At 47.6% G+C, this 71314-nt stretch overlaps 1 protein-coding gene across 1 annotated transcript; it reads left to right on the forward strand.

The window, feature by feature from the left end:
- The first annotated feature begins 886 nt into the window (after positions 1-886).
- Positions 887-29017, forward strand: VANGL2 (VANGL planar cell polarity protein 2). Its single transcript, XM_055403383.2, has 8 exons — positions 887-1165; positions 16055-16315; positions 16443-16563; positions 18602-19209; positions 19919-20055; positions 20547-20682; positions 24509-24740; positions 25518-29017. Exons 2-8 carry the CDS (start codon positions 16245-16247, stop codon positions 25776-25778), a joined length of 1566 nt encoding a protein of 521 aa, XP_055259358.1. The 5' UTR covers positions 887-1165; positions 16055-16244; the 3' UTR covers positions 25779-29017.
- The last annotated feature ends 42297 nt before the right edge of the window (positions 29018-71314 follow it).

Genomic DNA, 71314 nt, shown 5'->3' on the forward strand with positions numbered 1-71314 from the left:
TCCTTGTGTAGTGCTATGAACTCCAGGATATGTGAACCCCCTGGGGACGAGAGCTTGCCTGCTTGGGGTTAGGGGCCCGACAGGCCAACGCATTTTTACACTTGGAGGTTTCCTGGGAGAAGGCCTCTCTCCCCCGCCAAGCAAACTCCCCGGCGCCCTCGTCGTCCCCTCCTCCCCCAGGGCAGGGTTCCCTTTGTAATTAATCCCAACGCTCAAACCAGAGGGGAGGAAAAAGTGTTAATGAGAGAGCATCCCAGACTGACTGGGCGGTCGCCGCTCGCAGCTAGAACACCAAGTAATTAAATTATTTTTGGAAGCGGGGGGATATGGTGGTGACAGTGTCAGAAAAACTCCCGTATGAATGGCAAGAAGGGAGCGTTTCTTGCCAGTAATTAAAATCAAGGATGACTTTCTCTTCCCGCAGCCCTCGGGGGGGTAAAACTCAATCTTTCCACGTCCCAGATTCCATTGGATTTCGTGTAGCCGGGTCTGTGGCCCTAAGAATTGAACATCGCCATCCCCGAGGGTCTGGGGGCTCGGTCTTCCGCTGGCGGGTAGAGGGAAACAGCCCCAGGAGGGGCTGCGGGCTGGGCCCAGGCCAGGCATCGAGGCATCTCCCAGACCACCGTCCAGGGCCGGGGTCACAGCCCCGCTGCCGATTCCCAGGATCCTGGGGGGCCGCCGGGCATCTGGAGGCGAAGGGCTGGGGGGGAGGCGGCGACTCGGGGAAGAGCGGGGCCGCAGACAATGGACGCGGCGGCGGGAGGGCCGGCGGCCGCGGGAACAGCCGGGAGGCGGCACCCGGGAGCGCGCTCCCCGCCCCCTGCACCCCCGCGGCTCCCGGCCCCTCCCCCGCCCCTCCCCCTCCTCCGCGGGCTCCCGATCCGGTTCCCGATCCCCGGATCCGTGATCCTTGGTCCCGCCATGGGAGCCTGAGCGCCCCCCACTCCCCTCTGGCCCCCTGCCCCCGGGGCCCTGAGGGGGACGAGATAGCGGTCTGGGACGGAAAGGGGGCGACCGGACTCGGGAGCCCCCCCTGCAGCCCCCAGCGTCCGCGCTGCCCGTCCACGAGCGCGGAGTTCGGAGCGACCCGAGCGCTGCGGATACAAAGGCGCCGGGCCGAGCCGGGCGCCGGCCCAGCCCACCCCGCAGTTCGCAGCGGCGGGTGAGTGCCGGGCCGCGGGGGCGCGAGCAAAGTTTGAAAAAAAAAGAGACAGAAAGAGGGACAGTCGTGCGAGGGGCCAGGGGGTGCCCAGCCCCGGAGCGAGCGGGGTGGCTTATGGGGGAAAGGGGGCGTGGGCAGCCCCCTTCCGGTGCATCCCACCACTGCACGGCGGAGTGCCCCCCAACTTTGGGGAGAGGAAGGGGCGCTTGGGGAGGCGGCGGAGCCCGGGCCTGGAGAGCCGGGGACTTTCCTGGGCCCGGGGCCGGGGCAGGGGCCTCAGTGTTCCCAGGGGAGCCGGTTGCAGCTGGAGACTTGGGAGTGTGTGTGTTGGAGGTGGAGGGAGAGGCAGTGAAAGGATCGCAGTCTGGAGGTACTGGAAGGCGAGGATGTTTGGGGGTGCATACACACCTCAGGAGTGTGGGAAGGACCCCGGGCAAGTATGCGTTCAGGGTGTGAGGTGGAGTCCGGGGAGCCGCCCGAGGAGAGTAGAGGGGGCGTGTGTGCGGCTGGAGGCTGGAGACCCCGGCACTGTATCCCGGGGCCCAGAGGACAGGCGCCGGCATCCTTCTCTCCACTTGCCCTTGCCCATCTGAGGGCTGTGGGCTCTGCACTGTGAGTTTTAGAGGCTTGGTGAAGCATCCGTGTGCGTGATTCTTTTGTTTTTGTGTGTGTGTGCGCCCTGACATGCTGCGTGTCCCTGCAGGTGGGCCCCTGGATTCGGAGATGAAGGTGTTTTTCTGTGCCTGAGTGTGTGTGCATGCAAGGAGCAGCTGATCATGCATGTGTGGTGTGTTTGGATATGTATTTATGGGCATACTCTGGGGAAGGGGTGTGTGCCTCTGTGTGTGAACTGGGGAGGGGTTTATGGGAAAAAGGTTCTGAGGAAGGTGGGTGGGTAAGAGCAGAATAGGGTGTACCTGGATAGGTGTGTGTACACCTGTGTACTAGAAAGAGATGTGAGTGCATCTGTGTTCTCTTGTGTACGACCTGTTTTGATAAGTCCCACCGTGTGCCTGCCTTAGGTGGTGTGTGTATTTCTGAGTGTCTGTTGGGGGTACTGCCACTTGCCTCTGCACGCGGATTTTCTTGGCAGGAAGCCCAAAGGGAGGGCTGTCTGGAGGGTTCTGAGGCTTTTTGGATGCCCTGCCCTGGTTTTTAGGGTAGTGCCTTAAGTATCTGAGACCCCTGAGGTACCTGTTTTGGGAAACAGGCTTTTCTAGATAAAGGTTGTGTGTGTTGTGGGGAATACGAATAGGGATTTGGGTTGTAGTCCAAGGGGAGTCTGGGGGATTGGAGAAGTCAGGGAAAAGAATGAGAGGGATATCCTCTTATTCCACCTTATAGGTTGGGTTCTTGTACTTGGAGAGTCTACATTCTTGGCTTCCCAGCCCCTGTTCAGCCCCCTCAGGTCCCCCTTGTCTTGGAAAGCCACCTTGGAGTTTGCTGCTTCAGAGACCACTCACTCTGCCCTACCGCTGGGATCCTACAGCTCCTGAGGAGTCTGGGGATTCTGGTGTGGGATGGAGGCGGGGGAAGGAGCACGCCTGGAAGGATGAGACCTGGTCTGGACATCTTCGGTTCTCTGTTGCACGGGGTTCAGAAGGGGGCATGGGAGCTCTGAGGAGGGCAGAGGGGGGTGTTTTTTCAGGAGTTTGTACAGATTTATCTCACAGTTTCCCCCTTTCTCCTGGTGAGAAGCATGATTGGGATGGAGATGCGATCTGGGGCCAGGTCTGAGGGTGATGGAGAGGGAGCTGAGCTTGCCGGGAGGGCGGTTGTCCCTACGTCGGGGAAGGGGCAGGCACCCATTGAGGGCTCTTTTCTCTCGCTGTTATTATTTCTCTTTTGGGGTGAAGGGACAGGGCAGGCATGCACGCCTTGTTGCACATCTCACTCTCGGGCATTTTCCTCTTGCTGCCAGAGGAACTGGTTGAGGCACCCAGTTTTAGAAGCCGAGACTGTGAATGCACAGGCCCGCAGGGTCTCTGGCTAATTCCCTAATGGGAGTCCTTAAGGGGCATGTGCAATTGGAATGTTTGCATTATAGCCCCCAGGGCTCCCCACCTTTCTTAAGACCCCGTGATAAGAGCAGTAAGAGCTAGAAAACGTTGGGACTAGAGGTAGGGCAGAGAAGGAAAAGACTGGATTAAAGAAATGCATGATTGCCCCAAACCTGACACCTATCTGTTGGGTAAGGTTCCCAGGGGCGAGAGAGGCACTTGAATCTAGGATGGTGTGCTCTGGGGTACCTTGTTTGCTTCTGTCCTCTGATTGCATGATATGTTATACTGGTGTGTTTGGGGATGGGCAGGGCTCTTCCAAGGAGGAGGACTTGTGGTCAGACCTTAGGAAAGGCCGCCCTTGAAAGTACTTCTGACTGGAACAAGTGCTCGAGTTCGTCCCTCCTCCCCCATTGTCTTGCTCCTTCCCTCTCTCCCCCTAATTCTTCTGGGGGCTGACTTCTCTGGTATGCCCCCTTGGCTCCTTCTGCTTCTTCAAGATCTGAGGAAGGGTACCCTCCCCTAGCTGTAGAGCAGGACAGACTTTTATTTGCTCATTTGGTTTCCAAGAGCTCCTTCCAGTCGGGGGGCATGAACTTGACCTTTAGAAGCTTCCAGCAGAACAAGGAAGACATCTGGGACCCCCACCCCCATCCCCTGAGTTTGAGGATCTCCAGTCTTCTTTGCTGTTTTTCCCTGAGCATCTCACACTGTGAGGCCAAAGTGAAAAGTCCAGCAGAGTTGTCTGGAGTTAGAACTTAGAAGTGTTAGGACATTGGGCAAGTTCTTAAAACCCATCCCTTAGCCTCTTAGATGTCTTAAGACACCATCTTCCCACCCCAGATTGGGCCTCCTTCCCTGAGTGTCAGCTTGCTGTTAAATTCTGGTTTTGCCACTTCCTAGATCTGAGACCTTGGATAGAGTAGATAACTTTTGAAGCCTCACCTGTAAAATGGAGTTAATAATAGGCCCTACCTCTTAGGTTTATGAGGATTGTGCGTGTGTGCTAAGTCACTTCAGTCATGTCCGACTCTTTGTGACCCCATGGACTGTAGCCCACCAGGCTCCTCTGTCCATGGGGATTCTCTAGGCAAGAGTACTAGAGTGGGTTGCCATGCCCTCCTCCAGGGGATCTTCCCCACCCAGGGAATGAACCCGTGGCTCCTGCAACTACTGCACCGCCGGCGGATTCTTTACCACTGAGCCACCAGGGAAGCCCATTTATGACGATTAAATGAAGTAACAGAGCACTTCGCACAGTGCCTGACACTTGGGACGCCCTCACCAAGTGATAACTGGAGCGGTTCAGGTTCTGATGGATGATTAGTAAGAGAGCGGGTTCTGCGTTGGCGGGGAGACCTGCACTTTGGTTCCGTACTTCTGGCAGACCATATTGGGCACTGCCTACTCTCTGCCAGGCGCTGGTGCAGTACAGGTGTGGAAGGGTGAATAAGATGGGCTTTCACGGGGGAGACATGCATAAACATGCCGATTCACTGTAGCCCCGTGAGGAGTGCACGGAGGTGTGTTGAGGCTACCAGAGCATGCAGCAAAAGTGCTCGGTCCAGGTGTGGGTGCGGGGAGACTTCCCGAGGAGATGTGCCCTTCACTGGAAGTTGTTCAGCCGCCCAGTCGTGTCTGACTCTCTGTGACCCCACGGGCTGCGGCACGCCAGGCTTCTCTGTCCCTCACCATCTCCTGGAGTTTGCCCAAGTTCATCTTCTTTGCATCAGTGATGCCGTCCAGCTATATCATCCTCTGATGCCCTCTTCTTCTGCCTTCAACGTTTCCCAGTGTCAGGGACTTTTTCAATGAGTTGTCTGTTCATATCAGATGACCAAAATACTGGAGCTTCAGCTTCAGCATCAGTCCTTCCAGTGAATATTCGGGGTTGATCTCCCTTAAGATTGTCTGGTTTGAGCTCCTTGCTGTCCAAGGGACTTTCAGGAGTCTTCTCTAGCACCACAGTTTGAAGGCACCAATTCTTTGGCATTCTGCTGTCTTTATGGTCCAGCTCTTACAACTGTACATAACTGTACGTGACCACTGGAAATTTTTTAACTGAGGTGAAATTCACAAAACATGAAATCAGCCAGTTTATTTATTTTGGCTGCACCATGCAACCTGTGGGATCTTAGTCCCCCCATCAGGAATTGAACCTGCACCCTCAGCAGTGAAAGCATGGAGTCCTAACCGCTGGACCACCAGGGCATTCCCTAAAATTAGCTGTTTTAAAGTGAACAGTGGCACTTCGTACACCTATAGTGTTGTGGAATCACTGCTTCTATCTGAGAACGCTTTCATTATCCCCAAAGGAAACCTGTACGCATTAGGTTGCTCCCCGTTCCCTTTCTCCCAGCCCTTGGCAAATACCAGTCTGCATTCTATCTCTATGGATTTACCTATTCAAGATATTTCATGTAAATAGAATGGTGCAATGTGTGACCCTCTGTGTCTGACTTCCTTCACTTAACATAATTTTTTCATGTTTCACCCACATTATAGCATCATAACTCCACTCCTTTTAGTGGTTGAATCATATTCCACTGTGTGTATTAAACTTTGTTATTCAGTGGTTAAGTCATGTCTGACTCTTTGCAACTCTGTGGAATGCAGCACGCCAGACTTCTCTGTCCTTCACTATCTCCCAAAGTTTGCTCAAACTCATGTCCATTGAGTCGTTGATGTCATCCAACCATCTCATCCTCTATTGCCTTCTTCTCTTCCTGCCCTCAATCTTTCCCAGAATCAGGGTCGTTTCCACTGAGCTGGCTCTTTAAGTCAGGTGGCCAAAGTACTGGGGCTTCATCTTCAGCATCAGTCCTCCCAGTGACAATTCATGTTTAGCCTTGAGGATCAACCTTAGCTGGATTTAAAGGATGAGTGAGGCAAGCAGGGAGGGACTTGGGAGGGCGCTGCAGGTAGAGGCTGAGCACGAGCAAGAAGGAGCAGGGGTGCCACGGAGCCACATGCAGCTGGTGTTACTGGATCTTGAAGTATTAACGGGGGATTTGGCCTCAGTTTTCCTGCCTGTGAAACGAAGTCTTGTGTGGTGGGTGGGGTTGGAGGTATTAGGGAGAGGAGAGGCTGGGATGTTATTGCGTGTTCTCAGAGTCTGGGTCGCAGACTTTTTAAAACTTGCTTTCTTTCCTCCTTCCTGGGCAGCTCCCTCCTGTATGCATCTGCCATCATCCTGTGGGTACCCATCTTCTTGCTTTGCTGGGCATTGACTTCCCCTCTCTCTGAATTGACCTGAAATTTCTCTCACGCTCTCCAGGTGGGTAACCCTGTTCATGGGGAGATTTTGATAGCAGAGATGAAGGAAAAGGCCTGGCAGTAAATCCTACTCACACCCATTCCCCAGAAGCCTTCCTTTTTTAAAATCCTGTCTTTTGCTGATCTGACTTGGGCAGCCTTCTCTCCCCTTTTCTCCTGTGTTCTGGAGGGAAATGAGGTGGGTCAGGAAGAGAATCTCTCCATCCTTCTCTCCACCCTGCTTGGTACCAAGCAGAGGCCTCGTGTGGCCTCTACTTAATTTCCAAGAGCACTTTGGAAATTAGGTGTTGCTGTGCCTGTCTGATGCCCCTGGCAAGGCTGGTAATTACAGACATGACAGCTGGGAAAGGGTTTGGGAGAAGCAGCTTAGAATCAGCAGAGCTGAGGATATCCTGGTAATCAGGGTGGGGCAGTGAGAGGGGAGAGTGGGAAGAAGCTGGGGGCTTGAGTGGGGCGGGAGGCTTGGGGGCCCTTCCTTCTACCACTCCGCACACTGCTGAGCTTAGCACCTGCAGGAGAGAAGGAGGTGATTAGGGCCCAGGCCCTGCCTCACTCCAAATGTGGAAGGGGGAGGGGAAGAGAGAGGCTGGGGAACCCAGGAGCCTCCAAAGAAAGAGGCTGAGGGTGGGATGAAGGGTTTCGGCTGCTCTCAGACCTGGGTGTGGTCCAGGTTAGACAGCGGCCGTCATATAGGGGCTGAGTCCAGCATGGTAGCCAGAGTGTTGGTTCTGTCTTATTCTGGGTGGGGTCTTACTTCTCACAGTGAGGTTTTGGGAACAGGGAGTGAGTGAAAGGAATTGGCTGCTCACCCTCTATTGGAGAAAGAGGTGGGAAACTAACGTTTTATTGAGCATCTATTGTGTGCTTGACTCTGCGATATTCTGCATACATTATTTCATTGAATCCTCAACCTTCTGAAGTTGTCACCGTTATCCCCATTTTGCAGATGACAAAACTGAGGTTTATTTTGCAGATGAGAAAACTGAGGTTTAGAGAGGGCCAGGGACTCATCTAAGAATACATAGCTCCTCAGAGGCTGTGCCAGGTCTGTCTGATGTCATTGCTCTCCCATTTCCCAAAGCGCTCTTTCCACCTTTCCATCCTCTCATTTCATTTGTTCAGGTTTGCTCATTATTGCCTTTATTCTTGAACTTGAATGGTTTCCCTGTCTCCTGAAAAGCAGACATGAGTCCAGATGTCAGCCGGGGATGTAAAAGAAGTCTGTCCTTAGAGAGGGTGTCAGTCTGCTGGAAGAATGGGGGCTCCTGGGTGGAGCACCTTGTTGGCACAGCCTGGGGCAGGCCTGCCGCCTGGACAGAACGTCCTTGGGGGCTGGCCTCTTCCTCTCTGCTGGGTCACTTCGCACGTGGAGGCTCCAGCACCGTGACCCATGGAGTCTTGTTTTGTTTGGAAGGGCCTGGCTCTCCCTGGAGAGTTTTCTAGCAATACCCTAACAGTATCCCTCAGACCCTAGAGAGTTTCACCAGAGTTCCTGGCTCCCCAACTCTGGCTAGCAGAGAGGGTATGTCTGTGTAGGGAGTCTGGGGAGGGGCTCTGGCCTTTTAAGGTGAGTGGGTGCGCAGAAGCAGGTGCTGAGCCCGAGGAGGTGTGACTGCAGTAACTTAAAAAGCAACTGAGTATGAACAGAAACACTTATTTTGTCACCTGCTTTACTCCAGGATTGGGGTGGCAGATACAAGGGTTGGGGCATGTTGAGGCTCCTCTGAAAGAGTGAAAACCTCAGGTTGTGGGTTTGTCAAGATGGAGGAGGTTGGTTGGTGCTTGGGCCTTTCAGCTGGCTCGGTTTTCCTAGATAAGAACCGGCTGATTTACCAGGTCAGAGGCCCTGGAATGAAGCAGAAGGAAAAGGTTTTCAGAATGGGGAGACCCAGGTCTGCCACCCCTGCCCCTAGTCACCCTGCGTCTCGCACGCTACTGCTTTTGCCACACAAACTGGTCTTTGTTGCCCGTGTCCCCACATCACAGCTCTTCCCATCCACATGTAGACCTAAGGGTGGCTGACTTCTCATCCTGAGAAACTGCTTTCTATTCCCCCTGACCCCACCCTGAGGCGGTGGCTGGGTGAACAGGCTTTGTAGGTCTCAGGGTCAGGGATGGTCGGGGCCCACCTCGGAGAGTAGGCTGAGAAGAGGGCGTTTTTGTTTTCCCGTGAGGGTGGGAGCATGGGGTGTCCAGGAAGGTGGCCTCTGGGTCAACCCAGCTTGTCTGCCCGCCATGGTCCACCTTCTCCTGTCCCTGAGGACAACTCATGGTGTCCGTTTTCCTGCCTGACTCTTCCGCAGCTTACCTGGTGGGCACGCAGGGGTTGGGCCTTCGCTCCAGCTGAGGGAGGAAGAAGCTCAGAGCCTGGTGGGTGGGAATTAGGGGGCTGCTCATAGGTGAGAATTAAACAGAGGACCCAGCCATCTAGAAGCCCTGGTTCCCTTCTCACCAGCTTGGCATCCGACTCCCTCCTGGCCTGCCCCTGGGAGAGATGCCAAAGTGATTACTCACCCGTTCTGCCCCATGCTCCATCCTCCCACCCAGTGTTCCCTTCCACAAGGGCTGGGAATGGGTCTGGGGGAGTCAGGGGATGGACTGTGGTGGTGTGTGTGCAACATGTGTGTACTTGTGTGCGGTGCGTTGGGAGCAGGGACTTTGAGCGCGGGGTGGGGGTGGGGGTGCTGGCGAGAGAGCGGAGCAGGTCTCTACAGAACCTGCCTGGCCAGGGCGGGTGGAGCTGGGTGGGGCAGTCAGGAGCCATTCCAGGTTTCCGAGGGGGAATACGAGTGGGGGGTGCACGTGCGTGTATCTGTGTTTGTTGATTTGGAGGGCACTCAGCCTCCCCTTTGCTTTAGATAGAGGGAAGTGGGGGAAATCGATGGAGAAAGGCCTGCCTCAGGCTCCTCCAGCTCCTTTTCAGCTAGAACGCCAGCTCGGGTATCCTGGCCAGGAGCCCAGTCTGAGGCTCCCCCGCCCCGCTCCCCGACAGGCTCCTTGCACCAGGGTCTGGTGGTGAACAGCCGCTCGGGCTGTCTGGGTGACCCAGGCAGGGGCCTTCCCCTGCTACTCAGCCCAGGGAGGAGAGGGAGCCTGCCCCCTGCCCCAGGGCTCTCAGGATGGTGAGCTCACGTCGGGCTGTCCTGGGAGAGTGCCGGGTTTACGGGGCGGGGGCGGGGCTTGGTGCCAGCTTTTGGGCTCCTGGGTCCGGCTCTTTCTCACCCCTCGGCCCACTGAGAGCCAGCTGTTCTCTCTGGCCTCCTGGACGGTATTGTCACTGAAGGACATTGGTGTTCTTTTTCAGGGCACAGGAGTGAGGGTGGGGGGCGAAACCCCCTTTTTGGTCTAGGGCTTGGGGCTGGTCCTGGCCCACTCTGTGCCTTAGCTGCTTTTGTGGTAGAGAGAACCCAGCATGGGCCTGCTGGGATGGAGGGCTTGTCCCCGGTGCACGGCTAGATGGGAATGATGAGGAAAGGAGGAGATCCTCAGTCAGGAGTGGTTGGCGGGTGGGCAAGGGAACGGCCTCTTTAGGGCAGGGGCTCCTCAGTCTCAACTGTCTGCACAAGCTGAGGCCCGTCCACTCTCTGTCCCTGTGTTGCTGGGGAGAAGAAGGGACGGGGCGGGAGCCAGTGAATTCTCTCCTGTCCTGGCCATCTCCTAGTCTCTGCTGTTTTAAGAACCAGAGTCTGGAAGGAGTGCCAGGGATGGGCCTGGTCTCACTCCTAGAGGAGCATGCCCGAGTCACAGTGTCAGTGAGGTCTTTCTAACAAAGAGGCCAGAAAGGGCTGCCTCAGATGTGGTCCCAGGAGCGAGCGCCCTTTTTTCTCTGGGCCCTACCTTTTTATCTGTAAAACTTGGGGTCACGCCTTGGAAGGCCTCCTGCGTGTTAGTGCTGGAGCCTACCAAGAGCTGTGTGGGTCAGCCCCCTGTGTCCTCCTGTGGTTGGTGGGGGCGAGCATGGGGAATGATGTGGGCATGGTCAGAGGCCCTGGCACATCCCTCTCCTCGTGGGAGTGTTAGGGGCTGCCTCCCTCCCTCCCAACACCAGACACCTCGTGACCCCACCAGTGTCTGACGGGGTGGCCTGGATTGAGCATGCCCGTGAGACTCAGAGCGACGTGGCCAGGGGAGGACGAAGCTGGACAGTCAGCTGGGACTTGGAATCTGCCCTGCCTCACACTAGCTGATGTCTTGGCAAGGACCTCGGTCTCTCTGGACAGACGTCTAACTCCTTGGATACCGGGCTGGGAGGCGGGCCTTCTTGAGGGTGCGCATCCAGCATTTTGGGTGGAACTCACATTGATATCCTTGGACACTGAGGCTGTGGTGGGTGACGCTTAGGGAGCCATGAGGCTGGGGGCCCACGTGGCCACACCTCCCATGGGTTTTAGTGGGGAAGGGGGTGCACGGTCCACGCAGTCAGACCTAGGTTCTCGTGTAGGAATCAGACAGTTTTTAAAAACATTGAAGTATGTTGATCTACATTGTTGTGTTAATGTCAGATGTACGGCACAGTGATTCAGTCTTTTTGAAGGCTGTAGAAACCACAGACCTTTCGTGGGCAAGGGTCCACAGACTCCTCTGCAGGAGGGGTCTGAAGGGGTGATCACGTCCATTTCCTTGCATCCAGGCAGGACCACCCTTCCCCTGTCCTTGGCTGAGGAGAGGAAGGCCATTTGTTTAAACGATGGTCCGATCAGAGTGCTGCCCGTCAGAGGAGAACTTTTGGCCTCCTGTCCTCTTTCTCTTCCTCTTGCCCGCTCCAGCTGGAAGTTCATTCTGAAATCCTCTGCAAGTGCCTTCCGTTGCAGCACTGGTCGGGAGCTCCCAGCCCTGTCTTCTGAGTGCGTGTCTGTGCTCTGTCCGCTGCCCAGCGTCTTCTCTGCCTGGTTGCCCTGCCCCCACAGTGCTTTCCCCCAGCCCCATCTGGGTCCTCCTCGCTGCCTCCTTTCCCCACTGCTGAAAGGAGCTGGGACTGGGTGGATGGTGGCCGAGAGTAGTGGGAAGAGGCGGTGACCATAGCCGCCTGCCTTCTGGTCCTCAGCCCGCGCCTGGCCAGAGACGCCCGAGTCTGTGCCCGAGGCCTCATCCACCTAGGCTGCTCCTCCGAGTGGGGCAGTGGGGAGGGAATAGTCCTAGTCTGCCTTTTGGCCAACACCAAGCCCTCCCATGCCTCCCAGTCTACCCAGGGCCTTACTCCCTCTGCCTGTTGCCAGGTTCTGAGTGTATTTTTTCCAAAGGCCTCTGATTGTTTCCTGAAGAAACCTGATCCCAGAGCTTATACAAAAGCTGGGGCCGCCAGAGGAGAAACCCCATTCTCTCCCGCTCTGTCCCTACACCCCCACCTCCATAACCTCTCCCGCTTTGGATGCTGGGTATGGGTTCCAGGACCTGGCTGCCATCACCTAGGCAACAGGGGGCTTTGGTTGCCATGGTGATCAATGTGGGAGAAGCTGGGCAGCAGGGACAAAAGCCCCCACGTTTCTACCCCCCCCGGCCCTTGCCCCAATCCTCATGGGATGATACTGAGACACATTCCATTAATTTTATTTCTGAAAGGCCTTTGGAGGGGAGAAGGGTCTCCTTTTTGTGACAGACTTTCTCTTCCTTCCCTCACTCCTCTCTGGCCTGTTTTTAACCCCAGATAATCCGTGGTTGGCTTGAGCAGGGGACCAAGTCACCGTGTTTATGTGTCTGAGGTGGGGCTGGGGGCAGTGGAACACACTCCCTTTTACAGCCTCCAACCCTTTAAACCAGGGCCCTCCCTGCCTTGGACGAAGTCCGGACTTCCCTCATGCCCCCATATTTCCATGTGTTGATCCCATCCAGTGGTCCCCTCCCCCACCCTCTTCCCTGGGAATGCTGCCCACCCGGAGACCCTCCAAACCCCTGATTCCTGGGTCCAATTAAACAAGGGGAACTTCGGCCCTTCTCGTTTCTCACCTAACGTCCCTCCCCATAGCCTCTCCAGTGCTTGGGTTAGATTCCTGGGGTGCTCCAGGAGACAGCAGGCAAAGGTCTCAGAAACTGGGTTCATTTTTGGCCACTCTGGCAGGGGAGGGAACAGCATGTTTGGGTGCTTTCTGAGTACCTTGAGTTGGGTTGGTAGGGGTGGGAGAAGCAGGACAGGGGAGCCAGGTTTATGTTGGGTCTTTAATCAGCAGCTGGGAGGAAGGTAGGGAGCTCTAGGCTGGAACAGTTTAGAACAAAGGGTTGGGAGGGAACTGGCACCCTGTCTGGTTTGAAATTTATCTGTAGGGGAAGCACAATGGCATCAGCTTCCCTCCTGGGTGTGTTTGAAGTGGTGGTTCTGATCTGCTGTGTGTGTGTGTGTGTGAGTGTTTGTGTGTGTGACTTTAGTTGTACACGCAGCAAGATTTATTTATACCACCTTTTCCCCAGGTCTCAGAGGAAGTGTCTGGGGATTGGAGCAGGAGTGACCCTGAGTCAGAGTGTATTAATTGCTTAACCTGTTACTTGCTGAGCAGTTTGTTAAAGTACGTCTTTTATCCCCAGTATACTTAACAACAACCCCATGAGGTGTTGATGTAAAACATCACTTCCCCTGTTTTACCAACGAGCCTACCAGGCTGCCACGCACAGTGAAGTTAAGCAACTTGCGCATGATCACACAGCTCCTCAGTGGGAGAGTTAGGTTTTAAACTCAGATACTCAGGTGCAAATCCCAGGCTCTTTTTGCTGTTGACTCCTCTGGCAGCCGTGAGAATTCAGGCTCGGGAGATGGAGAGTCTGGGTGATTGTGTCTCGTCTAGACTCGAGTCCATGGCAGTCCTTTTCCTCTGTATTTCTCCACCTCCCTCACCGTGTCCCCCACGTTTCTCTTTGAACCTCCTGGTGAAATTGAGTTTGTAGGAGGAGGACTAGAAAGAATGGTCTGAACCGCAACGGGAGAGATACAGGCGATGTGTCTGAACTATATCAGGGACGAGGCCAGTAGAATGGGTTCTTGGGAGATGGGGTAGCGGAGTCCAGCATAATTTGCAGATAAGAAGGTGAACAGGGCCTTGTTTGTGGCAAAGGTTTCTAGAAGGGTTTAGGGTGGGTGGGCTAAGATGTTGTTGTCTCCGTTGCCTGATCGTGTCTTTGTTACATGTCTTGATATGGGGCTGTGGACAGACATCACCAGGCCATGGAGTGTCTCCACATACCTCTGTGAGGAAGATAAACGAATGGAGGTATCATTTATTTCATCTCCCTGCAGTGTTTGTGGTTTCCGCGAGAGGCAGGCGGTATCAGTTACTAGCCGTGTGCCAATGGAAAGGTGGTGGATACAAGTCCGTACCAATCATAGAGCTTATTCTCAAGTTACTGATGGTTCAGTTCGGTTGGAGAAAAGTTAACAACTACATAAAGCAAATTCATTTCAGTTCTTAGCATAACTGACCTCGTGGCAGCACTTGACCTGGCTGATTGTATTCCTGCCTTGAAGCAGTAATTCTTGGCTGCATGAGAGCCCACTCTTCTGGTCTCCTTGCTCCTCTGGCCTCATGGCCTCAGCCCCTTTGCCTGTTCTGTGTCTTCGGACATGTTTACATGTTGGGGTTCTAAGGGAGCCCCTATTTAACCCTCTCACTGGATGATCCCATCCGTTCCCTTGACCTTGCACACCATCCGTACCTCCAGCTCAGACTCTTTTCTGAGTCTCGCTCCTCTGACACTCAGCTGCCTGTTTAACTGCCTGTCTCACAGCCGTGAACTCAGCATGCTGGAAACCCAACTCACAAATTCCTCCCCAGTCTTCCCACCTGATAATGGCACTACCACCTCCTTTCCTGCTCAGGCCAGAGATCTTGATGCTCCCCTCCTCCTCAGCCAATCTAGTTAAGTCCTGCTGGTCCTACCCAACATACGTCACGAATGTGACCATTTCACACCTCCTCTGCTGCTCTGCCCCATCACTGCAGTCACCTCCTTCCTCGTCTCCCTGCTTCTGCCTTCCCTTCTTTCTAGTCTCTATGTGGAGAGCTAAAACCCTTCCCAGGCTTCCCACTGAATTAACCCAGCTCTTCCCCAACCCGGGGCTTCCCCGGTGGCTCAGCAGTAAAGAATCCACCTGCAGTGCAGGAGTCACAGGAGACACGAGTTTGATCCCTGGATCGGGAAGATGCCCGGGAGGAGGGCATGACAACCCACTCCAGTATCCTTGCCTGGAGACTTGCCATGGATAGAAGAGTCTGGTGGACTATAGTCCATGGGGTTGAAAAGAGTCTGACATGACTGAGCAACTTAGCATGCACGCCCACTTTCCCTAACCCCTGGGGTCTGCAATACCCCGGCCCCTGGCCACCCCTTCAGCCTCACCTTCCACTGCCTCTCCCTTCCTCACACCTGGCTCCGCTGGGCCTCCCAGCTCTGCTGCCTTTGGCCTTTCTGGGGGTGGCCATCTGCTCTGCAGGTTCTCCCTGCTTAGCCCCTGTGCTCCTTCAGCTTGGTGGCTGTTCCCTCAGGTTTCCCAGAACCACTCAGGTTAAAGGAGCCCTGCTCCCCAGACTCGTCCGCCATGCTGTCTGCGTCCTTCTTTCGTCACTGATGTAGTTAGTTGTTTATACGCACCTGTTAACATGCACCACCCCTGCTGGGCTGTGCACCCGGGGCTTCCTCTCCACTGTGCTCAGGGCTTGGCAGGGGATATGGTTTCTAGATGGGGCCTCAGCAAGAGGTGATGACTCAGTGAGTGACGGTGGGAAATAACTGCTCAGTGCCCAGGGATGTACCACTGGGTGCTGGGGGTGAAGGGGTTGGGGCTGGGTTGTGAGGTGGTAAGCAGGCTTGGGTGAGAGTTAGGAAGGACGGGAGGAGAGGCCCTCTCCTCTGCTGAACCGGAAGGTGAAAGTGTAGAAGAAAGACGCTGCCCCTCAGTCCACAGCGGTCAGACAAGCTCCCGACATTGCCTGGTTCGGGATGTCAGGTTTTTAGAGAATGGTTTCTGCTTACCTTCCTTTCCTGCCCTTCACCACGTGGTTTGTAGTTTACATTCTTCACCCTGGCCATGTGAGCACATTTGTGCATGCACACAAGTCAGGCCACTCACAGACACACACACACACAGCCGTAAGGGGAGCAGCCAGCTTCACCTCACAGTAACTTTGGGTATGTTTGACATCTGGGGAGACAACACCAGGAGAAGCTGCCGTAGGCAGCCCCCTGTGGGCACTCAGACATTGAGAATGGGAGGAGATGAGCGGCCTGGGGTAGCCTCTGGACTGAAGCTGGCCGCCTCCTGCTTCGGTCTGCACTGGGCCAGCCAGTTGGCCTGGCCAGAACCCACGTTCTCTAGTGTTCCTTACTGAGACTAGGAAAGTGCTGCCCAGCTCTCCCCTGCAGGGGGTCCAGAGTTGGGTCATTCTGGGAGGCGTTTGCTGTCATCTTCCCCCATCCCGGGGCACAGTCTGGGGCTGCTCTTTCTAGGAGGCAGGGCGGGAGGAACTGGGCCCACTGGACAGAGCAGGAGCCTGGGGCGGGGGGACATTCTCAGGTGGGAGCGAGGCTCCCCTGAGCTTCCTGTGGCTGCTTCCTGGGCATGGCCTCCCTTTCTGCTCTGGCCCCACAGAGAGCTCCAGCCCCACCCCGACCAGCTGCTTCCTTTTCTCAGGAGCGCCGCTTGATTTTCTCTGAGACAAGCCCACCTGTCCAGCAAAATAGAGTCCCTCAGGGTGACGGTTGATTTCCTGAAGGTGCCCCTTGGCCTGAAGAAGCCGGTGCTGAAGGAGGTGGCAGGGGGCCCCCCCAGAAGGCCCCAGCCTGTGGCCCTGGAGCGCTACAAGGCGCGGCGTTCGGACGCCATGGACACCGAGTCCCAGTACTCGGGCTATTCCTACAAGTCTGGCCACTCCCGCAGCTCCCGCAAGCACAGGTGGGTGTGCCTGGGGGCTGACACAGGTGGGGAGTGGGGTGGGAGCACCACAGGGGTGGCGGGCCGCTGAGAAGCACGGGGCCTCCCCTTGACCTTCCGTGCCCGTTCCCCTGGCCTTCTGCTGCAGGGACCGCCGGGACCGACACCGCTCTAAGAGCCGAGACGGGAGCCGGGGGGACAAGTCGGTGACGATCCAGGCTCCAGGGGAGCCCCTGCTGGACAATGAGTCCACGAGAGGGGATGAGCGGGTGAGCGTCAGGGGCTGAGGTCTGGACCAGGTGTTTCCACTCGGATCCCTGGAGAAGCTGGAGGTCCATCCGAAAGGGGAAGGGACTGGAAACCTGGCCTCTTTCGACAGAGAGAGGAGGGCATTTTGGGTCATACTTCTGCTAAGGGTCCCAAGGTAGGACCTCGTCCCAGTGGAATTCTATAGAATCTTGGTAGAATTCAGAGATCCCTTTGGAAGCAGCAGCCTCTTTCATCTTTTATGATTCATGTGACCTGGGCTGTGTAATGGGAATTGCCTCTCCTCTGGGCTTATGCCAGCCAGTTAGGGGAATGGGAATCTGGAGTGGGAGGACGGTGGTGGGTGGGGGCTAGAGGTGTGGCAGCCCAAAGTTTCCCTTGGGCACTCTGGTGCCCTCTGGTGTCGGACTGTAGAATAGCACCCGCTGGTCAGAGGGAGGAGTTGATGGAGAAAGGGGAGGAAGTGAGCTTGGGGAGATGGGAGGGGGTTTTCGCCGGGTTGCTCCTGCTCCAGCCTCTCTGGCCCACTCTGTGCCCCTGGCAGGGAGGGCAGGAGGCAGTGCCCAGTGCTAGAAGAGGGAAGAGGCAGAATTTGGGGTGACTGAGGTGGTCCATGTATAATTCCTCCTTTCTTCTTGGGAGCATCTTAGGGAGCTGGAGACCGCACGAGACATCTCAAGACCGACCCTGGGGATTCCTGGGGCTTGGAAGCAGATCAGTACCTGAGGGAAATGATCTTTCTCCCTCTTTCCCAATCCCGTCTTCTCCCAGAGACCTGGCCTAACCCTAACCCTGATCAGCTCTTCTGTTGTTGGGGGGTGTGCCCAGGCTCTTGAACTCGGAGCACAGGTGTGGGTATGGTGGTTCCCTGAGCTGAGACAGGCAGTGCTTCCACTTTCCGCCTTCTGTTCAGACTCCCCTTTCCTTGGGGAAATGCCCATGTGGTGGGCATTCAGATGGGCCAGAAGAGCCAGGCAGGCAGACCGGAGACCCAGAGTGGCCCCGAGTCTGCGCTGTGTCTTGCGTGCCCTGCACTCGCCTCTCACCTTCCCCTTCCCTTCCTCTCGGTGTCCGCTTCTCGCCCCCATGCTTCCTCAGCCAGGTCACTCCCTTAACTAGATGCCGTAGGATAGGTGCCTATTACCTACCCTGGCCTTGGGCTTCCCAGGTAGTGCCAGCGGTAAAGAACCCACCCGCCAATGCAGGAGATGTAAGATACTCAGGTTTGATCTCTGGGTTGGGAAGATTCCCTGGAGGAGGGCGTGGCAACCCATTCCAGTATTCTTGCCTGGACAGAGGAGCCTGATGGGCTACAGTCCATAGGGTGGCAAAGAGTTGGACATGGCTGAAGCGACTTAGCACAGCACAGCACAGCATGGTACATCCTGGACTTGCAAGTGGGTTGCTCGAGCCTGCCTGCTTTGCCTGGAGGGTCTGACCTCAGATCCCATTCTCGGACTGAGCAGCTCCCTGGCATCTCTCTTGGACCCTCTGTTCTGAGGGTGCATGTGCAGGTTTCTCCTGGTTGGCTCGATGGCATGAAGCTCCCCAAGGGCCCAGGTTTCAGATGTGCCAACCCTGAGGCCAGACTTGGGCATGCAGGGAAGTGTTAAGTCTCTCAGTTGTGTCTGACTCTTTGTGACTCCTCGGACTGTAGCCCGCCAGGCTCCTCTGACAGTGAAAGTGAAGTGGAAGTCGCTCAGTCGCGTCCGACTCTTTGCGACCCCGTGGACTATACAGTCCATGGAATTCTCCAGGCCAGAATACTGGAGTGGGTAGCCTTTCCCTTCTCCAGGGGATCTTCCCCACCCAGGGATCGAACCCAGGTCTCCCGCATTGTGGGCAGATTCTTTACCAGCTGAGCCACAAGGGAAGCCATCTGACAGTTGAGCTCAGTAAATACTCGGATGGCTGCGTGTGTGTTGTTTACCCTCTTTTCTCCTCTCCCTGCTTTGCTCTCTGTCTTCTTCCCACTCCCTTCTTCTCCCGTGTCCCTGCCTCCTCCTCCGCCTCCTCCTCCTCCTCCCCGTCACCCTGTAGGACGACAACTGGGGGGAGACGACCACAGTGGTAACGGGCACCTCGGAGCACAGCGTCTCCCACGATGACCTCACGCGCATCGCCAAGGACATGGAAGACGGCGTCCCGCTGGGCTGCGCCCGGCACCTGGGTGTGGCGGCGGGCGCCGCGCTGGCCCTGCTGTCTTTCCTCACGCCTCTGGCTTTCCTGCTGCTGCCCCCACTGCTGTGGCGGGAGGAGCTGGAGCCGTGCGGGACGGCCTGCGAAGGCCTCTTCATCTCCGTGGCCTTCAAGCTGCTCATCCTGCTGCTGGGCAGCTGGGCCCTGTTCTTCCGCCGGCCCAAGGCCTCCCTGCCGCGCGTCTTCGCGCTGCGCGCGCTGCTGATGGTGCTCGTCTTCCTGCTTGTCGTGTCCTACTGGCTCTTCTACGGGGTCCGCATTCTGGACGCCCGCGAGCGCAGCTACCAGGGCGTGGTGCAGTTTGCCGTGTCCCTGGTGGACGCCCTGCTCTTTGTGCACTACCTGGCCGTGGTCCTGCTGGAGCTGCGCCAGCTCCAGCCGCAGTTCACGCTCAAGGTCGTGCGCTCCACCGACGGGGCCAGCCGCTTCTACAACGTGGGCCACCTCAGGTACAGGCGCCCGGGGACGGACAGCCCGGCCTGCGGCGGGGGCGGCGGGGCGTGATGGCGGGCGGAGGTGAGGCGCTCGGAGGGCTGGGTGTGAAGTTGTGTGTCTGTACATCGGAGGTTGTCAGCAGTGTTTGCTGCGTGATGGTGGGATCACGCTGAGGGTCCTGGAGCAGATAGGGTGGGAGTTAGGAGCTGGGAGTGAATAGATGAACAGAGAGCGGGGGTCTTATAGAGGCAGGACCAAAGAGGAGACAGGTGTGATTCTTTGGCATCACCACGTTTCTCGCTCTTGAGGGCACTCAGGGAGCAGTCACTGAGATGAGCTGGCCAGAGGAAGGGCCCCCAGGGAAAAGAGAACGAGGGAGGTTCTTCAGCCCCCTAAACTTGGCAGGATGGCCCCCCTGGCCACCCAGATTATCATTAGTCCTGCAGGGAATCTTGAAGGGAATGCTGGAGGGGAGGAGGTGACCCCTGGCTGGGGATCCTGGCCCACTGCCCTTTCTCCGCTGGGTTTCAGCGCGGCAGGGAAGGAGTAGCAGGCCCAGCCCTGGGGAAGGCTTAGGAGCCTGGTGAGTAGACCGCAGGCCCCGAGCCAGGCTTCTGGGAAGCAGCTTGTCCCTGCCCTCTGTGCTCTCCTGCCCTGATGTGTCCCTCCCCTGCGCCCCTTGTCTGTCTTCTCCGCCTCCCCCTCCTGCCGTCTCCCCCACAGCATCCAGCGTGTGGCAGTGTGGATCCTGGAGAAGTATTACCATGACTTCCCTGTCTACAACCCTGCCCTCCTCAACCTGCCCAAGTCCGTCCTGGCCAAGAAAGTGTCTGGCTTCAAGGTGTATTCCCTCGGAGAGGGTGAGCGGCCCTGCTCCTTGGCCTCGTGGTCTCCTCCCAAGTTCCTGCCTCCCGTTTCTCTTTCACCCTCTTGCCGTGCTTTCTCCTTCCTCAGACTGTGTCCCAGCCCTCCTGTCCTCTCCCTGCACACCAGGTGGCTGTTTCGGCTGCTGATTCTACTCTTTCCCTTTATGCCACGGTGTGTCCCCTTCCTCTGGCTCCGCCGTGTCTGCTCCTCAGCCCTGGTCCTCGGCCCTCGCTCTCGGAGTCCCGACCCTCCCGCACTGGGAAGGAACCCGTGCGGGACTCCTGCTCTCTGGTGCCCTCCTTGCTGCCTTCCTGTGGGCCTCTCCCAGAGGTCGTGGCCGGGAGGAATGGGAAAGGGAGGTGTTCCTGGGGGGTGGACACGGCTTCCTCTGGACATGTCGGGGGGCTGGCCCCAGACTTCCTGGAGTGGGAATCAAGGCGGCGCTCAGAAGGGCCCAACCTCTCTCTCTCCTGCTTCCGCACAGAAAACAGTACCAACAACTCCACGGGTCAGTCCCGCGCTGTGATCGCAGCGGCGGCCCGCAGGCGGGACAACAGCCACAACGAGTATTACTACGAGGAGGCCGAGCACGAGCGGAGGGTGCGCAAGCGGAGGGCCAGGTGGGTCTCGGGGCGGGCTGCCCGGGGCTGCCGGGGGCGGGCAGAGGGAGACCCCCTAGCTCCCGCACCTGGTGATGGTGTGGGTGGGGTGTGTGTGTTCCTTTTCTGTTGCTGCCTTAGTAAGCCACCATGAGCTGGGTGCTGTGAAACAGCTCACGTTTATTGTCTTGCGGCCCTGAGAGTCAGGCACAGGTGAGCTGAACCCTCCGCGCAGGGTTCACGGGCCAAACTCTAGTTTTAGCCCGAGTCCCCTTCCAAGCTCACTGGTTGCTGGCAGAATCAGTTCCTGGTCACCTGGACCCATAGGCAGTTTTCCTTGAGGCCAGCAAGACCAGGTCTCTGACTTCTGACACCAGCCAGAGAGGACTCCACTTCAAAGGGCTCGTGATGAAATTAGGCCTGCAGCGTAATCTCCTTATTTTAAAGTCAGCCAACTTGGCATTTTCATTACCTCTGCAAAATATACCAAGATTATTGGATAACCAGGGGACGGGGATCTGGTGGAGTTGGATGGGGCATTTGGGTTCTGCCTGCACAGTGGGGCAGGGACCGTTACAGCCCGTGAGCCTCCCTGGCAATGCCAGGGACCGAGGCTAAACCAGCCCTCCTTCCAGTTGATCTTGGAGGCTTGCTCAGCAGATGGTACATCTTTACCTGCCAAAAATGAGGTTCTAGTGCCCTATCTTGGTAAATTCTTAAACGCTGTCCCCATGCTTGCTTTTTTCCTATTCACATTATCATGTGAATGCTGTTCATGCCTGAAGAGTCTCTCTTGGTGTCGACTGCTTGCCAGGGCCGTATTTCTACAGGGGAGGAACAGAGGGTCTTGGGACTCTGCCCTTCCTCACACATGATCTCCAGGTTTCGAAGGAGGAAGGTAGCCCTGACCCTGTTCCTTTTTTTTTGGTTTTTTAAAAAGTTTTCTTTTAATTGGAGGAAAATTGCTTTATAAGTTGTGTTGGTGTCTGCAGTGCAAATCACCCATCAGTTCAGTCCAGTTGCTCAGTCGTGTCCGACTCTTTGTGACCCCATGTACTGCAGCACGCCAGGCCTCCCTGTCTATCAACTCCCGGAGTTCACTCAAACTCATGTCCATCGAGTCGGTGATGCCATCCAGCCATCTCATTCTCTGTCATCCCCTTCTCCTCCTGCCTTCAATCTTTCCCAGCATCAGGGTCTTTTACAGTGAGTCAGGTGGCCAAAGTATTGGAGTTTCAGGTGTACCGGAGTTTCAGCTTCAGGATCAGTCCTTCCAGTGAATATTTAGGACTGATTTCCTTTACGATTGACTGGTGTGATCTCCTTGAGGGACTTTCAAGAGTCTTTTCTAATACTACAGTTCAGAAACATCAGTTCTTCAGTGCTCAGCTTTATAGTTCAATTCTCACATCCATACGTGACTACTGGAAAAACCAAAGCTTTGACTTATACGGACCTTAGTTGGCAAAGGTAATGTCTCTGCTTTTTAATATGCTGTCTAAGTTGGTCATATGGACATGGGTTTGGGTGGACTTTGGGAGTTGGTGATGGACAGGGAGGCCTGGTGTGCTGCGGTTCATGGGGTCGCAAAGAGTCGGACACGACTGAGCGACTGAACTGAACTGAACTGAGGTTGGTCATAGCTTTTCTTCCAAGGAGCAAGTGTCCTTTAATTTTATGGTTGCAGTTACCACCTGCAATGATTTTGGAGCCCAGGAAAATAAAATCTGTCACTGTTTTCATTGTTTCCCCATCTATTTGCCATGAAGTGATGGGACCGGATGCCATGACCTTAGTTTTTTGAATGTTGAGTTTTAAGCCAGCTCTTTCACTCTCCTCTTTCTCTTTCATCGAGGCTCTTTAGTTCCTCTTCACTGTCTGCCATAAAGTGATTTCTGATTTCTGCCAGAAAGTGCAGAAAGTGGCAGAGATCAGCCATAATTATGCATATATCTCCTCCTTCCTCTCCCCCAGCCCCTCTCAGTCATCACGGAGCACCAGGCTGGATTTCCTGTGTTACACAGCAGCTTCTCACCAGCTATCTGTTTTACTCATGGTGGTATGCATACAGTCAGTGTATGCATACAGTCAGTAGCATAAAGTCAGTGCTACTTTTGCTGTTCATCCCACTCCTTCCTTTCTCCAGGGTGTCCATAAGCTTATTCTCTACATCTGCATTCCTTCCCTGCACATAGATTCAATACCATTTTCTAGATTCCATATATATACATTAATATACTTTGTCTTTCTCTTTCTAACTTACTTCACTCTGTATAACAGGCTCTAGGTTCATCTACCTCTCTAGAACTGACTCAAATTCATTCTTTTTTATGGCTGAGTGATATTCCATTGTGTGTCTCTCTCTATAGACACCCATACATACCACGTCTTCTTTATCCATTCATCTGTCAATGGACAAATAGGTGGCTTCCATGCCCTAGTTATTGTATGTACTAGTATGTACTATGAACATTGGGATGCATGTATCTTTTTGAATTATGGTTTTCTCAGGGTATTCACCCAGTAGTGGGATTGCTGGATCATATGGTAGTTTATTCCTAATATTTTAAGGAATCTCCATACAGTTCTCCATAGTGGCTGTATCACTTTACATTCCCACCAATATTTTCTCCAGCATCTGATCCTGTTTTTACACGAGGCTGCAGTAGATGGACAATCAGCAGTCCCATTTCTGTGACATTGCAGCAAGTCTCCAGTTGCCGTGGGAAGGAAGCCAGAAAAGTTCCCTGCCTCCTCTGCCTTCTGCCTTGATCATGATCTCTGGATCTCCTGGGCTGGTGCTACCATAGGGGACCCTGTCCTTCCCCATTACCTTGGTTGTAACCAAGAGAAAACTTTTCCCCTTGGTTCACCTAAGACAAAGCGATCTTTTCTAAAGGAACGTTACTGAGACCCTCAGGGAGGGAAAGGAATAAACAGAGATACAGCAGAATTACACAGATCCACATGTGTACTTGGTCCAGAATCCTATCCTAAGCTACTTGAAGTACCCAGGTTCCTGGGTTTCCCCGATACTGGTGTTCGTTTGCACGTCTCTGTACTTTTAATGTAAATGGGCTTCTTTTTCCTTCTTCCCTCTTACTAACATATTTTTGAGATTCACCCTGTCTGTATATCTGGTTTGTTGCATCTTACTGCTGCCTAGTACTCAGAGAATACTTTAGACATCCTGACCTGTATTTGGATGATAGTCATTTGCCTACTTTTTTTCCATTCTGATGAATAAGTAGTATCCTATTAACTTTTCTTAGTACTGTCTAGTAACAGCATCATCTTTTTTCAGCCTTTCAGTTCTCTTATGAATTGTCTGTTCACTTCTTTGCCCATTTTCTATTCTGTTCTTACGTTTTCCTTCTTGATTTGTGGCACCTTTTTTTGCCTTACCTTTGCCCACCCCAGGTGTTCGTTAATGTTACGCATGCTATCACGGTTGAATAGACATGTGTGATTTTGATGTAGTTATATCTAATAATGTTTCACCCACTGAAATGCAGTTCAGGGGGCTCTTAATTAAGAAGGCTTTTTCTGGGGTTCGATCCATAGTTGTCTCTCCCTCTGACACTGGATTGTCCTCCCCGGGCCCCGGGCTGGGCTCACGGAGCTCTGCAGCTCCTACTTCTAGAGGTGAAGACCCTCTGCCTCCCACGCGTGCACATGCATTGTCATGTGCACACACACAGCCTCCAAAGCCTGGTTCTTGAGTCCAGATGAGAGCCTGTAGCTTCAGGCAGAGCACAAATGCCTGACCTCTCTCAGGCTGCTGGAGGGCTGAAGCTGGGGGAAGATGAGAGGTGGGAGTCTGGTCCACACCGCTTGTCTCCCCCAGGCTTGTGGTGGCAGTGGAGGAGGCCTTCACTCACATTAAGCGGCTGCAGGAGGAGGAGCAGAAGAACCCCAGGGAGGTGATGGACCCCCGGGAGGCAGCCCAGGCCATCTTCGCATCCATGGCCCGTGCCATGCAGAAGTACCTTCGCACCACCAAGCAGCAGCCGTACCACACCATGGAGAGCATCCTGCAGCACCTTGAGTTCTGCATCACGCACGACATGACGCCCAAGGTCTGCCCACCTGCCCCAGCATCCTTTCTCTCTCCCTGACTCTGGCCCCTTCCCTTCTGCCTCCTCTCCCTTGTTCTTTCACTTCCTTCCCTATCCTCCATCCCTCTCCTGTCCTTACTTCCTTACAGTCTCCCATCCCTACTCCATCTGCTCCATCTCTGAATGGGGTAGCATTCTTAGGTGCTGAGAAGAGGGAGTTTGGGGACCATCTGGGGAATAACTGAGACCCATTTTTCATCCCTATCGAGGTTCCAGAGTTTTCAGATCCAAACTCCCACCGGAGATTGCTCTATGATCTTTTTGAGCCAGTTCCACCCTCCAGTTCTATGGCCAGCTTCCTAGAATTGCTTCCCCTGAGCCATCTTTGGGGAACAGGTTGCTACAGATGTTGCACTTCAACTGTGATGCCTCTAGCTTTCTGCTGGTGCAGCTCTGCTGAGTGCTACCCACTCGAGCAGAAGGGAGAGGAAAGAGCGCTTTCCTAGGTCATAGCAAGTACCTGGGAAATGCAGGGGATGTGGGGGTCAGGAGAGCCACTCCCAGACCTGACCCTACTGAGCCACACCACCTCTGTGGGCTCTCGCTCCTGCATTGATAAACCAGGGTCCCAGGCAGATGAGCTCAGGCCCTTTTCTGCTCTAACACTCTGAGATCATTTGCATAGAGTGAACCTGGGATATCTTGGTGGTCTTTAGAAGCTTTACCCCCAGAGGGGTAAAGGGGAGGTGGGTAGGTGGGAGGGAAAACTTCCTGAGAAGTCCCCTCTCTCTTCCTCAGGCCTTCCTGGAGCGGTACCTGGCGGCTGGACCCACCATCCAGTATCACAAGGAACGCTGGCTGGCCAAACAGTGGACACTTGTGAGCGAGGAGCCGGTAACCAATGGGCTCAAAGATGGTATTGTTTTCCTCTTGAAACGCCAGGACTTCAGCCTGGTGGTCAGCACCAAGAAGGTCCCATTCTTCAAGCTCTCCGAGGAATTTGTGGACCCCAAGTCGCACAAGTTTGTCATGAGGCTGCAGTCTGAGACCTCAGTGTGACTGTGCAACCGCAGGGGGACTGGGAGATGCGGGGGGCTCCTGAGGGTGGCAGTGGGGGCGTGGTTCTCAGGCCCTGCTGCAGTCCTGCCGCCCTTCTTCCTCTTGCTCTAGTTTTTGTTTTTACTTGAATTACCCCCCTCCCCCTCCTGTCTCCTCCCCCTTCCTTATTTACCCCATGTGACCCTGGAGAGACCATCCTGCTGTCAACAGTACCTGGGAAGCTCCCCTCCCTTCTCCCACCCCCTCACTTTTGTATCACTCCGGGCCCTGCAGGAATCAGTGCCTCTCTCCCTCTCCTTTCCCCGCCAAGTCTCTTCTGGAAGGGCCCGGCAGAGCCCCACTCGAACCCAGGTTCTTACAGCAGTTCTCTCCAGTGGTTCCCCAAAGGATTTCTTTGCGGGGCGGGGGGCGCAGATCAGACTCCAGAGAGCCACAGTGCCAAACCCCCCCCGGGCAGCACTGCCCGCAGCCTCCTGGTGGCAGATGGACCTGCTCCCCCATTCGCGCACCCCACCTGAGCAAACCTGGAATTCTTAAGCAGGGATCCTCCTCTGTCCTCCCACACAACCCGAGTTGGAGCCTCCCCACCAGGGTTGTTTGCTTCCAGCTCTTCGAACCTCTTCCCCATCCACATATTCAGAGCAGGGGAAGTTCCTGGACCCTGGGGGGCAGTACCTTTCTTCCACAGGGTCTTTCCTAGGCAGCCCCTTGGGGAAGGTCGGGAGAGAGCCCCTTGAACATCGCTGACCACTACCCTCTGAACTGCCCACACCTTTGCTCCCACCATGCTGGGGTGGGTCTCCCCCTTCCTGGTGAAGGACACCACGTAGACTTCTGTACAGATTTAGTGGCTTGGCTGGACCCTGACCCACCCCAGTGGTCTCAGCCAAACGTTTTTCTTTTCTTCACCAGCCACCCCCCATGTTGCTGTCTCTTCTCTCAGCTCCAGAGACCTGTTGCCTCATCTCTTTTCGGGGGGGTAGCCAGCGGCTCCTCCTCATCCCCTGCCTTAAGTCCACTTCTTTGCCTCAGGGGTCTCTTCTCCTTGGCTGGCCAGGGTGCCCCCCCGTTCCCTCTCGGCCTGGTTTTCTGGGCTCCGGTCTCCCTCTGTAATGGGATGAGGGACCAAGATTGCTGCCTTTGTTGGGCACTTAGCCCCTCACCCCATTTAGTGTCCATAGTCTTTGCACCCAATCTGAATTCTTGAGAGCTTCACTCTCACTTTGAGCAAAAGTTGCTGGCCTTCTAATACTTAATTTCACTGTAAATCTGAGCCTTGAAATCAGACATTCCTAAACTATGTAGTTTTAGCCAAGGGGAACAGAACTAAGGAGTACTCACACACCTCCAGCCAGCACCCAGGTTGGGGAGTGTCCTCGTGGCCCGGCTGGAGCAGGCCCCTGGGCCTGTCCTCAGAGTAACTCACAATGCCCCTTTGTAGGCCCATCTCTCCCCTGGAAAACTCATTGGTTCTTGCCTTGCAGAAGGCACCCTGGGATAAGACCCCCATTGCTCTCTTACCAGGGAGGCTTCCTCTCTGTATTGGCAACCCTGGGCCTGATGGAGCCTGGGGATTGTTTGTCCTGCCGTCCTTTCTGAAAAAGCACATCTGTCCACACACCACTTCCTCGAGAAGGGCTCTTCAGCCAGTGCTTACCTTGTCTGCACATGGGTGGGTTACACGGCTGACTTAGGCAGGGCCTGGAGGGCAGCCTTGGGCTGTGGCTGTGGCTTTGAGGATAAGCCTGAGTGATACACGTCCTGTCCTGGGGGTCCTGGGAAGGTATTTTTTTTTTTCTTCTCTTCAAAGACCTGGTTTCAGAGGAATCCCTTCTGGGTCACATTTCTAAATACCTCACTATCCTGGAGAACGGGGCCTGGATGGTGACTGGGGTCACTGCCGTTGTGGGCAGGAGTGGGATGTGGTGTGGTTTGGGGAAGAGTTGGGTGGGGAGAGGGAAAGTATTTGTGATCATAGTTGCTGCCCTAGATGAGGGGTGGGGAGTGTTTATTTTAGGAACCTGCCATGTTTTTTAATCACTGTGATTTTTTCATTCCTTTTAACTAAAACAAAAAGACATTCCCCCCCCCCCACCCCCGCCCCCAACTCTCTCTCTAAGCACTAAGGGCTGTGACTGACACTGGCAGTGTTTTGGTCCTTTGCGTCAGAACTGTGGTATCTTTGTCTTCTTTGATTACTGTTATCGTTATTTTTTAAAATGTCAGGATGAACTGTCACGTGTATGGCTGTGTTTGTCTTTTGCTTCTCCTGTATGGGAAGTTGTCTCCATACTGTGAACTGAGGTAGGGTTTGTAGCTGCCTCGGTCCCTCTGACCAGTGTCCCCCACTCTGTCCCATCACAGGCTGGATTTTCTCATCCTTCCCTCGTGGGGGTGTGCCCACCCATTACCACCCCCGCCCCGCACACCGTCATCAAGGATGCTGTGGCTGCGTCTCTCCAGTGCTCTTTTCTGTGACCCCACGGCATCCTGGCTCATCCCCGCCACACCTCCCAGGCCTTCCTTTTTACCACCTGGGAAGGCCGGTCCTCCCTCCCTCCGCACCAGGATGCTGTGCCTCAATCCTTCGCCTACCTCGCCACCCTGCCGCTGTCCCCACTGGGTCCTGTCTCTTACACTCCTCTTCGTGCTCTCTATTTCTCTTCTGGTTTATTTCCCTTTTGCCTCTCCTTCCCCCCTCCCCATTTCAGCCCTTTCCTTTTCACTTCCCCCTCCCCACTTCAGTCCTGTTCCCAACCCTGTTGCACTACCTGTGATGAGACATTGGGATCCCTTCTCATCTGAAACAGCTGTTTCCCAGAGTTGAAGCTTCTCTCCTTCTCTTCTGGGCCTGGATGAGCTCCCTTTGCCCCTCTGTGGTGTCTGTCAGTCTGTCTTCTCTTTCCTCTGCCGTCCCCACGGGGCAGCATCTGCTGATGGAGTTGGTCCTGGTGTGTGATTGTTGTGATTTGTTCTTTTGTGTGTGCAAGGAAGGGGGCTTTCTGAGTTCCTTCCAAGTGAGATTGTAAATGTAGAATTTTCCACTGTTGGATCTAGATTTTTTTTTCCCCCTTTTTTTGGGTTACAGAGCTGAGACCTTGTGCATGCATGTAGAAAGTTGTAAAATGTAAATTCTTTTTTTTTTTTTAATATATAAAAAGCTTGTTTTTACAGTTTGCAGTGGATCTAAACATTATGGCAATTTTAGGGATTTTTTTTTCTTAAACATAGGAATTAAAACTGTACAAATTTTTTTTTTTATATATAAAATAAAGACATTTGACTTTTGTGGGGGCATTCTGTTTTTTTTTTTTTTCCTCTTCTCTTTTTTTTCAACAGGAGTGAAAAGAGCCTGAGACGGTCAGGGAGTGAATGCATATTCCTTGTTAGGAAGTGGCTGGGCCAGGAGGGGGCAGTGTGAGCTCGTCACTGCTCCACCCTTCTCAGGATGAATGAAGAAGGAAGCTGCTTATTCTGAACTCTGATTCTGAGAAGAGAAACATTTGGGAATGTGAAGACTCTGGGGTGGTTGTCAAGATAAGGAGGAAGGAAAGATTCCTTTCTGGGTAGATTCATAGAATTTCAGAGAACGGTTGATGATTTCATTCAATAGTGACAGCTCCTCACATCTTATTAAGAAACATTCCTGAAGTGTATCTCATGTTTCTAAATATCACCTTATATCTACCAGTATCTCTCTAATCTTTCAGATACTGTACAAAAGAATATTCTAGCAGGAATCATTTATTTAAAATGGGAATGTTCAGTTGACACTGTGCGCTTCTCTGTGACTTTGGGCAAAATGCTTAGCAGAGAAAATTCTTTCTAAGGTTAAAAATAAGCAAACCAACAAATGTAAACATCCCTGTGTGAAGTTAACCCATTTGCTACTAGATTTTGTCCTCTTCTCCCCTGCCCCATCCTTTTTCATGCTCTGAGGATGCAAAGACCAGGGTCTTGTCCTTGTCCTGGAGGAAGATCTGAGCTGCAGGGCGGTGACAAGCCAGCTAACCTAATGCAAGACTGTGTGGCCTGTTCACAAGCAGAGCACAGGTTAGCCCTAGGAGGTTTCCACGGAGCTCAGAGAGTCTACCTGTGAGAAATGTAAGCAGCTTGTTTAGGAACCGACACCAGTCACACTTCTCTCCTGAGGGGCGGGACCGTCTCTGCTTTGTTCGCGTCCCCGGCACCTGCGTCAGTTCTTCGCGCACAGTGTGCAGTTAAACAGTGTATGGAATGAATAACGAATTACAAAGAACTAATGATACAGTGTGTGCTGTGTGCTCAGTCACTCAGTGGTGTCTGGCTCCTGTGCAGCCCCGTGGACTCTTGGGACTCATGTAGCTCGCCTGGCTCTGTGTCCATGGGATTTTCCAGGCAAGAATACTGGAGTGGGCTGCCATTTCCTCCTCCAGGGTATCTTCCTGAGCCAAGGATCGAACCCCCATCTCCTGCAGCTCCCACATCGCAGGCAGATTCTTTACCACTGAACCACCAGGGAATAGGGACATATACAAGGGATCATATATTTACTTCTCCCTTTACAATTGCAGTCAGGTCTCATGTGAGAATGAGTTAAAAAATTTTCTGGGCTTCCCTGGTGGTTCAGTGGTCAAGAATCCTGCCAACGGAGGGGACGTGATTCGATCCCTAGTCTGGGAAGATTCCACATGCAGCTAAGACTCTGTGCCACACATACTGAAACCCGTGTGCTCTAGAGCCTATGTGCAGCAACAAAGACCCAGCACAGCCGAAACGGCACAAATAAATGTAAAAATAAGAAAAAAGCTTCCCTTGAAACTACCTTCCCCCATTCTCATAGCTCTGTCCCTTCTGTAACCAGGCTTTTAATTTCACATACTGTTTTAATCTCAAAGCCAGGTTTTGACTTCCTGTGACCAAATTTCTACCTTACCATGCCTCTGAAATTATTCTTGTTTTTAAATACTTTTTAGTAAATGTCCATTCAATGACTATGACATTCCCAGCCTGGGACTAGAGGTTGGTAAAAGTGGGTATGTTCTTGGCTTCGCTGAATCCATCTTTGTGGACCCTGGAGGAGTCTGCTTAACCTCATGAACCTCTTTCTCGAATGCCAGCCCTAGGAATTAACAGATTTAAGGCCAGATTGCAATATTTAATCTATGGAATTGTATTTTCTCTTGGGGTTTTCTGAAAGCTAAGGTGCTTTCAGATAATCCCATTTATTGGTCATGTAACAAAGAGTATTTGTAACTTAGCAGAAAAGACACATTCTTTTTTTAATGGAAGTACTGCATCTAACACTGAAGTTAGGAACTCACCTTGGTAGACAGTCAGGATCTTGCCTGGGACTTCTCCTTTCCATAGCTGTTCAGAGGTGGTTTTCCATATGAATCATTAGACTCATTTCTTAACAATTCTGTATTAATTTTTTTGGTTTAGATCAGTTCAATGGCTTCTACAGAACTGAAAACCAGTTGCTTAAAATAGCCCCTGGCTTTTTATTTGTTAGTTTAAGCCAGTGATGGAAATACTATTCCAACTGCTGAGAATGCTATGAGGAGAGGAAGTCTGCCTTTGGAAAACCATTATGCTATCAGTGGACAAATGGTCATGGGGGATGCTAGAGAGATAGCACAGGACCATCCACGTAGTGGAAAGATCTTGGGAAACAGTCATCTGTGTACAGCTCTCCAGTTTCTCTGTGGGCTGAGAATGGGGTCCATTTCCCTTGTTAAAAAGGACATAGCAAACATATCATCCCAGAAGCTCAGAACAAATGCCAAATTCAAGTATGTATGGAAAATTGGGAGAGGATATTGATTTAGATTTGAGAAAGTCGGTCAAGGCATTGACCTCTCATTTCACCCTAGTTTTTTTAGGAGGATACAAGGATACTTGTGAGCCATGTAGGCAGATACACGGATGAAACCTTGTCCCCATCTTCTAGGAGTTCATGGAACTCGGGCTAGTAAAATTAGGAAATTTTATTATTTTGTTGCTTACTATTGGCACCCAAGAAAGTAAACTATTCCCTAGAGGTGGTCAGTATCATTAGCAAGAGACAGATTGAAGTCAGCACTTGGGGAGTCTACTGAGCTTGATAGGCGAAAAAAAAAAAAAAAAAAATCAAAACACCACTCAAAAAAGAGACATCGAGATGCTCTGATATCCTGAAGGGGATCCCTTTGGTGGAAAAAAGAGTATGCGATTTTCAGTTGTGACTGTCCCTTCTCCTTTCTTTTGGGCACAGCTTGCCAGTGCAGCTGCTTCACCAGGGATAAACATGTGGTTAAAAATGTGGACTCGGGGGCAGTGAAAATAGTCTGTGTGATGCTGCGGTGGCGGATGCATGTCTTTAACTTGCCCAGACTCCCTGAGTGTGCACCGCCGAGAGTGAAGCCGAGTGTCGCTGGACTTCCCTGATGTGCCGGTGGCGAAGCTCCCGCTACCAGCGCGGGGGCCTGTGACCCCGATCTGCGGAGACTCCACATGCAGAGCGCCAGCTGGGCCAGTGGCCACAGCCGCTGAGTCTAGAGCCGCGAGCTGCAGCTGCCGAAGGCCGAGTGCCCTCCAGCCCATGCTCTGCAACGAGAGAGGTCACCGCAGTTAGAAGACCTTGCACCGCAACTGGAGAGTAGCCCCCAATCGCCGCAACTAGACAAACCCCGCACGCAGCAATGACGACCCGGAATAGTCAAATAAATAAAAAAGAAAGCTATGGTTAAAACAAAACACTCCCTAATGTAACCTATTGACTTTGGGAGGTCAGTGTAGGTTCATCAGTTGTAACAAATGGACCACTGTGATGGGGGAGGCAATACATATGCGGGAGTAGGGTCCATATGAGAACTTTGTGTACCTTCTGCTCAATCTTGCCATCAACCTAAAACTGCTCTGAAAAATAAGTCTGGCCAGAACGTATGAATTTCTGTTAAAAGATAAATAAGTGCTGGGAATGTGTTAATAAACAACATGGTGACAATAGTTCGTATTGCTGGGTGGTATTCTTGAAAGTTGCTTAGAGAGTAGATCCTAAAAGTTCTCATCACAAGGGAAAAAAAGGGGTTTTCTCTTTTTTTTTTTTTTTTTGTTCCTGTATCTACATGAGATGAAAGATGTTAACTAAATTTATTGTGGTAATAATGTCTCAATATGTGTTATTCAACTCATAATGCTGTATACCTTAAACTTATACAGTGCTGTGCGTTAATTATATCTCAGTAAAACTAGGAGGAAAAATAAAGCCTATTAAAAACAAAGCAAAGCCAAGCATAATCTTAGTTCTAGACACAGACCTAGCAATAAAAGAAATAATATAGGCACTTGTGATTCGGAAGAAAGTCTGTACTATTTCACCTGGATTCCTCAAGGTGTTTCCATGAAGTCTGGAAACCTGACAAAGCTAACGGAAGAGGGGTGTCTGGTGGCCCATTAGCAGGGTGACGGCTGAACACTTGAATGAGTCCACAGCGGTTTACTTTAGTTACAGCTTTGACTCCTTTCAAGTTCCTGTTAATGCTTGTTCTTTTTCATAAGAACGTGTGACTTTAGGGCCAGTTGACTGGGATAGTTTTTACTGCAGTAATGAGTTGTTGGAGGATATGCAGTGAAGAATTGTTGGAGGATATGTTGTCTCCGTTATGAGACAAAGAAGCTCTGGGAGTCTAATGTACAGCATGGTAACTGTGTGTTGTGTACTTGAAACTTGTGAAGAGAGTAGATCTTAAGCTTTATCATCACACACATTAAAAAAAAAAGTAACTATGTCAGATATTGGATGTGTGAACTCGATTATGATAATCATTCACAAAGTAGATATGTCAAATCACCACATTGTCCACTTTCAATATAAAGCATTTTATTTGTCAATTATACTTTAATAAAGCTTAAAAAACAGTTGTTGAAAACCTGCTTGTCTTCTGGCTGTTTGCCTACATCTGAACACTTTACTTCTGACCCCAAAAATGAAATCCAGTTTAAAAAGAAGCAGGAAAAACTGATCCTGGAGATGTCATTTTCAAAGACCTGTCTGTGGTTTGGTACTTCTGGTTGGGACAAAACTGAAGAATTTGACACCCCATCTATGGGGTCACACAGAGTCGGACACGACTGACGTGACTTAGCAGCAGCAGCAGCAGCAGCAGCAGCAGCAGCAACCTACTTCCTGGAATTGAAATGTTAAGATGGTTTTTATTCTATCTTGAGGGAGGTCCTGAAAATAGAGCTGCTCAAACTTTAATTGTGCCTTGTAGCAAGGATGAAAATCACTTGAAGTTTTAATAAAAATGCAGATTCTGATTCAATCGGTCTGAGATAGGGTCTAATATTCAGCAAGTTCTAACAAGCTCCCAAGTGTCAGCTTGGTTTGTCATAGAATTACCTTAGACTGGATGGCTTAAACAACAGAAATTTATTTTCTCACGGTTCTTCAGGCTGAAAGTCTGTGAGCAAGGTACATTCTGGTGAGGGCCTTGGTAGAGAGTGAGTGAGGTCTGGACTCTTCCTCTTCTTATACAGAGAATAATCTCATGATGGGGCTCCTACCCTCAAGACCTCATCTGAACCCAATTAACTCTAAGAGGCCCTAACTCCAAAACCATCACATTAGGACTCAGGGTATCAACATATATCAATTTTGGGGAGAACACAATTCAGTCCACAGTGCCAGGTGTTGCTGCTGCTGTTCTGTAGAACAAGACCCTAAAAGAAGCTTTGTGTTTCTATGACAGCTTCCAGGGCCCAAATATGCCATACTTAATACTAAGATACTTGGTCCAGAAGATTTGTCGAGATCTAAATTTCATGAATACAATAAGCAAGGTCAGGGCTTCCCAGGTGGCCCAGTGGCAGGCAGGATCTGCCTGCCAGTGCAGAAGACATGGATTTGATCATGGGCCCAGGAAAATCCCACATGATGCCTGGCAAATAAGCCCTCACCACAACTATTGAACGTACACGTGGCAACTACTGAAGCCTTTGTATTCCAGAGCTTGTACTTCACAGGAAGAGAAGTCACCCCATTGAGAAGCTCTTGCATCACAACTAGAGAGTAACCCCCACTGGTCACAAAGAGAGAAAGCCAGCACACAGCAATAAAGATCCAGCACAGGCGAAAAGAAAATAAAAGTTAAAAATTTTTTTAAATTTATACATTCAATGCAATCCCTATCAAGCTACCAACGATATTTTTCAAAGAACTAGAACAAATAATCTCACAATTTATATGGAAATACAAAAAACCTCGAATAGCCAAAGCAATCTTGAGGAAGAAAAATGGAACTGGAGGAATTAACCTGCCAGACTTCAGGCTCTACTACAAAGCCACAATCATCAAGACAGTATGGTACTGGCATAAAGACAGAAATATAGATCAATGGAACAAAATAGAAAGCCCAGAGATAAATCCACACACCTATGGACACCTCATCTTTGACAAAGGAGGCAAGAATATAAAATGGAGAAAAGACAGTCTCTTTAACAAGTGGTGCTGGGAAAACTGGTCAGCCACTTGTAAAAGAATGAAACTAGAACACTTCCTAACACCATACACAAAAATAAATTCAAAATGGATTAGAGAGCTAAATGTAAGACCAGAAACTATAAAACTCCTAGAGGAGAACGTAGGCAAAACACTCTCCGACATAAATCACAGCAGGATCCTCCATGACCCACCTCCCAGAATATTGGAAATAAAAGCAAAAATAAACAAATGGGACCTAATTAAAATCAAAAGCTTCTGCACAGCAAAGGAAACTATAAGTAAGGTGAAAAGACAGCCTTCAGAATGGGAGAAAATAATAGCAAATGAAGCAACGGATAAAGGATTAATCTCCAAAATATACAAGCAGCTCCTGCAGCTCAATTCCAGAAAAATAAATGACCCAATCAAAAAATGGGCCAAAGAACTAAACAGACATTTCTCCAAAGAAGACATAAAGATGGCTAACAAACACATGAAAAAATGCTCAACATCCCTCATAATCAGAGAGATGCAAATCAAAACCACAATGAGATACCATTTCACACCAGTCAGAATGGCTGCTATCCAAAAGTCTACATGCAATAAATGCTGTAGAGGATGTGGAGAGAAAGGAACCCTCTTACACTGTTGGTGGGAATGCAAACTAGTACAGCCACTATGGAGAACAGTGTGGAGATTCCTCAAAAAACTGGAAATAGAACTGCCATATGATCCAGCAATCGCACTCCTGGGCATACATACCGAGGAAACCAGAATTGAAAGAGACACATGTACTCCAATGTTCATTGCAGCACTGTTTATAATAGCCAGGACCTGGAAGCAACCTAGATGTCCACCTGCAGACGAATGGATAAGAAAGCTTTGGTACACATAAACAGTGGAGTATTATTCAGCCATTAAAAAGAATACATTTGAATCAGTTCTAATGAAGTGGATGAAACTGGAGCCTATTATACAGAGTGAAGTAAGCCAGAAAGAAAAACACCAATACAGTATACTAACGCATATGTATGGAATTTAGAAAGATGCAAATGATAACCCTGTATACGAGACAGCAAAAGAGATACAGATGTATAGAACAGTCTTTGGGACTCTGTGGGAGAGGGTGAGGGTGGGATGATTTGGGAGAATGGCATTGAAACACGTATGTTGTCATATGTGAAACGAATCACTAGTTCAGGGTCAATGCATGTTATAGGATGCTCGGGGCTGACATGCGGGGATGACCCAGAGGGAAGATAAAGGGAGGAGGGAGGTGGGAGGGGGGTTCAGGAGGGGGAACTTATGTAAACCCGGGGCGAATTCATGTCAATGTATGGCAAAACCAACCAATATAATATTGTAAAATAATTTGCCTCCAATAAAAAATAAATTAATTACCAAAAAATAAATAAATAAATAAAAATAAAAATAAATAAAAATTTTTTTTAAAAAAATAAATAGCTTGGTAAACTCATTGTTATTTATATTATAGAACTGCACCATCTACATCAAATTGTCATTTATGGGACTCTTAAATGACATGTTGTAGGATAGCCTTATGTGTAGAGTTTATGCAAACCAATTCAGTGCACCACATAACTGACACAGAGAGACATTTATAATGACCTAAAAAGAGCCAAGCTGACTAGACTTTATCACTAGAGGCCATAGAAATTAAAGGAACAGTTTACAATGTAAAGTATCTGACCACAAATTCTTGCCAATATGATCAATAGAACAGAGGAAATTCAAGAGTTTTGCCAAGTGTGGAGAGGCTCAGATAAGCTTCCTTAATGTATTAGTACTTCAATACTTATATTAATTGCTATGGTGTAGTCCCCTTTGGGCTTCCCAGGTGGCTCAGTGGTAATGATTCTACCTGTCAATGCAGGAGATGCAGGAGTTGCTGGTTCAATCCCTGGGTTGAGAATATTCCCTGGAGGAGGAAATGACAGCGCACTCCACATTCTTGCCTGGAAAATTCCATGACAGAGAAGCCTGGCTGGCAACAGTTCGTGGACTCACAAAGAGTCAGACATAACCAAGCACTCACACACAAATCATAGCCTTCTTCATGGGTCACAGCCTTGTTGCTGTGAAGGGGCTTGCATAACTCAACAAAGCTATGAGCTATGCCACCTAAGGTGGATGAGTCATGGTGAAGAGTTCTGACAAAACGTGGCCCACTAGAGAGGGAAACGGAAAACCACTCCAGTATTCTTGCTGATAGAACCTGATGAACAATATGAAAAGGCAAAAAGATATGACACTGGAAGATGAGCCCCCCAGGTCGGAAGGTGTGCAACATGATACTGGGGAAGAGTGGAGGGCAATTACTAATAAATCCAGGTAGAATGAAGTGGCTGGGGCAAAGTGGAAACATTGCTCGGTTATAGATGTGTCTGGTGGTGAAAGTAAACTCCAATGCTGTAAAATACGATATTGCATAGGAACCTGGAATGTCATGTCCATGAATCAAGGTAAATTTGACGTGGTCAAGTAGGAGATGACAAGAGTGAACATCAACATCTTGGGAATCAGTGAACTAAAATGGACAGGAGTGGGAGAATTTAATTCAGATGACCATTATATCTACTATTGTGGGCAAGAATCCCATAGAAGAAATGGAGTAGCCCATATAGTCAACAGAAAGGTCCAAAATACAGTACTTGGGTACAGTCTAAAAAACAACAGAATGATCTCTGTTCTTTTCCAAGGCAGACCATTCAATATCACAGTAATCCAAGTTTATGTCCAACCACTAATGCTGAAGAAGCTGAAGCTGACTGGTTCTATGAAGACCTACAGGACCTTCTAAAACTAATACCAAATAATGATGTCCTTTCATTATAGGGGATGGGAATGCAAAAGAAGAAAGTCAAGGGATACACAGAGTAACAGGCAAGTTTGACCCTGGAGTACAAAGTGAAACAGGGCAAAGGCTAACAGAGCTCTGTCAAGAGAACATGCTGGTTATAGCAATCACCCTTTTCCAACAACCCAAGAGACTCTACATATGGACATCACTAGATGGTCAAGGGATTCGATCTGTTAGACAGAATGCCTGAAGAACTATGGAAAGAGTTTCAAAACACTGTACAGGAGGCAGTGACCAAAACCATCTCAAAGAAAAAGAAATTTGCTCACACACTGAGTGCAGTGAGAAATTTGCCTCTCAAGATGGCAAAGTGGTTGTCTGAGGAGGCTTTAGAAAGAGCTGAGAAAAGAAGCAAAAGGCGAGGGAGAAAGGGAAAGATATACCCAACTGAATGCAGAGTTCCAGAGAAAAGCAAGGAGCGATAAGAAAGCCTTCTTCAATGACCAATGCAAAGAAATAGAGGAAAGCAATAGAATGGGAAAGACAAGATAGCTCTTCAAGAAAATTGGAGATATCAAGGGAACATTTCATGTAAGGAAGGACACAATAAAAGACAGAAATGGTAAGGACCTAAGCAGAAGCAGGAGAGATTAAGAAGAGTTAGCAAGAATACATAGAAGAACTACACTAAAAAGGCCTTAATGACCTGGATAACCATGATGGTGTGGTCATTCACCTAGAGCCAGACATTCTGGAATGTGAAGTCAGGTGGGCCTTAAGAAGCATTACTATTAACAAAGCTAGTGGAGGTGACAGAATTCCGGCTGAGCTATTTAAAAATCCTAAGAGTTAAAGTGCTGCACTCAGTGTGTGAGCAAGTTTGAAAAACTCAGCAGTGGCTACAGGACTGGAAAGGGTCAGTTTTCATTCCAATCCCAAAGAAGCAAGTAAGGAAGGAAGTGTTAGTTGCTCAGTTGTGTTCGACTCTCTGTGATCTCATGGACTGTAGCCTGCCAGGCTCCTTTGTCCGTGGAATTCTCCAGGCAAGAATACTGGAGTGGGTTACCATTCCCTTTTCCAGGGGATCTTCCCAACCCAGGGATCTAACTCAGGTCTCCTACATTGCAGGAAGATTCTTTACCGTCTTAGCTACAGGGAGGAACCATGACAAAGAATGTTCAAATTACTGTACAATGGTATCGGGGACCAGCCTCGATATGGCCCAGGGTATCCTCGGGATGAACGGCGTAGGCGTCAGAGAGAGAGAGAGAGAGAGAGAAAGAGAGACAGGGGCTGATGATTCCTTGGTTTACGCAGGAAACCAATAAAACCCCAGCACGGGGTTTGCCCTGTTTACGTAGGCCGCAGGCGCCCTCTCGAATCACTGAAGGCACCCCACCAGGGCACCCCCTCGAGTGGGTCTTAGAAGCCCAGGCAGATAGGTAAACGCAGAGGGCCCAGCGCTCCAAGAAAAAGAGAGAATAGAGAAAAGGATGGAAAAAGAGAAAGAAAAAGACACGGGGAGACCAAGCTTCAGTGAGCAAGGCCCAAAACTTTCTTTTCCAGTGCTGCTTTTATACCCTAAGTTGTGCACATAAAAAATAGAGAAAGAGAGGTATAGAGTCATGCCAAAATCATGCGGGCTCAGCAGTCTTGACCCTTATCAGGATCAGGGCTCATTTTTGTATGTCTCATGATATACAAAAGTTTTGGGTGGTTTACATCATCTTCTGGCCAGGAGGTCTGCTAACAGTTTATGGCCCTCTCTCCTAACAAAGATTAGTTAGCTAGAAAAAGTCTTATATTCTTTTAAAGTGATTTTCCTAAAGTCAGGTGCTAGACACATGACGAAGCTACATTCTTATAAGGCAAGGGTGTAGTGAGCTATAAGAAAGGAATTTATTAACTTAAGATCTGATGTGGTTAAATCAAAGGCTACTACTTATTTTCTCTATATGTGATTAATATATTTCCAAGGATACAATAGATAGAGGAAACTTTGCAACAAGCATTGATTCAACAATGAAATCTTTTTTAGTACTATTCTAATGATTTTAACTTCTTCAACAAATTCCTGTGTTTTAGAATATTAGGCTTTCTGTCCTTGCATGGCTGGGAGGCTGTAAACAGTCACACTCGTAGTTGTAAGAGCCCGGACAAACTTGTCATGCAAGTTAGAAAGCTATCAGAGGGGCTTGGATTGGAACACTCCTATTAAGCCGAGGAGAGGAGAACTTTTTAACTACAGCTCTGAATTAATGTTTTCAGAGAAAGGTGGTTGGGGGGAAGCCCCCGTAAGTATTAGAGGACTTGGTAAGAGGCATAAGATAGTAAGGCAGTCAGACTCCGGTTTTCTTTGGGGTAGATGCTCAGGTAAGTCCAGGGGGCTCCTTGAGTCCTGATTAGCCTTTGCCCATCAGGCCTCTTCCCCAATTGACCTTTGCCACAGGTAGGATTTCCCTCGCTTGCTCCCGGCACAACGGTGCTCATTTCACATGCTACCAACGTTATGCTCAAATCCTTCAAACTAGACTTAAGTAGTATGTGAACCAAGAATTTCCAGATTACAAGCTGGATTTCAAAGAGGCAGAGGAACCAGAGATCAGATTGCTAACATTCACTGAAACATGGAGAAAGCAAGGGAGTTCCAGAAAAACATCTACTTCTGCTTCACTGACTATGCCAAAGCCTTTGACTGTGTTGTTCAGTCACTCAGTCATATCTGGCTCTTTGTGACCCCGTAGACTGCAGCACGCCAGGCTTCCCCGTCCTTCACCATCTCCCAGAGCTTGCTCAAACTCATGTCCATTGAGTCAGTGATGCCATCCAACCATCTCCTCCTCTGTCGTCCCCTTCTCCTCCTGCCTTCAATCTTTCCCAGCATCAGGGTCTTTCTGAGTCAGCTCTTTGCATTAGGTGGCCAAAGTATTGGCGCTTCAGTTTCAGCATCATCTAATGAATATTCAGGATTGATTTCCTTTAGGATGGACTGGTTTGATCCCCTTGCAATCCAAGGGACTCTCAAGAATCTTCTCCAGCACCTCAGTTCAAAAGCATCAATTCTTCAGGGATCAGCTTTCTTCATAGTCCAACTCTCACATCCATACATGACCACTGGAAAACCCATAGCTTTGACTAGGTGGACCTTTGTTGGCAAAGTAATATTGCTGCATTTTAATATGCTGTCTAGATTTGTCATAACTTTCCTTCCAAGGAGCAATTGTCCTTTAATTTCATGACTGCGGTCGCCATCTGCACTGATTCTGGAGCCCAAGAAAATAAAGTCTGTCACTGTTTCCATTGTCTCCCCAGCTATTTGCCATGAAGTGATGGGGCCAGATGCCATGATCTTCGTTTTTTGTGGATCACAACAAACTGTGGAAAATTCTTAAAGAGATGGGAGTACTAGACCACTCTACCTATCTCCTGAGAAGCCTGTATGTGAGTCAAGAAGAAACAGGACATGGAACAACAGACTGATTCAAAATTGGGAAAGGAGTACATCAAGGCCGTATATTATCACCCTGCTCATTTAATTTAAAGGAAGAACATATCATGTGAAATGCTGAGGTGGATGAATCGCAAGCTGGAATCAAAATTACCTGGAGAAATAACAACCTCAGAAATGCAGATGATACTGCTTTAATGGCAGAAAGTGAAGAGGAACTAAAAAGCTTCTTGATGAAGGTACAAGAAGAGAATGAAAAAGTTGGCTTGAAACTCAATATTAAAAAAAACCAGCTAAGGTCATGTCATCTGGTCCCATCATTTAATGGCAAATAGAAGGGGGAAAAGTGGAAGCAGTGCCAGATTTTATTTTCTTGGGCTCCAAAATCATTGCATATGGTGACTGCAGCCTTGAAATTAAAAGACACTTGCTCCTTGGAAGGAAAGGTATGACAAACCTAAGACAGCATATTCAAAAGCAGAGATATCAGGGCATTCTTGGTGGCTCAGTGGTAAAGAATCTGCCTGCCAATGTAGAAGACACGAGTTTGATCCCTGATCCAGGAAGATTCCACATGCCATGAAGCAACTAAGCCCATATACAACAACTATTGAGCCTGTGTTCTAGAGCCCCAGAGCCACAACTACTGCACTTATGTGCCACAACTTCTGAAGCTTGCAGTGCTCTAGAGCCAGTGTTCCACAAGAGAAACCACTACAATGAGAGCCTGTGCACTGCACAACTTCTCACGACTACTAGAGCGTAGTCCCTGCTTGCTGCAACTAGAGGAAAGCCCAAGCATCAGCAAAAATCCGGCATAGCCAAAACTAACTAATTAAATAACTAACTATACCTATATATGATATCACCATAGTTTGGTCTCAGGTCAAACAACAGGAAGGGAACACAGCCCCGCCCTTCAATAGAAAATTGGATTAAAGATTTGCTGACATGGTCCCGCCCATCAGAACAAAACCCAGTTTCCCCTTCAGTCAGTCTCTCCCACCAGGAAGCTTCCACAAGCCTCATATCCTTCTCCATCAGAGGCCAGACAGAATGAAAACCACAATCCCAGAAAACTAATCACATGGATCACAACCTTGTCTAACTCAATGAAACTATGAGCCATGCCATGTAGTGCCAACCAAGATGGATGGGTCATGGTGGAGAGTTCTGACAGAATGTGGCCCACTGGAGAGGGAATGGCAAACCACTTCAGTATTCTTGCCTTGAGAACCCCATGAACAGTATGAAAAGGCAAAAAGATTTGACACTGAAAGATGAACTCTCCAGGTTGGTAGGTGCCCAATATGCTACTGGAGATCAGTGGAGAAATAAATCCAGAAAGAAGGAAGAGATGGAGCCAAAGTGAAAACAATGCCCAGTTGTGGATGTGATTGGTGTTGGAAGTAAAGTCCGATACTGTAAAGAGCAATATTGCATAGGAACCTGGAATGTTCGGTTCATGAATCAAAGTAAATTGGAAGTGGTCAAACAGGAGATGGCAAGAGTGAACATCGACATTTTATGAATCAGTGAACTAAAATGGACTGGAATGGACGAATTTAACTCAGAATACCATTATATCTAATACTATGGGCAAGAATCCCTTAGAAAAAAATGGGGAAGCCCTCATAGTCAACAAAAGAGTCTGAAATGCAGTTCTTGGATGCAATCTCCAAAACGACAGAAAGATCTCTGTTCGTGTCCAAGGCAAACTATTCAGTATCACAGTAATCCAAGTCTATGCCCTGACCAATAATGCTGAAGAAGCTGAAGTTGAATGGTTCTATGAAAACCTTCTAGAACCTTCTAGAACTAACACCCAAAAAAGATGTCCTTTTCATTATAGGGGACTGGGATGCAAAAGTAGGAAGTCAAGAGATACCTGGAGAAACAGGCAAATTTGGCCTTGGAGTACAAAATGAAGCAGGGCAGAGGCCTACAAAGTTTTGCCAAGAGAATGCACTGGTCATAACAAACACCCTCTTCCAACAACACAAGAGAAGATTCTACATATGGACATCATCAGATGGTCAATACCAAAATCAGATTGATTATATTCTTTGTAGCCAAAGATGGAGAAGCTCTATACAGTCAGCAAAAACAAGACCAGGAGCTGACTGTGGCTCAGATCATGAACTCCCTATTGCCAAATACAGATTGAAGTTGAAGAAAGTGGAGAAAACCACTAGACCATTCGGATATGACCTAAATCAAATCCCTTACGATTATACAGTGAAAATGAGAAATAAATTCAAGAGATAGATTTGATAGACAGAGTGCCTGAAGATCTATGAATGGAGGTTCATGACATTGCACAGGATACAAGGATCAAGACCGTTTGCAAGAAAAAGAAACGCAGAAAGGCAAAATGGTTGTCTAAGGAGGACTTACAAATAGCGGAGAAAAGAAGAGAAGTGAAAGGCCAAGGAGCAAAGGAAAAACAGACCCATTTGAATGCAGAGTTCCAAAGAACAGAAAGGAGAGATAAGAAAGACTTCTTCAGTGACCAATGCAAAGAAATAGGAAAAGTCAATAGTATGGGGAAGACTGGAGATATCTTCAAGAAATTTAGAGATACCAAAGGTATATTTCATGCAAAGATGGGCACAATAAAGGACAGAAATGGTATGGACCTAACAGAAACAGAAGATATTATGAAGAGGTGGCAAGAATACACAGAAGAACTCTACAAAAAGATCTTCATGACCCAGATAACCACGATCGTGTGATCATTCACCTAGAGCCAGACATCCTGGAGTGTGAGGTCAAGTGGGCCTTAGGAAGCATCACTATGAACACAGTTAGTGGAAGTGATGAAATTCCAACTGAGTTATTTCAAAACCTAAAAGATGATTCTGTGAAAGTGCTGCACTCAATATGCCAGCAAATTTGGAAAACTCAGCAGTGGCCACAGGATTGGAAAAGGTCACTTTTCATTCCAATCCCAAAGAAAGGCAATACCAAAGAATGTTTAAATTACCACACAGTTGCACTCATCTCACACGCTAGTAAAGTCATGCTCAAAATTCTCCAAGCCAGGCTTCAACAATACGTGAACCATGAACTTCCGGATGTTCAAGTTGGTTTTAGAAAAGGCAGAGGCACCAGAGATCAAATTGCCAACATGTGTTGGATCATCGAAAAAGCAAGAGAATACCAGGAAAACATCTATTTCTGCATTATTGACTATGCCAAAGTCTTTGTGTGGATCACAAAAAACTACGGAAAATTCTGAAAGAGATGGGAATACCAGACCACCTGACCTGCCTCCTGAGAAATCTGTATGCAAGTCAAGAAGCAACAGTAAGAACTGGACATGGAACAACAGACTGGTTCCAAATCAGGAAAAGAGTACATCAAGGCTGTATATTGTCACCCTGCTTATTTAACTTATATGCAGAGTACATCATGAGAAACATTGGGCTGGAGGAAGCACAAGCTAGAATCAAGATTGCTGGGAGAACTATCAATAACCTCAGATATGCAGATGACAGCACCCTTATGGCAGAAAGTGAAGAAGTACTAAAGAGCCTCTTGATGAACGTGAAAGAGGAGAGTGAAAAAGTTATCTTAAAACTCAATATTCAAAAAACTAAGATCATGGCATCTGGTCCCATCACTTCATGGCAAATAGATGGGGAAACAGTGTCAGACTTTATTTTCTTGGGCTCTGTAATCACTGCAGATGGTGACTCAAGCCATGAAATTAAAAGACGCTTGCTCCTTGGAAGAAAATCTATGACCAACCAAGACAGCATATTAAAAAGCAGACACATTAAAGGTCTGTCTAGTCCAATTATGGTTTTTCCAGTGGTCATGTATGGATGTGAGAGTTGGACTATAAAGAAAGCAGAGCACCAAAGAATTGATGTTTTTGAACTGTGGTGTTGGAGAAGACTCTTGAGAGTCCCTTGGACTGCAAGGAGATCTGACTCGATGGACATGAGTTTGAGCAAGCTTCATGAGTTGGTGATGGACAGAGAAGCCTGGCATGCTGCAGTGCATGGGATCTCAAAGAGTCAGACACAACTGAGTGACTGAACTACAATATATATAAATAAAAGCAGAGATATCACCACTTTGCTGACAAAGTCCGTATAGTTTTCTAGTAGTCATGTATAGATGTGAGAGTTGGATCATAGAGAAGACTGAGTGCCAAATAATTGATGCTTTTAAATTGTGCTGGAGAAGACCCTGGAAAGTATCTTGGAGTGCAATGAGATCAAACAAGTCAATCCTAAAGGAAATTGTTAAGTAGGTAGAATAGGGAAAAGGAGTCCAAAATGGCGGTGGCTAAAAGACAAGGACGGGAAAAGCCTGCAAAAATAGAACAAAGGAAGGTCAAGAAAGGTCTGAGGACCGGAGTGAGGACTGCAGGTAGAACAGCACTCCTGGCTGAGCCCAATTTGCATAGGCAGGCCCAGGGGGAAGAAAACATATTAAAGGAGGAGCCAAGCGCTCTCTCGCTCTCTCTCCTGGGTGCGTAGGCTCTTTCTCTCTCTTTCTCTCTACCTCCCTCCTGCCACCCCGCCGCCCCCCCCCCCCCCCCACTACGCGCTGGTGCGCTCCTCCACTCTATTTTCTTCTCTGAGGATGGATTCTCCTGCTATCTTCTAAATAAAAAAAATAATAATAATAAAATAGAGCTGTAACACTGATTTGTCTAAGAGCTATGACACGGTTTGTTCAAGATCCGAGAGCTGTGATGCGCCAAGGGCTTTAATGTCTGTCGTCCCAAATCACTGTTGTGACGGAACAAGAACCGAGAAACACACACTCGCCTGACATATACATCTATATAACAATTGCTCAAAACTAAAAGAAAGAGAGGCTTCCCCTGTGACTCCACGGTAAAGAACCCACCTGCAACTGCAGGAGCTGCAGGAAATCCGAGTTCAATCTCTGGGTCAGGAAGAGCCCCTGGAGGAGGGCATGGCGATCCACTCCAGTATTCTTGCCTGGAGAATCCCAAGGGTAGAGGAGCCTGGCAGGCTACAGTCCATAGAGTCGCGAAGAGTCGGACATTACTGAAGCCACTTAGTATGCATGCAAAGTAAGAGAGACTATGGAAATCCCTCAAGCTTAGACCACAGCATCCATAGGGCAAGATTTTTGCCCTGCAAAAGCTTATAAATAGATGATAAAACAGTGTGTACTCTTTGAGGAAATCCTGAGTTAAGAATTGTTAGTTCAGAATTTTATTTTCCTTGAGTTTTTAACAAGCCACATGGAAATCCTATTTTCCAGAATTTCTGGAAAGATGAGAGAGTCAATTCCTAGGTTCAGTTCAGATCAGTTCAGTTCAGTCGCTCAGTTGTGTCCAACTCTTTGCGACCCCATGAATCGCAGCGCGCCAGGCTTCCCTGTCCATCACCAACTCTCGGAGTTCATTCAAACTCATGTCCATCGAGTCGGTGATGCCATCCAGCCATCTCATTCTCTGTTGTCCCCATCTCCTCCAACCCCCAATCCCTCCTAGCATCAGACTCTTTTCCAGTGAGTCAGCTCGTCGCAGGAGGTGGCCAAAGTATTGGAGTTTCAGCTTTAGCATCAGTCCTTCCAATGAACACCCAGGATTGATCTCCTTTAGATTGGACTGGTTGGATCTCCTCGCAGCCCAAGGAACTCTCAAGAGTCTTCTCCAGCACCACAGTTCAAAAGCATCGATTCTTCGGCGATCAGCTTTCTTCACAGTCCAACTCTCACATCCATACATGACCACGGGAAAAACCATAGCCTTGACTAGACGGACCTTGGTTGGCAAAGGAATGTCTCTGCTTTTTAATATGCTATCTAGGTTGGTCATAACTTTCCTTCCAAGGAGTAAGCGTCTTTTAATTTCATGGCTGCAATCATCATCTGTAGTGATTTGGGAGCCCCAAAAAATAAAGTCTGACACTGTTTCCACTGTTTTTCCATCTATTTCCCATGAAGTGATGGGACCAGATGCCATGATCTTTGTTTTCTGAATGCTGAGCTTCAAGCCAAACTTTTCACTCTCCTCTTTCACCCTCTTCAAGAGGCCTTTGAGTTCCTCTTCACTTTCTGCCATAAGGGTGGTATCATCTGCATATCTGAGGTTATTGATATTTCTCCCGGCAATCTTGATTCCAGCTTGGGCTTCTTCCAGCCCAGCGTTCCTCATGATGTACTCTGCATATAAGTTAAATAAGCAGGGTGACAATATACAATCTTGACGTACTCCTTTTCCTATTTGGAATCAGTCTGCTGTTCCATGTCCAGTTCTAACTGTTGCTTCCTGACCTGCATACAGGTTTCTCAAGAGGCAGGTCAGGTGGTCTGGTATTCCCATCTCTTGCAGAATGTTCCACAGTTTATTGTGATCCACACAGTCAAAGGCTTTGGCACAGTCAATGAAGCAGAAATAGATGCTTTTCTGGAACTCTCTTGCTTTCTCCATGATCCAGCGGATGTTGGCAATTTGATCTCTGGTGCCTCTGCCTTTTCTAAAACCTGCTTGAACATCTGGAAGTTCACGGTTCACATATTGCTGAAGCCTGGCTTGGAGAATTTTGAGCATGACTTTACTAGCGTGTGAGATGAGTGCAACTGTGTGGTAGTTTGAGCATTCTTTGGCATTGCCTTTCTTTGGGATTGGAATGAAGACTGACCTCTTCCAGTCCTGTGTCCACTGCTGAGTTTTCCAAATTTGCTGGCATATTGAGTGCAGCACTTTCACAGCATCATCTTTCAGGATTTGAAATAGCTCCACTGGAATTCCATCACTTCCACTAGCTTTGTTCGTAGTGATACTCTGTAAGGCCCACTTGACTTCACATTCCAAGATGTCTGGCTCCAGGTGAGTGATCACGCCATCATGATTATCTTGGTCCTGAAGATCTTTTTTGTACAGTTTTTCTGTGTATTCTTGCCGGTTATTACAGTTAATCAAAAGAATGTCTCAAGGTTGTAAAGGTCTTACCAGATCCACTTCCACAATATACATTTTAAGACAACAGGATTAGTCAGAATGTTCTCAAGAAGGAGAAACATGTCCTTGAGCAGGATCCATTGTTGTTATATAATCCTTAGTACAGAGTTTAAGCTGAGTTGTTTTGTTGTGTAATCATCAGCTCTGAACTTAAAGGAAAAAAAAGTTTGTCCTTTTCTCCTCTTTGAGAACTCCAGACCCCTCTCTTCTCCTCAGGGACTCCAGACTTATTGCTTGGATCATGGAGAAAGCAAGAGAGTTCCAGAAAAACATCCATTTCTGCTTCATTGACTGTGCCAAAGCCTTTGACTGTGTGGATCACAATAAACTGTGGAACATTCTGCAAGAGATGGGAATACCAGACCACCTGACCTGCCTCTTGAGAAACCTGTATGCAGGTCAGGAAGCAACAGTTAGAACTGGACATGGAACAGCAGACTGATTCCAAATAGGAAAAGGAGTATGTCAAGATTGTATATTGTCACCCTGCTTATTTAACTTATATGCAGAGTACATCATGAGGAACGCTGGGCTGGAAGAAGCCCAAGCTGGAATCAAGATTGCCGGGAGAAATATCAATAATCTCAGATATGCAGATGATACCACCCTTATGGCAGAAAGTGAAGAGGAACTAAAAAGTCTCTTGAAGAGGGTGAAAGAGGAGAGTGAAAAGTTTGGCTTGAAGCTCAACATTCAGAAAACGAAGATCATGGCATCTGGTCCCATCACTTCATGGGAAATAGATGGGGAAACAGCGGAAACAGTGTCAGACTTTATTTTTTTGGGCTCCAAAATCACTGCAGATGCTGATTGCAGCCATGAAATTAAAAGACGCTTACTCCTTGGAAGGAAAGTTATGACCAACCTAGATAGCATATTAAAAAGCAGAGACATTCCTTTGCCAACCAAGGTCCGTCTAGTCAAGGCTATGGTTTTTCCCGTGGTCATGTATGGATGTGAGAGTTGGACTGTGAAGAAAGCTGATCGCTGAAGAATTGATGCTTTTGAACTGTGGTGCTGGAGAAGAATCTTGAGAGTCCCTTGGACTGCAAGGATATCCAACTAGTCCATTCTAAAGGAGATCAATCCTGGGTGTTCATTGGAAGGACTGATGCTAAAGCTGGAACTCCAATACTTTGGCCACCTCCTGCGACAAGTTGACTCACTAGAAAAGAGTCTGATGCTGGGAGTTATTGGGGGCAGGAAGAGAAGGGGACGACAGAGAATGAGATGGCTGGATGGCATCACCGACACGATGGACATGAGTTTGAGTGAACTCCGGGAGTTGGTGATGGACAGGGAGGCCTGGCGTGCTGTGATTCATGGGGTCGCGGAGAGTCGGACACGACTGAGCGACTGGACTGAACTGAAGTGAATAACCGACTGAAAAATTATATAACTCCCTTTCTAAGACTAGCAAGGGGGCACTCTCCGTCCCCCTCCTGATGTCTATGTCAGAAGCTTTCTCTGTTCCTTTTTCACTTTAATAAAACTCTGCTACCTGAAAGCTCTTGAGTGATCGAGCCTGGTCCCTGGTCCTGAAGCTAAATCTTCTTTTTCAGAAATCACGAATCTTACATTGTTCACTGTAAGCTATCATCTTGGGGGCTCATCTGGGATCTTCAGGGCAAGGTAAGAACACTCAAGAGCTCTAGCCTCTCTGCTTTCTCAGTATACATGTTTCTCCTCTTACTCTACTAACTCTACTGTGTGCTTGTGTGAATGAATGACAGGCCCTGCGTCAAGCAAGTGATGAGCCCTGCTCTGTGGTTTCGCGGTGCTAGTAATGATTGAAGGCAGTCCCCGAAAGGGGAGCCTTGTTGGGTGTTTATACTGACCTGTCAATATCAAGAGACACCCAACATCCCTGCAAGGGGAGCGGCCAGAGATGGGCAAAGCTTGTGGAGCGAATTTTGTTTTCTTGGTCACATTTTCCTGGTCTCTTTGACCATTTTGTAATTGTGTGGGGGAATTAAAACTACTAACCTAATCTATCAGGTTATAGATTTCAAGGGAATTGTGATCCATACCATGTGCTTTTACTTAGACCTCATGTATAGAAGTGCCTAGCTTTGCTGGGCAGGAGAAGGCAATGGCAAGCCACTCCAGTACTATTGCCTAGAAAATCCCATGGATGGAGGAGCCTGGTGGGCTGCAGTCCGTGGGGTCGCTAAGGGTCGGACACGACTGAGAGACTTCACTTTCACTTTTCACTTTCACACATTGGAGAAGGAAATGGCAACCCACTCCGGTGTTCTTGCCTGGAGAATCCCAGGGATGGGGGAGCCTGGTGGGCTTCCGTCTATGGGGTCACACAGAGTCGGACACGACTGAAGTGACTCAGCAGCAGCAGCAGCAGCAGCTTTGCTGGGAGCCGAAAGTTACAAGAGCATGTTTGGGAGTGAGGCGGAGCTCTAGCTCTAGGAATGTCTCTCAGGCGAGAGGTCACTCTCTTGGCTGCCTGCCTCAGGGGCCAGAGTTCTAAAAGCGAGTCCTTGTCATAGCTGTGCCTCCAAACCATGTGGATGGAGGCACTTGCTAGCGCGCATGTTTCTAAGCATGAAGGTCGAGAATCCCGGATTGGAAGCACAGCAGGCTTCTTCCTTGGGTAGTGCTGTTAGTGGATCAGAGGAGGCCCTCTGGTGGCTTCTGTCTCAACTTGTTAGATATTCCTTTTGGGAATCTGTGGGAATGAACTGGAAGGATCGGCCCTATTAGCTTGAGGACAAAAATCACTTTTTCCTCGCTGGCCAACCCTTTTGCTATCACATATCCTGGTGTGGTGACACTCAGAAGGGGCATCTTGGTTGTTCACCCCTTTATGACTGACTGCTTCTGCTGTGGTGAGGACTGTACTCAGGAATGTGCATGAGCACATGGAAGACGGATGTTTCCCCTACTAGTCCTAGCTTGGAAAACATTTCCAGAAAAGCTAGTCTGCTCTACCCCGGGTGGCATCAGAGGACAAGGCAAATCAAGCAAAGGTCTTGGTGGTAAGGAACTAGAAATCAATTTGAGATGTCGTCAGGTCTGCCCCTGGGGCATCTCCACACACCTCGGTAGTAGAACGAGGAGGGATGAGTAGGGGCCTGCGTTGGTAAGGGACAGACTAAGTCCAGCTAGGGAAGGAAAATTCTGGGGGAAAGTCTGCCTACACCCCAATCTGGAGAGGGAGGGACGCCTCCAGTGGAAAGAAGCCACAGCTGTGGGTGCCGCTTTTTTCTCTCTTGCAGATATGTGATCAGGAAGGAAAGGTATCTTTTAAAGAGTTGTCTTGTTGGTGCCAGGAAAACACTGCTCTTTATGGTTGAGCAAGTGTTCCTGCTGATGAGGGAGATTTGGCCAGTGCATGGTGTGGATACGCAATGCATAGTGCTGGGAGAGTTAGTTACTTAGTGCTAGTTCCTTAGTCCTTTCTGACTCTTCGAGGCCCTGTGGACTGTAGCCCGCCAAGTTCTCTGTCCATGGGATTTCCCAGGCAAGAATACTGGACTGGGTTGCCATTTCCTTCTCCAGGGAATCTTCCTGACCCAGGTCTCTTGCATTGCAGGCAGATTCTTTACTGTCTGAGGCACCACCATTTGTCCAAGGCTGAGTGCTGGGAGAGGGGAGGCCAAAGGGCAGAGAAGAATTTTTATGTTTATGTTTTTCTCATCTTGCCATGAAAGATGAGCTTTATTTCACACTGGCGGTTGTGTGCCATTAGACAGCGTCACCGTCCACCTACATGCTCAAGCTGAAAGACATGCGGGTTATCTTTTTCTCATTCTCCACAGTCGGTGCTTCTGTCTGTTCCCGGAACACATATTGCTCATTTTCAATGAAGGGTCTTTGTATTAGGTATTTTCTGCCTGAAATGTTGATCACTTGACTTTCCTTTGCCAGACTCTTGTCATTCAAATGTCAACTTAAGTCATCCCCAAGAGTGGCTTTTATAAACAGTTAATACAAAGTAGCTCAGCCTCTAATAGCCTTGAAAGACAAAGCTAATGTTTCTCTGTGGAGCAGAGGGCAATGACTTAAGCAGACTCTTGAGAGTGACAAATGTCAATAGGGCTTCTCAGGTGACTCAGTGGTAAAGAACCCGCTGCCAATGCAGAAGACATAAGAGACGTGGTTTCAGTTCCTGGGTTGGGAAGATCCCCTGGAGGAGATTATGGCAACCCGCTCCAGTATTCTTGCCTGGAGAATCCAATGGACAGAGGAGCCTGGCGGGTTACAGACAATAGGGTCACAAAAAGTCAGACATGACTGACGTGACTTAGCATGCATTGTGTCAGGAATGTGAGGTTTTGCACTTACTGTTTCACGTGATGGACCCAGGCTTGAGGAACTGAACTTCTGGTTTTGGTCTACCAAAAACTCTTATTTCCCTACTACTGACAGCATTAATTTTTACTTTGGGGATACTTTGATTAAGTGAACACTTCCTTATAGCCTTTTGGCTGATACTTGTGGGGCTTGCTGTTACACTGTTGCAACAACACCTCTTCCTCCTCTCTCCGCAGAAAAGGAACAGCCAAACACTATTTGAACAGCTTGCCTCAATCTTGACTCTCACATCTCAGCTTCATGAACAGGTAGAGTATGGGGGACTCTTACTCCTCAGTTCTTGTCCACCACTTGCCCCAAAGTATGGGGTTCAGAGAGCATCTGAGTTGGTGAACACATTCACCAGTTGGGAGAGGGGGCCACTCCAATTCCACGGGACCTTCCCAGACCTCACCTTATGTCTTCATCTGACTGTTCATCTGTGTCTTTTCTAATATTCTTCATTATATAATAAACTGATAAACATAAGTGTTTCCCTGAGTTCTGTGAGATGTTTTAGCAAGTTACTGAACCCAAGCAAGGGGTCCTAGGAACTCTGGTTTGTGGCTGATTGTTCAGAAGCACAGGTGATAGCCTGAGACTTGTAAAGTGGGGGTAGTTTCATGGGCCTGAGCCCTTCATCTGTGGGATCTACTGCTAACTCCAGGTAGATAGTGTCAGGACTGAAATGATTGCAGGACACCCAGTTGGTATCATAGAGAATTGTTTGACATGCAGGAAACCCACACTGTGGTGTCAGAAGTGTAGTGTTGTGAGTGTAATAGTGTGAGAGTAAAAGAGAAACATACAAGTATGGTTTTTCTTTACAAAGGTACTTTGAGCTTTAAAAAAGTGTAAAATTGAAGTGAAAGTATTCTATAGGGGAGACGAAGAGTCTTTTTGTTTCTGCATATTCTGTCAGGTGGCAAAATATTGTCTTACCAAAGTGGGTACTCATCTCAAAATTAACTTTTAGACTGACTCTGGCTATGCTTTTGGGCACTGCATTGATTTTAAAAACAGGGATTTCTCGCTTCTGGATAAATAAACATTTCTCAAGTTGTTTTCTAACTTTGTTTTGGTTATTATAAAATGGTTTCTTTGGTTAATAACACAACCAGGGCTGTGGTCATTTTCTATTCATAGGTATCTTTGTTCTTTTCTTTTTTTTTAAAAGAAATATATATATTTGGCTGCCTTGTGTTTTAGTTGTGGCATGCAGGATGCTTCGTTGTGGGGTGCAGACTCTCTAGTTGTAGCATACGGGCTTAGTCGCCCCACAGCATGTGGGATCTTAGTTCCCCAACTGGGGATCGAACCTGTGTTACCTGCACTGCAAGGCGGATTCTTAACCACTGGGCCACCAGAGAAGTCCTGGAATCTTTGTTCTTATCTTTATCAACTGACTGTACTCTCCTAACAATTCTTTCAAATACTGCTCTGCTCCAAAGTAAGATCCCATGTTCCGAATTCTTAGGGACTCCTATGGTGCTTCGTGTTCTTTCCCTTTTGACACCAGATCATCTTTAGGGCTTCCTAGATGGGTGCTGGGTGGCCCCAGGCTTGTATAGCCTACCACATGGCACACATTAACAGAAGGGTTCTAGGAATGATCAGGCAAGGCTGGTTTGCTCCATGGGTCCACAGTGTCCAGTGGTATTGTACAAATTATGCTCTGTCAGACCTCAAAGGAAAGAAGGTAGCTCGTCCTCACTCTTGGTGGCTTTGGTAAAAGCTTGGGTTGATTGTACAGAAGACAGGAATCACCACCTTCCCCAGAAAAAGAAATGCAATAAAGCAAAATGGCTGTCTGAGGAGGCCTTACAAATAGCTGTGAAAAGAAGAGAAGTGAAAAGCAAAGGAGAATAGGAAAGCTATACCCATTTGAATGCAGAGTTCCAAAGAATAGCAAGGAGAGACAAGAAAGCCTTCCTCAGTGATCAGTGCAAAGAAATAGAGGAAACCAATAGAATGGGAAAGACTAGAGACCTCTTCAAGAAAATTAGAGATACCAAGGGAACATTTCATGCAAAGATGGCTCAATAAAGAAATGGTATGGACCTAACAGAAGCAGAAGATATTAAGAAGAGGTGGCAAGAATACACAGAAGAACTCCACAAAAGAGATCTTGAAGACCCAGATAATCACAATGGTGTGATCACTCACACTCACCTACAGCCAGACATCTTGGAATGTGAGGTCAAGTTGGCCTTAGACAGCATCACTACGAACAAAGCTAGTGGAGGTGATGGAATTCCAGTTGAGCTATTTCAAGTCCTAAAAGATGATGCTGTGAAAGTGCTGCACTCAATATGCCAGCAAATTTGGAAAACTCAGCAGTGGCCACAGGACTGGAAGAGGTCAGTCTTCATTCCAATCCCAAAGAAAGGCAATGCCAAAGAATGCTCAAACTACCGCATAATTGCACTCATCTCACATGCTAGCAAAGTCATGTTCAAAATTCTCCAAGCCAGTCTTCAGCAATATGTGAACCATGAACTTCCAGATGTTCAAGCAGGTTTTAGAAAAGGCAGAGGCACAAGAGATCAAATTGCCAACATCCGCTGGATCATGGAGAAAGCAAGAGAGTTCCAGAAAAACATCTATTTCTGCTTCATTGACTATGCCAAAGCCTTTGACTGTGTGAATCACAATAAATGATGGAAAATTCTAAAGGAGATGGGAATACCAGACCACCTGACCTGCTTCCTGAGAAATCTGTATGCAAGTCAAGAAGCAACAGTAAGAATTGGACATGGAACAACAGACTGGTTCCAAATAGGAAAAGGAGTACGTCAAGACTGTACACTGTCACTGTTTATTTAACTTAAATGCAGAGTACATCATGAGAAACATTGGGCTGGAGGAAGCACAAGCTGGAATCAAGATTGCCAGGAGAAATATCAGTAACCTCAGATATGCAGATGACAGCACTCTTATGGCAGAAAATGAAGAAGAACTAAAGAGCCTCTTGATGAACGTGAAAGAGGAGAGTGAAAAAGTTGGCTTAAAGTTAGCTCAACATTCAGAAAACTAAGATCATGGCATCTGGTCCCATCACTTTATGGGAAATAGATGGGGCAACAGTGGAAACAGTGTCAGACTTTATTTTTTTGGGCTCCAAAATCACTGCAGACCCTTATTGCAGCCATGAAATTAAAAGACGCTTACTCCTTGGAAGGAAAGTTATGACCAACCTAGACAGCATATTAAAAAGCAGAGACATGGGCCTTCACTGTTATTCCAGTGGTAAAGAATCTGCCTGCCAGTGCGGGGGACACAGGTTCAATCCCTGGTCTAGGAGGATCCGACATGCCTTGGAGCAACTAAGCCTGTGCACCAAAACTATGGAGCCTATGTGCAGCAACTACTGAAGTGCGAATGCTCTAGAGCCTGTGCTCAGCAACAAGAGAAGCCACCGCAACGAAAAGCCCACAAACGGCAACTAGAGATCAACCCCCACTCACCCAACTAGAAAGAAGTCCACACAGCAACGAAGACCCAGGACAGCCAAAAATAAAATAAATAAATCATTAAAAAAAAAAAAAAAGCAGAGACATTACTTTGCCAACAAAGGTCTGTCTAGTCAAGGCGATGGTTTTTCCAGTGGTCATGTATGGATGTGAGAGTTGGACTGTGAAGAAAGCTGATCGCCGAAGAATCGATGCTTTTGAACTGTGGTGTTGGAGAAGACTCTTGAGAGTCCCTTGGACTGCAAGGAGATCCAACCAGTCCATTCTAAAGGAGATCAATCCTGGGTGTTCATTGGAAGGACTGATGCTGAAGCTGAAACTCCAATACTTTGGCCAACTCATGTGAAGAGTTGACTCATTTGAAAAGACCCTGATGCTGGGAACGATTGAAGGCAGGAGGAGAAGGGGACGACAGAGGATGAGATGGTTGGATGGCATCACTAACTCAATGGACATGGGTTTGGGTGGATTCTGGCAGTTGGTGATAGACAGGGAGGCCTGGTGTGCTGCGGTTCATGGGGTCGCAAAGAGTTGGACATGACTAAGTGACTGAACTGAACTGAACTGGGTTGATTGTATACAAGATAAGTGAATTTCACCTGCATATGCTTTAGTGACCTTATGTACTTTTATGCCTTTATAGCATGTGTTCATAAGTAATCACTTAGGACTGTTGTAAATGATTTCTGTAAATCATTTAGAAATCTTTCAGGATCAGTAAATGATTTCTAAAGACGTTATCTCTCACTTTGCAATATCTTTGTCTAATAGTAGTCATCAGGGCACACATTCTGTGGGAGAGATGATGAAATTTGAAAACCTTGAGATTCACTGCCTTGAGATTCAATGAGTTCACTGCCCACCTCTACAGAACGAAAAGAGGACAATAAAACATTAATATAGAACTTAAGAAAACAAAATGGCCCAGGGTCGTGTCAGTTTATTTATGCAAACCACAGTGGCCAAATGTTCTGTCCATAACTTTAATGAACCTGAATGTTATAGCAAATAGAAAGCTAGAACTCTTCCCAAATGAAATACCAATGGGTAGGCCCATGACAGGTCTGGTCACTTATGGTGAAACAACTGGTGAAACACCCATATATGATGGATAATGTGGCATTAAATTATTATAAGGTGTTAAAGGCAATTCATTCACAGGTTTAAGAAGCCATGACTCAGTGGGTTCAGATCAAGTTGCATTTTCAGAGGACATTACTTGAACTTTGCAGAGAGCTTTCAACTTTAAAAAAATTATGCATTTGTTTATGGCTGCATTGGGTCTTCGTTGCTATTTGAGAGCTTTCTCTAGTTGTGGTGAGAAAAGGGTACTCTCTAGCTGGAGAATGTGTGCTCCTCATTGTGGTGGCTTCTCTTGTTGCAGAGCATGGGTTCTAGGATACGCGGGTTTCAGTAGTTGGGGTAGGTGGGCTTAGTTGCCCTGTGGCATGTGGAATCTTAGTTCCTGGACACTATGGTTCATTGAACCCATGTCCCCTGCATTGGCAGGTGGGTTCTGGGTCACACCAGGGGAACACCAGGGAAGTTCCTCTACTTTTCTTTTGTTGAAAGTCTCATTTTTTACTTCATTTATTTGTTCTTGAAGTGTAATCTAGATTGTAACTAGATTCATTTATTTATTCTTAACTAGACTGTGTACCTATTTTTGCCCTTGGACAACATTTGTACTGCTATCCTCCACTCAAAAGTTAATTGTTGTTGCTGTTCAGTTGCTCAGTCATGTCCAACTCTTTGCGACCCCATGGACTACAGCACACCAGGCTTCCCTGTCCTTCACCATCTCCCGGAGCCTGCTCAAACTCATGTCCATTGAGTCAGTGATGCCATCCATCTCGTCCTCTGTCGGCCTCTTCTCCTCCTGCCTTTAATCTTTCTCAGCATCAGGGTCTTTTCTAATGAGTCGGCTCTTTGCATCAAGTGGCCAAAGTATTGGAGCTTCAGTTTCAACATCAGTCCTTCTAATGAATATTCAGGATTAAGTTCCTTTAGGATTGACTGGTTTGATCTCCTTGCAGTCCAAGAGACTCTCAAGGGTCTTCTCCAACACGACAGTTCAAAGCATCATTTCTTCGGTGCTCAGCGTTCTTTATGGTCCAATTCTCACATCCATACACGACTGCTGGAAAAACCATAGCTTTGACTCATATGGACCTTTGATGGCGAAGTAACGTCTCTGTTTTTTAATATTCTGTCTAGATTTGTCATAGTTTTTCTTACAAGGAGAAAGCGTCTTTTAATTTCATGGCTGCAGTCACCATCTGCAGTGATTTTGGAGCCCAAGAAAACAAAGTCTGTCACTGTTTCCATTGTTTTTCTGTCTAACTGGCATGAAGTGATGGGACTGGATGTCATGAATGCTGTTTTAAGCCAGTTTTTTCACTCTCCTCTTTCACCTTCATTAAGAGGCTCTTTAGTTTCTCTTCACTTTCTGTCATAAGGGTGGTCATCTGCATATCTGAGGTTACTGACGATTTCTCCCAGCAATCCTGATTCTGGCTTGTGCTTCTTCCAGCCTGGCATTTCACGTGAGGTACTTTGCATGTAAGTTAAATAGGCATGGTGAGAATATACAGCCTTGACATACTCCTTTCCCAATTTGGAACTAGTCTGTTGTTCCACATCTGGTTCTAACTGTTGCTTCTTGACCTTGCCACGAGCTTAGTACCACTATCCTCCACTCAAAAGTTAATACTTTATTGTTTATCCTTCCAATCTTTCTGTGTGTCTAGGAAACACTTTTACATTTTCTTCTCTGCCCACTTTTCATACAGATGATAATCTATTGTATCTAAACTACTTTGTTATGTTGTGTGAAAACACAAAACAGATAAGCTGTATGATAAGTTTCACTGCATTAAAATAAAACACCTTTTGTTTGTCAAAAAAATTCCTTGAAGAGAGTTAAAAAGATGCATCATAGATTAGGACTTCTCTGTTTGCAGCGTGTATACTTGTGTTATGTAAGGGATATATATGTATATGAAAAGTGAAAGTGTTAGTCACTCAGTTGTGTCTGCCTCTTTGTACATCCCATGGACTGTGGCCCTCCAGGTTCCTCTGTCCATGGAATTCTACAGGGAAGAATACTGGAGAGGGTTACCTTTTCCTTCTTCAGGGGATCTTCCCAACCCAGAGATCAAATCTGGGTCTCCCACATAGCAGGCAGGTTCTTTACTGTCTGAGCCATCTGGGAAGCCCATATAGTTATGTGTGTGTGTTAGTCACCCAGTTGTGCCTGACTGTGTGACCTCATGGACTGCAGCCTGCCAAACTCCTCTGTCCATGGAACTCTCCAGGCAAGAATGCTGGAGAGGGTTGTCATTCTCTTCTCCAGTTATATGCGTATCAGTCAGTCAGTCAGGTCAGTCGTTCAGTTGTGTCTGACTCTTTGCGACCCCATGAATCGCAGCGCGCCAGGCTTCCCTGTCCATCAACAACTCCCGGAGTTCACTCAAACTCATGTCCACAGAGTCGGTGATGCCATCCAGCCATCTCATTCTCCGTTGACCCCTTCTCCTCCCGCCCCCAACCTTTCCCAGCATCAGAGTCTTTTCCAGTGAGTCAACTCGTCGCATGAGGTGGCCAAAGTATTGCAGTTTCAGCTTTAGCATCAGTCCTTCCAATGAACACCCAGGATTGATCTCCTTTAGAATGGACTGGTTAGATCTCCTTGCAGTCCAAGAGGCTCTCAAGAGTCTTCTCCAACACCACAGTTCAAAAGCATCAATTCTTTGGCACTCAGCTTTCTTCACAGTCCAACTCTCACATTCATACATGACCACTGGAAAAACCATAGCCTTGACTATACAGATCTTTGTTGGTAAAGTAATGTCTCTGCTTTTTAATATACTATCTAGGTTGGTCATAACTTTCCTCCCAAGGAGTAAGCATCTTTTAATTTCCTGGCTGCAATCAGCATCTGCAGTGATTTTGGAGCCCAAAAAAAATGAAGTCTGACACTGTTTCCACTGTTTTTCCATCTATTTCCCATGAAGTGATGGGACCAGATGCCATGATCTTAGTTTTCTGAATGTTGAGCTTTAAGCCAACTTTTTCACTCTCCTCTTTCACTTTCATCAAGAGGCTTTTTAGTTCCTCTTCACTTTCTGCCATAAGGGTGGTGTCATCTGCATATCTGAGGTTATTGATATTTTTCCCGGTAATCTTGATTCCAGCTTGTGCTTCATCCAGCCCAGCATTCCTCATAGGGTACTCTGCATATAAGTTAAATAAGCAGGGTGACAGTATACAGAAGATGAGATGATTGGATGGCATTACCGACATGAGTTTGGGTGAACTCCAGGAGTTGGTGATGGACAGAGAGGCCTGGTGTGCTGCAGTCCATGGGGTCACAAAGAGTTGGACACGATTGAGTGACTGAACTGAACTGAACTGATTGTGGCTTATTCATATAGTGGAATACTACACAGCAGTAAAACAAACTACAGCATCATGAATAAACATGCATGAAAATTTCAAACACAATATTGTACAAAAAAGAAAGTTATAGAAGAATATATCCGGGAGTTGGTGATGGACAGGGAGGCCTGGCGTGCTGTGATTCATGGGGTCACAAAGAGTCGGACATGACTGAGCAACTGAACTGAACTGAACTGATGTAGTATACTACTTGAAAACATGCATCATAACTCTTTTGTGAAAGGTATTATGTAGTGAAAATATTTTAAAAATGCATAGGAATAATAAGCACCAGCAAATCTGGCAAGTATACTTTATATTTTTAAGAAAAGGTGATTTATATGGTAATTTTAATTTATTAAACTAGGTGTTGATTACTTAGATGTTTATTACTATCCTTTAAATTTTTCATTTATCTGAAATGTTGAAAAATAAAATTTGTGATTCTGTGTAGTGCTGTTAATTTTGCTGAGATCCAAATGTTATAATATTTAAATATTCATGCTAATTGAACATTTGAATAGCACTTTAAAATTTCCCAAGCATTTTCTTATTTTATTTAACCCACACATAATACTTGATCCTTGGTAGTAAAGAAATCTGCTAACTCATGTAATTTTAGCAGAGTTAAAAAGAAGTTTGCCAATGTAGGGAGACTCTATGTGAGCTATGGAGCCCGTGCCCAGGTACCAGCTCTCCCACATGCATCCTTCTCTGTTCCCCGTTTGCCTTACCCATGGGTGTTTTTCATTTATGTTTTTATGACCCAACAGTGGACTCACAAATTTGCACTCATTTCCTCAGAGTATGGCCAAGATCTTCCCTTCAGGAAAATCTTTATTTTTACACAAAGGGGTGAGGTGTTTCCTTGGTACCTCAGCAGGCCTACCAGTTCCCCATAAGCAGCAATGTGTCACAGACAAAAGAGCTGGAGGGGTTGAAATATATTTAGCAAATTAATGGATAAATACCTTACTTATCTCTGTGGCCCTCATCCACTGCAAGCTAATGACTAGCCCAAAATAACAGTGCAGATTTCTATGGGACCCCTGAAGTGGTCTGATGGAGGGTAGCTGTCACCAAGATTTGCCATATTTCCCATCACTTGCAACATGTCATTCTAAGCTCTGCAATTGGACACCAGTCAGATGATTAATGGGATAATACCTCAATTTTAGCTTCATGATCACTATCTTAGACTGGAATAAGAATTTAATAGACAGACAAGAGTCTTCTTCATATGCTGCTGTGTCTGTAGCTGGACCATAGTATTCACTCAGTTTTAAACACTGGAGTTGGTCTGTGTGAGTAACAGTGGAACTGGACCAACATGAGCCTTGGCCGGTGCAACTGAGGAGCTAAGGCCTTTTTCATACAGGCTCTAGGACTGAGAAGAATCCCTATAACACTTTCATACCTTTGTAGGTGATCCTCACAGGGTAACTCACCACACAGCAGTGAAATCATCTGCAATTTTTCACTTCTGGGCCATGCTTTGTGGGGTTTGCCAGCTTCACATGAAGTAAGTCATCATCATTGACTGGTTTCACCACTGCAACTCATCACACATACCCACACAAATATCCTCGGAAAGGGCATCTTCTGAGTAAAAAGTAATGTAAGCTAAGTGTGGGAAGTGTAATATCCATGTTCAGTATAAATATTTATTTTCATTTTGAATTAAAAAAATTAATGTTTAGGTTTCTTTAGAGTTTCTGAAATAGTACTAGGCCATAATTTATGGTGGGGGTTATCAAGGGAAATTTTTTAAATGATTAATTCAAGAACACAGAGGCTCAGGGATTAGATGTTAGATATCTGTGACACCATAGGCTGAGGGTGTCTTAGGAATTTTTTAAAGGATTCAGCTGGGCACTTGGCTCTAAATTTTGGGAAGCCCATTGTTTTGTCTTAATTAAAAATTTTTTATTTGCTTATTTATTTTTTGGCTGTGCTGCGTCCTTGTTGTGTGGCCTTTTCTCTAGCTGTGGTGAGCAGGGGCTTGCTGCAGTAGTGATGCGCAGGCTTCTCACTGTGTGGCTTCTCTCGTGGAGCACAGGCTCTGTGGCTCACGGGCTTCAGCAGTTGCGGCAAGTGGGCTGAGTAGTGGCAGTTCCTGGGCTCTCAGGCAGGGCACAGGCTCAGTAGTTGTGGCATAGAAGCTTAGTTGCTTCGGGGGATGTGGGGTCTTCCCTGACTAGGGATGGAACCCATGTCTCCTGCATAGGCAGGCGGATTCTTTACCACTTAGCCCCCAGGGGAGCCCCCTTTGCTTTGTCTTAATTCACTTGCGAGTACCAGCCAACTATAAGGTTAAACTTGTTGTCCTTTCCTGAAATTTGAAAAAGAGAGCTACACTGTGTTTACACTTCTGTGTACCTGAACTTCTTTCCATATGCTTTTTTGTTTTAATTAAGCTGGTTGAAACAGAATACAAAATAAGCCAGAGATTTTAAGCTTTCCTCTGGTTTCAGGTTTCAGTTGAACTCCCAGTCTTTGGTGCCTCTTGATGATGCGGAATGGGGCGGGGTAACTTATGAAGGTGGAATGTGGACCGTTGGCAAGGTCCATCCTGTTTCTGCAGTGGCTACCTCCCACTTCCTGTTTATTTTTTAACATTTTATACAGAATAGCACAAATCCAAATTTAAAAAAAGAGTTTCAGAGTAGAAAAACCAAGCCACCTGCTGACTCTAATGAGGAAGAAATCCACCCTGGTCTGAACAGCCTGCAGCTCTGTTTGAAAAGGAACTGCTGCCACTGCTCCCCTGGAAGTCTGACCAAGCCTCAGTGGCACAGCTGGGTCTGCTAGAAAGATAGGTTGGCATTTGTTGTAGATTCCTTTCTGGGCTTTGGGTTTTGTGAATTGAAGGAATTCGACTGGTTGACTTCTAGGTGACTTTTTGAAGGGTCTTGTTCTATTGAGTTAAAGGATCTCAATTTTGCACTAGGATGTTGGGGTTAGGAAGAACATGATTTAATTCTCTCTTGAGAAACTCAAGTGCTGTGTTTACATTTACTGTGTGGAAGGCAGAGGTGGCTCTGTCCTAACTCCTAGTGGCTGCTTTGCCTTCAGTGCTGTCAGGGTGATCAATGATAACAGACTAAGGTGGACACAGAAGAGGATAAAGATAATCATAGCACTTGCCTTGGAAATGTGCTCTTTAAAACATGTTCACATAAGTTTTTGTATGTTTCTGAAATTTTCTGAAGAAATATGAGGAAAGAGAAAGTGATTCAATAATATGACTGACATCAGTTATTTCCAAAGTGCCAAGCACTCTGTTAAGCTATTTATATACACTGTTAGCACCTTCTTCATTTAAATTTATGTATATATTTCATAATTGTGGCGGTCGTCTTGGCTTGTCTCAGGTCAGATTTGGAGAAGAAAATGGCAACCCACACCAGTACTCTTGCCTGGAGAATACCAGGGACAGAGGATCCTGGCAGGTCATGGTCCACGGGGTCGCGGAGAGTCAGACACGACTGCAATGACTAAGCACGCACATATGCTTCATAACAGCTTTGTAAGATAGGTGCTGTTACCACAGCTGCTTACAAATGAGGGAATCAACACCCTAGTAAAATCCATCAGGCTACAGGGATGCAGCTTGCGAGCAGGCTGAGCTTTAGACCTAGGTCTGTCTGACTCCAGAGCCCCAGTGCTTGCCCATTCAGGCTCCAGGGTATGTAGATTTCTGTGGTTGCGCACACAGGCTCAATAGTTGCGGTTCCTGGGCTCTGGATCATTGGCTCAGTAGTTGTGGTGCATGGGCTTAGTTGCTTCGGGGCATGTGGGATCTTCCCAGACTGGGGATGGAACCTGTGTCTTCTGCATTGGCAGGCAGATTCTTTATCGCTGAGCCACCAGGGAAGCCCTGCCTTGTGTCTTAGTTGTGGCATGTGAGATCTTTGCTGTGTCATGCAGAATCTTTCATTGCATTGCACAGACTCTCTAGTTGTGGCACGCAAGGTCAGTAGTTGCAATGGGCTTAGTTGCTCCAATGCATGTGGGATCGAGCCTGCATCCCCTGCATTGCAAGACAGATTCTCAATCACTGGACCACCAGGCAAATCCCTTTTTTTCCATTTTTTATTGTGAAATATATCCTACTCAGACTGTATTGCATAAACTCATATACATACGTGTATTTTATATCAAACGATGTAAAATGTCAATATTTGCTCAGACTTGACATATAAAATGGCAATTTCATGATTTAACATACTACATACTTTTTAATGGACTAGTTTAAAGTTAAAGCAAATTCTAGCATATACACCATCCAGTTTAAAAACTAGAACATTGTTTTCTGTGTCCCTCCCTGGTACATGCTCCTTCTTCCCCTTTCTAGGTAACACTGTCCTGACTTTATGATAATTATTTTTTTCCCTTATGGCTTAACAACTTTTAAACTTCAGGGTTGTCGAGTCAGTGAGTCAAAGTGGCTCAGTCATGTCCAGCTCTTTGCAACACCATGGATTGTAGACCACCAGGCTCCTCTGCCCATGGAATTTTCCAAGCAAGAATACTGGAGTGGTTTGCCATTCTGTTCTCCAGGGGATCTTCCTGACCCAGGGATTGAACCCAGGTCTTCTGCGTTGCAGGCAGGTTCTTTACCATCTGAGCCACCAGAGAAGCCCTCAGGGTTGTTGGCATTCCTAAAAAATATAGCTTCTTTTTTGTTTGGTTATATCTTTATACAAACAGATCATACCACACATGTTATTTGACTATCTTTTTTCATGCATCACTATGCTATGAGATTGAGCTAGATTGATGCCTGCAACTATAGTTTTTTTTTTTTAATGTAGTTACTTATTTTATTGTTTTTGTAAATTATTTATTTGGCTGCTTTGGTCTTGTGTCATGCAAGATCTTTTCTTGCAGTGCACAGACTCTCTAGTTGTGGGACAAAGGCTTAGTCATTGTGGCACATGGGTTTTTTTGCTCCATGGCATATAGGATCTCCTCAACCAAGGATCAAATTCAAGTCCTCTGCATTGCAAGGTGGATTCTTAACCACTGGACCACCAGGGAAGTCCCCTATAGTTTTTTTTTTTTTTTTTTTTTTACTGTTGTGTAATATTGTATTATGTTAATAAATCACAGTTTATTTATGCATTTTATTGTTGAAGAGCATTGGGGCTGCTTCTGGGTTTGAGTCAGTAAGCACAATGCTTCTGTGAATGTCTTCTGGGATTCCTTCAAGTCTAGGGTGTATGTTTATGGGTAAAATTTCTAAGTGGAAGAAAAGGCAAAACTATACTAAATTTCTCTGCATCCAGCATGTATAACTTTTACCAAGTTTCCATTGCTCTGTGTTCTCTGTTACACTTGATATTATCAGACTTACATATTTTTGTTATTTGAAGGTGTGTAATGGTACTTTACTGTGGTTTTAATTTGCATTTCTGTGATTATTAAAGAGGTTGGTCAATTTCTCATGTCTTCACTGAACATTTAGTTTTCTCCTTTGCCCTTTGGGAATTGCCTGCTTTTTTCTTTTACTTCTTTGTCTTATTGTTTTTCTTTCTCTTTCTTCATAGTAGGCCATTATATATTTCCAGATATTAGTCCTTTGTCAGTTATATATGTTAAAAATATCTGGTCCCAGTTTGTGACTTGGCTTTTTACTTTCTTGGTGATTTCTTTAGGTGAACAGATTGAAAAAATTTTTAATGTGTGAGTATTAGTGCTTTTTATGTTTTGCTTAAGGGATCCTTTCTTTTGCCAAGATCATCAATATGTTCTCCTGTATTATCTTTGGAAATCATTATACTTTTGCCTCTGATATTAAGGTCTTTAATATTCCTGGAGTTATGCTTATGTATGGTGTCAAATAAGTGGGAAGGGTCTGGTTGTTCCATTGTGATTATTTAAAAAACTCATCTTCATCTTAGTGATATGCACCACCACTTTTCACTATAAGTAATGAAAGCAGGAATCCCTTAGAAGAAATGGAGTAGCCATCATGGTCAACAAAAGAGTCCAAAATGCAGTACTTGCATGCAATCTTAAAAACGACAGAATGATTTCTGTTCGTTTCCAAGGCAAACCATTCAATATTACAGTAATCCAGGCCTATGCCCTAACCAGTAACGCTGAAGAAGCCGAAGTTGAACGGTTCTATGAAGACCTACAAGACCTTTTAGAACTAACACCCAAAAAAGATGTCCTTTTCATTATAGGGGACTGGAATGCAAAATAGGAAGTCAAGAAACACCTGGAGTAACAGGCAAATTTGGCCTTGGAACACGGAATGAAGCAGGGTAAAGGCTAATGGGTTTTGTCAAGAGAACGCACTGGTCATAGCAAACACCCTCTTCCAACAACACAAGAGAAGACTCTACACATGGACATCACCAGATGGTCAACACTGAAATCAGATTGATTATATCCTTTGCAGCCAAAGATGGAGAAGCTCTATACAGTTAGCAAAAACGAGACCAGGAGCTGACTGTGGCTCAGATCATGAACTCCTTATTGCCAAATTCAGACTGAAATTGAAGAAAGTAGAGAAAACCACTAGACCATTCAGATATGACCTAAAACAAATCCCTTATGATTACACAGTGGAAGTGAGAAATAGATTTAAGGGACAAGATCTGATAGATAGAGTGCCTGATGAACTCTGGACGGAGGTTCATGACATTGTACAGGAGACAGGGACCAAGACCATCCCCATGGAAAAGAAATGCAAAATAGCAAAATGGCTGTCTGAGGAGGCCTTACAAATAGCTGTGAAAAGAAGAGAAGCAAAAAGCAAAGGAGAAAAGGAAAGATATAAGCATCTGAATGCAGAGTTCCAAAGAATAGCAAGGAGAGATAAGAAAGCCTTCCTCAGCCATCAATGCAAAGAAATAGAGGAAAACAACAGAATAGGAAAAACAAGAGACCTCTTCAAGAAAATTAGAGATTCCAAGGGAACATTTCATGCAAAGATGGGCTCGATAAACGACAGAAATGGTATGGACCTAACAGAAGCAGAAGATATTAAGAAGAGGTGGCAAGAATACACAGAAGAACTGTACAAAAAAGATCTTCACGACCAAGATAGTCACGATAACGTGATCACTGACCTAGAGCCAGACATCTTGGAATGTGAAGTCAAGTGGGCCTTAGAAAGCATCACTACGAACAAAGCTAGTGGAGGTGATGGAATTCCAGTGGAGCTATTTCAAGTCTTGAAAGATGATGCTGTGAAAGGGCTGCACTCAATATGCCAGCAGATTTGGAAAACTCAGCAGTGGCCACAGGACTGGAAGAGGTCAGTCTTCATTCCAATCCCAAAGAAAGGCAATGCCAAAGAATGCTCAAACTACCGCACAATTGCACTCATCTCACACGCTGGTAAAGTCATGCTCAAAATTCTCCAAGCCAGGCTTCAGCAATATGTGAACCGTGAACTCCCAGATGTTCAAGCAGGTTTTAGAAAAGGCAGAGGCACCAGAGATCAAATTGCCAACATCCACTGGATCATGGAGAAAGCAAGAAAGCAAAGAGCAACAGAAAAACATCTATTTCTTCTTCATTGACTATGCCAAAGCCTTTGACTGTGTGGATCACAATAGACTGTGGAAAATTCTGAAAGAGATGGGAATACCAGACCACCTGACCTGCCTCTTGAGAAACCTGTATGCAGGTCAGGAAGCAACAGTCAGAACTGTACATGGAACAGACTGGTTCCAAATAGGAGAAGGAGTGCGTCAAGGCTGTATATTGTCACCTTGCTTATTTAACTTATATGCAGAGTCCATCATGAGGAACGCTGGGCTGGAAGAAGCACCAGCTGGAATCAAGATTGCCGGGAGAAATATCAATAACCTCAGATATGCAGATGATACCACCCTTATGGCAGAAAGTGAAGAGGAACTCAAAAGCCTCTTGATGAGGGTGAAAGAGGAGAGTGAAAAGGTTGGCTTGAAGCTCAACATTCAGAAAACAAAGATCATGGCATCTGGTCCCATCATTTCATGGGAAATAGATGGAAAAACAGTGGAAACAGTGTCAGACTTTATTTTTTTGGGCTCCAAAATCACTGCAGATACTGACTGCAGCCATGAAATTAAAAGACGATTACTCCTTGGAAGGAAAGTTATGACCAACCTTGATAGTATAATAAAAAGCAGAGACATTACTTTGCCAACCAAGGTCCGTCTAGTCAAGGCTATGGTTTTTCCCATGGTCATGTATGGATGTGAGAGTTGGACTGTGAAGAAAGCTGAGCGCCAAAGAATTGATGCTTTTGAACTGTGGTGTTGGAGAAGACTCTTGAGAGTCCATTGGACTGCAAGGAGATCCAACCAGTCCATTCTAGAGGAGATCAATCCTGGGTGTTCATTGGAAGGACTGATGCTAAAGCTGAAACTTCAATACTTTGGCCACCTCATGCGAACAGTTGACTCACTGGAAAAGACTCTGATGCTGGGAAATGTTGGGGGCGGGAGGAGAAGGGGTCAACGGAGAATGAGATGGCTGGATGGCATCACTGACTCTGTGGACATGAGTTTGAGTGAACTCCGGGTGTTGGTGATGGACAGGGAGGCCTGGCTTGCTGTGATTCACGGGGTCACAAAGAGTCGGACACAACTGAGCGACTGAAGTGAACTGAACTGAATGAAAGCCATCCTGTTCCAGATTCGGGAACAATGTAATTATTCACTTTGTAAACTTGCTGTTTCGTCCTCTCACTTGTTTCTGTGTGGTTATTTCACAGGTGCACTATCATGAAAATACTACAGTGTAATCAATTTTGTGGAGAAAGCAACGGCACCCCACTCCAGCACTCTTGCCTGGAAAATCCCATGGACATAGGAGCCTGGTGGGCTGCAGTCCCTGGGGTCTCTGTGAGTCGGACACGACTGAGTGGCTTTACTTTCCCTTTTCACTTTCATGCATTGGAGAAGGAAATGGCATCCCACTCCAGTGTTCTTGTCTGGAGAATCCCAGGAACGGGGGAGCCTGGTGGGCTGCCGTCTATGGGGTTGCACAGAATCGGACATAACTGAAGCGACTTAGCAGCAGCAATCAATGTTGAGTACCTCTTAACTTTGCTGCATTGAGGACTACCACAATCATAATGACCTGTAAATTCTCCTGGATCCTGTCCCCATCTGTCCTCTTGCCCCAAGCCATGCAGACTGAGATGCTGTGTGGTGACTGTTGTCTATAGCTGACTCTCAGGTTTGCAAAGTAACCAAGCAAAGAGCTTGGGAAGGGAACTAGGGCAGCGAAGTTGCATTCAGGGCCTGGAAGCAAGAAAGCATGGGTCCCCTCTGTAACTGTTTTCTGTGTGACCTTGGGCTGACCTCAGTTTTCTTATTTGTTGGGCTATGTGAATTACAATGACTGTTTCACTTCTAAAATTCAAATAGCACTAAGTCATTAGCTTTCTGTGTGACTATATGTATATATGAGGCTTCCCAGGTGGTGCTAGTGGTAAAGAACCCTCCTGTCAATTCAAGAGACATAAGAGATGTGGGTTTGATCCTTGGGTTGGGAACATCCCTTGGAGAAGGAAATGGCAACCCACTCCAGTATCCTTGCCTGGAGAATCCCATGGACAGAGGAGCCTGGCGGGTTATAGTCCATAGGGTTACAGAGTTGGACACTACTAAAAGGACTTAGCACACACGCATATGTGTATATACATCTGTAGATTTTAGCTTCTTTTTCTATAGCTCTAGTTTTTCTTGAGTGTTTATTCAGTGTGAGTGTTTAATAAACATCTGATTTCTTACCCATTTGGGGAGAATAGCACTGGTGTATCCCTGGCGTGCTGTGATTCATGGGGTCGCAAAGAGTTGGACACGACTGAGCGACTGAACTGAACTGATCCACGGCAGAAATGGAAAGAAGGTATCCCACATGGTGAGAGATGATCAGAAGTTTACAAGAAAGGGAAAGGCCTACCATTCTGCCCCCTCAATCACTATAAAGTTCTTTAACAAAACATTTACCTCTTTGAAACTCTTTCCTTCACTTGCAAATGAGGATAACCGTACCAGTTTCATTACTTTATATACTTATTGAGAAGATCAAAGGAGATACTCCAAATGTAAATAATGATGTATTTAAAAATGGAAGTAGTTATATACTCTGGGTACTCTCTCCAATTCTGCAAAAACAACACGTAATCAACTTCAGTCCTCTGGAGCTCACAATCAGAGACAACACGGTATAGTGGCAAAAATACTGCTGTAGAAAAAGAAGCCCTGCTCCTAGCATTACATGTGTTGTGTAACCTTGGACAAGTCTTTTAACATCCCCAAACCTGATCTCTTTTATCTACAAAATGGGCAGGGAAAGATTAAACCAGACAGTTGATAACATCTCTTTTAAATCCTCTGATTCTGGGCCCTTGGTGAAACTAAAACTATTCCTCCTCTTTTTTTTTTTTCCTTCTCAAAAGAAACATTGTGAGGGTCAAGCAAGATGTGGAGAGGGACTTTGAAATCTTAAGGGGCTGTGTGAATGTGATGTGTGGTTATTTCTATCTTCCCCACTTCCTACCCCTGGTGTGTGTAAGCGGGTTTCATGAGCAGCTATGTAATTTGCAAGACCTGTTGCAAGATGAAAGCAGGGTCTCTTATTAAGAAGTTATTAAGAATTGCAGGACAGAAACCAAATAAAGG

The sequence above is a fragment of the Moschus berezovskii genome, chromosome 4 (genome assembly GCF_049115385.1).
Source record: "Moschus berezovskii isolate FMDL1 chromosome 4, NW_MosBer_1.0, whole genome shotgun sequence".
NCBI lineage: Eukaryota > Metazoa > Chordata > Mammalia > Artiodactyla > Moschidae > Moschus > Moschus berezovskii.

Excerpts from the sequence above, each read along its gene's own strand:
- VANGL2 (XM_055403383.2), top strand. The coding sequence starts at position 16,245 with ATGGACACCGAGTCCCAGTACTCGGGCTATTCCTACAAGTCTGGCCAC. Across the intron at positions 16,316-16,442 it reads CGCAGCTCCCGCAAGCACAG|GGACCGCCGGGACCGACACC; the intron begins GTGGGTGTGCCT and ends CTTCTGCTGCAG. Across the intron at positions 20,056-20,546 it reads GGTGTATTCCCTCGGAGAGG|AAAACAGTACCAACAACTCC; the intron begins GTGAGCGGCCCT and ends GCTTCCGCACAG.